This window comes from Lepisosteus platostomus, chromosome 3, assembly GCF_059453375.1.
Source record: "Lepisosteus platostomus isolate fLepPlt1 chromosome 3, fLepPlt1.hap1, whole genome shotgun sequence".
In the NCBI taxonomy this organism is placed as follows: Eukaryota; Metazoa; Chordata; class Actinopteri; order Semionotiformes; family Lepisosteidae; genus Lepisosteus; species Lepisosteus platostomus.
Window position 1 is genome coordinate 19165450 of NC_142613.1, and position 60766 is coordinate 19226215.

Below are 60766 nucleotides of genomic sequence, written 5' to 3' on the forward strand. Positions count from 1 at the left end.
AATTCAGCTTGAACTGAAGATTCATTATACAGTTTTTACTAATAGTGTTTCATAAATGTTGTAAAGATAATTACAAACAATTGTAAGCCATTAACACTGATCCAAATTCAGAATCTAAGCCTGCCAAGCAAATGAATCTGCCATTTGCATACGTTATTTAGAACACAGAGGTTATCAACCCAGTAATTTATTGCTTAAGTGTTTCAGCAAAAATGACAATGAGGCACTGATAAACCTCTGAGGTTTCATTAGGAGAAAAAAATGTTGTTTCTTCTCTCTCCTCTCAATTCTTCAGCACATGCATTGCTCAGAAGCTTCATTGGAGCTTCAGTGTGTGTAGCACTTGCATTACCTACAGCATTTTGCATACAGAAGGTTTTTTCAAAACTTAGGACCTTATACTAAACCCCCATAGGAAGCAATGGGGAAGTCAAGCACCTAAGTGTTTTGTCTAGCACCAATAATTTTTATGAAAAGCTTAAAATGCAGGCAGATCAATACAATCTTGGTGCAAAGCAGAAAAAAATGCATAACATGTTAGTTTTAGTATTAAACATGGGGTATTACCTTTCCCAGTACAAATACTTGATTCGATCGTCAAAACAAGAACCCTAGGAAGTAAATACTTCAAAAATGCCTGGAAGATGGCATCAGTCTCCAAAGAAAAGTATATTGATATCACTTTGAGCTATAGTCTATTATTTAAGAACGGCAAGTGAATTGGAATATGTTGATAAGGGATTACCCTAGAAATCCAGGTATAAAGTATGAAAAAGGAAAGAAGGTGAAAGTAAGCCCAAAAAGTTCTTTCAAATCAACAAAAATCTACATGCACTAGTACTGAGAAAGTCCATAACCACTTAACTGAATACTTCAAAATCGAGAATAATGGGTGCAGCCTTAATAATGACTAAAATAACATGTTAAATTGAATACCATACCAGGTATGAAACAGGTGCTGGCTCCAATGATAATGTACACAAAAAACTGTACATTACGAAGTAGAAAAAAATGGGACTGGGTTGATAACTGGATGGCACAACAAAGAATTAGAGTTTTAGTAATCATCAATGAACATCTATCAGAATACTGAGGCAGTCAAAAGAGATGTACTTGTCTGGTTATAGCCTGGGGCAGACTCAGATTTTAAAGTGTGTGCAACTTACACATGCAGAGGAGAACTACACCACTGGCAGATGTATAAACTACATTAATATAGCTTTGAAAAGTTCCTGGCAGCAAAAAAAACAAACTAAATTAAAGTACACAAGGTTAGTCATATTGCACAGTTTCTTTAGAAAAAGAAAATACTCTGCCTACAAATGTAGGGTCCCCATCTCTTAAGACTGCCACAGCACCTCCTTCTTAACCCCATAAAATAAAAATATTTAAAAATCGTCACTAAGAAATTCAGAGAGATAACACGCTGTTGCAAAGGCCCTGAAGTGGACATTAGGGCTCTTAAAAAAACATTTAGCACTTCACAAAATCTTTCAAGCTGATGTTGGATGCTTATAAAGAGGTTCTTCGGCTTATAAGAAAAAAAAGAAAACATTTAAAGAAAAGCTTTCCTGTAGAGAAAGAAAAGTTAAAGCTTTGATCACAGATAAACCTTTAAGAAGCGTACTTGAAATACTGTAATATGTACTTCTATTATTGCAAAGTATTAATAAAAAAAACCGGCAAAACATGATTAGTTTTGTCTGGCAGAGCATAAAATTAGTACAAAACAGCTCATTTATATTTTCACAGGCAACATTAAGCTTTACAAATTCACTGTCAAAAAAGGTAGTAAAAAGTCTACCAAAAAAATTCCCAGACAGTTGCAGTCCTGAGGATTCTGAAGTAAGGGAGAAGAGGGAGCTTTCACTCTGCAATACTTAGGCAATGTCAAAGAGATCTCAATGGAGAGAAGGATGGCCTTGTTGACTGACTGTGGGAGCATGCTCCTCCTCTTTTTCATCATCTTGAGACACAGTGTAATCTATTTCACAGGTCCCAGGAAAATGTACAGAATCTTGTTTTACTGTGCCACTTCATATTGTGTCTTTAGTCAGTCAGTACATCAGAAGGTCAAGTCTCCAGGACAAAGCCTCTAGTGTCTCCCAGCTCAGATTAACAAACCACACTCTCTTTAAATCTATGCACACCGACATCAGCCTTTTATTTATGGACGGTATCAATTGGGCTTCACCAATATGCAGCAGCTGACTGGTTAGCAGAAATATGAGAGGAGTCAGCGATGACGGCTGAATGAGAAAACAAGTCTGCTTCCGACACAGGTTCCAACACATCTGTAAACAGGCTGTCAAACTGGTAATACTGCCACACCTTGGGAAACTGACTGCCCCATTGAGACAAATTAGTGCCTGGGAACAGTTTGGAGGAAGACTGATTAATGACAGGCAGCTGGGTCCTCTTCGTTCGAGAATAGGCCGACTTGTTTTTGGAGAAAAAGAAGATGAGACAGAGATCAATGACACAGAGGAAGAGCAGAGCGTGTGGGGGAGGTGCAGCAACAACCTTGACTAGAATCCCATCTGGAGTTCCCAGGAAGCATACAGTTAAAAAGGTGCAGGTCCAGACTGGGAAGTCAAATGTGCACAAAACGGTTGTACTGAGCTGCACAAGTTTCTTAATGCCCCCTTGATCAGTCAGAGTCTCTGTCATCTTCCCTGGAGAGTTTTAGTCAAGAAACCGTTGACAGGCCTTCTTCCAGCGACAGGCTGTACACCACTGGTCCCGATGCTCAATCCCATAAACCTTGCGGCACTTCTTTGCCTCTCCTCTGGTCTTTCTGTAAAGGATTAATAACAGCAAGTTTACACTCCTGCTGACAACCTTCATCGAAATCTGGCTTTCCCTCCCTTCTTCGCTTATTTTCTCTTTCCATAATTCGGGAAAAAGAATTCTAAAACCTGTATTCCATTTGCAAGGACAATTTTTCTACTATTAACTAATTGGGAATGTAAAAATGGAGGTACAGAGATTTCAACCTCTCCCTAAGCATTGAAGTTATACTGTTACCGAGTGTTCCCATACAAAGCAGCTCTTTACGTTTTGGAATGCCACTGAAAGTGTAAAGATGTTGTATAAATTCACAAGTTTGATTGTAACTGTTACTATTTTACCAAAAAAAACAAACACTTGATTTAAGGATGTGTGTACATGACAACCTAAACGTCAGTAAATGGCAAAAGCAACATTATAGTCAAGTGTAAACTGTTCACCTAGCATGTTGCCATCAACTGTTCACTCTCTCCTCATACTACATCCAATGCCACCGAACAGAGGGCTTTTCACAAAAAAACAAAAACATCCAGCCTGTTGAGAGATGCTGACCTGGAACTACTGTGTCCCCGAGGTGGCGAGCTACTGGCAGCGTGCGTCCTGGGAGGAACACTGTGCTGCTGCAGCCACTGCTCCCCCACGCTGACCGAACGGCTACGAAAGGATGCCACCTGTGGAGATAAAGAGCACTTTGACATTAAGCACCAAAAGGTGTCGAAACTTGTCCAATCCATGCATACTTACACTAATGGAAAAGCACAGTAAAGCTGAAACACAAATCTCTTGGTGCATTACAATGGGCCTTGTTAACATATTCACCCCCTTCCAATGATACCCAATTTTGTGGAATTACAGATATGTATATTTTTTTAGTTCAGCATATTTTAGTTCAGGATTTTTTTTTACAGTTTTTACTGGCATTTATGTTCTGTCACCCATAAAAGCACTCACTGCTTTCACCCATAAAAGCATTCATGTCTTGATTAAATGTATTAATTTTAAAAAATAATATGCATGATTTGTAATTCAATAAAATGAGACATCACTGGAAAAAAGTGAATGGTTCTGCAAGGTACTGTATATAAAAATAGACAAAATTAGTTGCTGAGAAAAGACTAGTGTGGATTTTTTCTTCCCTCTAGGTTGAATGAAACAGGCAATTACATATAGTGACCATTAGATGGCAATATTGTGTAAAAAAAGAGGACAAACTGGTCAAGATATTTTGTTACAGATTATATTATATTCCAATTACATTAAAAAAAGTAATACAAATAAAATGTACTAAAGACCCATCACTGTTCAGAAATTCAGTTTTCAACAATCTTTCAAAGTGACAACACTGAGTACTGTGTAACAAGATTCAGACAGAAACAATACTTAATGCATATTTTGTGTACAAGTATTAGTTTTGGATACTACAATGCCTCTAGCTGGACTGAAAAGGGTTTTAACTGACTAAACCGACTTAACTGACTAGGGTTATAACTGCTGTGTCATCACTCTGCTTTCATGTAGGGCCAAGCTACAAGATTCAGGACAGGCTAAGTATGGTCATGTAAGAGAGTGAGTAAAACAATTATCACAGTACACTGGAACCTCTGATTTTGTAGCTTACACTCATTTACTCTCCATGGCAACACTATGCATTACGATCATGATTTTCTACATTGTATATCATACTTGACAAAGAAACTAAGCAGCATGGTCCAGGATCGCACTGGGATTGGAGACCTCAAATTAAAATCAGTTTGCTGCCTCAAGTAGTGTTGATGGAATAGTAGGAGGGAGGCTCTACCCTTTGAACCAGAGCTTTCAAACCTATGTCTCACTACAGTAACTGTGGCCACTGTGATCTGAAAGGTGGCGCTCTTAGGATGAGGTGTTGATTAAAGGTCCTGAACACTTGGTCATTTAGGACACCTTGGCACTGATCACAAGAGTAGGTGTATTATATCCTGGCTAAATTCTACTTTCTGCTTCAATAATCTGTCTTGCCTAAATTGCTCCAATAATTTGAAATCTCTTTTCACTTTTCCACCTGATCTGCTTCTTCACCGAGTTGGCTGCTCCACTTCAGCAGTGAATAAAGGTGCTCAATTCCTCCATTTATAGCACTTTGGGGTCTTATGGGATAAAAAGGCTAAATAAAATGCCAAAGACTTACCTCTGTTATTTACAATGCTTCATGACACTTTGCTATGCTTTAACCTGGTTTTATTACAGTAAACTAAGGGAGAAAAGGAAATCTCTGTTTGAGTCATTGTCGATTTCCCAATCTTAACCCAATAGTTAACTTGGTAATGAGTCGAGAAAACAATTATGCTTTTTTGCAGAGCTTGAAATCTGCCAGGGTGTGGGAGACTCTTGTAAACCCACTCTCTGCTTTCTTACCTGTTGGCTCTGAAGGACTGGAGGAGAAGGTGTCCAGGAGAATGTGCTGGGGGACACGGGAGACAGAGTTACTTGGACGGGAGGGTTGGCCTGTGAAAAAATAATACAGCTCATCAAAAAAGGCAAGATTTCCATTGGGGGCATACCAGGCCAAATAGAAATGGCCATATAGTAAAACCTGTTATGAAGCACTGATAACAATGACAACTATAAATAATATAAATATTTTTTTAAACCACTCAGATCTACTGAAAAACTACTGCAAGGAATTTCTGAATAAGTAACTGACAGTATAGACATACTGGCATTGCCAGTCTTACAAACAACAGTTGAAGCCAGTCTGTAGTGTATTTTCTTACCTGGTAGGAATGTTCGGAGCGCACCTGCCAGAAGGCACTGGGGGCTGACTGACTGAGGGGACTGGGCTGCTGGGCCCCTGAAGTGGGCTGCTCTGATACGCAAACCCCAGGCCCCATGGGGCCCTGCTGGGTGGGGCGGGGAGGAGAAGCGCAGGAAAGCTGAGGGGAGCAGGGAGGGGCTGCCTCCTGTTCTCTACGGATCTCAGTGTAGTAAAAATCCTCCTCTCTCCGGGAGCGCTCCAGATCACTGCTTTGTCTAAACAGAAAAAGAAAAAGAATCTATCCATTACGAAGGTACTGGCGCACAACAGCTCAGACTAACGTGAAGACAGTAGACATTACTACCTTCAAATCCGTTTTTTGCATCTAATCGGCAGAAAAAAAGCTGTTGTCATCAAAAAACATTCTTGAAAACTTTATCATGTGATATCCCTTTAAATTACTTTGGCTTATGTGGATTTCCAGCACAAACCACAAAACTCTCTGATTACAGAACAAGATGAACTGCATTTCTATATCTCAGCCACTAATTTTACCTTATCAGTCTCTCAAGGAGAGTTTAAAGATGATGCTGATTATTAATACCAGAGACTATTTAACATAATTTCATTCCTTCTGTTTAGCGTTTACTATTTACTAAATGAGAATCTGACATTTTTTCAACAAAAATCCCAACTACATTTAAGTAGTTACTGTTAATAAGGACATGGTATTAACATGGTCCAGAGGAGCAATTAATATATTTTTACTAAATTGGACCTAATGATCTAATGAGATATACAATTATAAAACAAGCACCAAAAATGCTGAACACTATTTGTACATAATTTTACTAACACAAACTTTAGCAAACTTGACAATTTAGGAATTATCTCATTAATAATTTTCCAGATTCCAGATTTCAAGTTCAGAATTCCTAAAAGAAGACAGAAGACTGTCATGTCCAAGGGGTTTAAAATGGGAATCAATAACAGGTGGATATTGAAAGACTCTAAAGGAATCCAAACTGTGTGAACCTCCTGGATCAACAGTAACCCTTTATAACTTGAAACCGTCCTTTTTGAATTTTTCTGTCTGAATTGAGAGCTGTGAAGTCAATTACAAACAATAGTTGAATCATGCTATTGGTCAATACATAGTTCACATTTCTTCCCACATTTAAAAGAGGATAAACAAATTTGTGCTTACCCTAGATGCTGCGTTCGAATGTGCCGTTTGATACCGACCACAGAAGTTAGAATTTTTCCGCAGGTTGGCCAGAGACATTTGTAAGCCACTTTCATGGAGTTCTAGGAATAAAAGAAAGACTCTATAGATCAACCAACACAAAAAACAGAATACTGGAAAATCATATCAAAGTGACCGGTTCCTAGTTCTAAAGGTTAAAACGCTTAAACTGCTCATACCTAGTTCATGCTATAAAGTTTGTCAACATGTCTTCAACACCACTTTAATGACAACTTCAAACTGTCTTCAAACATTCGGCTACATTGTAAGAAGCACTCTGGGATTATACAAACATTCTACCCTAAAATAACACATTTAAACCCAGAATTCCCACAACTGCCAGAATCAGAACAGCATCTCATCCAACTGGGGGAATGGAGAGGAATTTCAGTAGAGCTGACTGCCCAGTATGGGATCTCCTGTCACACACTGAGGAACTTACAGCAAGCCTGTCTCATAATATATGCAATTATACACGTATGTAAATGTTTACTCATTTGTTTTACTGTAAATGTTGAGTCACACCAATAAAAACTAAAGGTTAATTCAATTCTGAATAATGATGTTTAGATTTTGGAGCCTTATTGATTAGTAGGTCTTTATGCGAGTACGTTGGAAATAGTTGGCTACCTTTCGTTTCCTTGGAGTGGGCTCATCAAACAGGACATGGTCTAGCTCCATGTCCAGTCCCTCGTCGATGGGTGTGGTCTGAGGGCCGTCCTCAGCCATTGGAGGTGAAGGGGTGGGACTTGTGTTTCCAAGGTCCCAGCTCCAGTACCCACTACTGCCGCTGTCAGACAGCTCACCACACTCCGTCACCCCAGCAACAGCTATGCCACAGTCCCCTACACAAGACAAAGAGAGCAGACATGACTTAGCACCCATAAAGCACCCTGCTTTAGGAAATAAGTCCTAGAAGGCAGAAGAGTACAAGAAAACCTGATTCAAGTATTCTGAATCCTTAAAACCACTGAAAATGTCAATGTGGTAGGCTTGTTCAGAATCGATAGAGAAACACAATACAGAGGCCAAAAGTTGAAACTACATGGAAGATCATTAAAAACTGAAAATAGGAGGTATGTCTTAATACAAACTCCTACACCAAGAGATGCAGCAGTATGGAATAAGTTACCCAGCCATGTTATTGAAGCTGATATCCCAATATCTTTTACAAAACAACTGGATGAAATTCTCAGATGAATTAGTTACCAACTACCAAACTGTTTATATGTGCTGAATGGCCTCCTCTTGTTTGTAATTTTTCTTATGTTCTTAGGGCAGATTTTATTTGACTTTACCATGAAGTTGGTAATATACTGGTACACAAAAATATTTAATTTCTCAACTCAAAACGTTTAAAAAAAACAATCATTTAAACTAATTATAGATATTGCCACAATGAACAAATACTAATATTTGAGAATATAATATTAACCCATAGAGATGTAAAAAAAATACACTGTAATTTACAAATATGTACAATGTTTACAGGGGTCTTGTCACATGTGCAATGTTTAAAACAAAAATGTTAAAAACTTTACAGCTATCCTTGTTCATTTGTAATCAGAAATCATGGTTGACTTTATCATGAAATACTGTAGTTGATTCGGGAAGAGACCAAGACTGTGTGCCAGGTTGCCCTGAAATATTTTGAAGACAAGCAATAAAAGTATACTAAGGTAAGAAGGAAGACTCATACTGCATATACTATTTTCCATTAACTTCAGGTTTTATACATTCTAGGCTTTAATAAAAAACCCTCCAGAAAAAATATTTTAACTCATGTTTTTGCCATTGTAAGAGCTCACATTGACAGGGTTTCAAAAATGATCAAAGAACCAATCACCAACATGCAAGATGTGTCATGAATACATGAGCATCTATAACATACATTGAGTATTCCAAACAGTTTTCTAACGGAGCAATAGCTACTCACCAGACACAGCTTCTTTCTTAGGAGGACTCTGTACCGCTGGACTGCAGGACAGGCTTGTGAGAACCATGGCAGCCATGATTTCATCCATATCCACAGACTCAGGACTTTTGTAGCTGGATCATGACAAAAAAAATAAACCAAAAACTCAAAAATAGCAGCACACTTTCATCTCAATAAAAATGAAACAAAAGTGTCAGACGCCTTTTACCAAAAATGTCAGGAATCCACAAATATCTGAATTAAGAAACCATCTCCAAAATAAATGACCACCAGTCATTTACTGTTAATGCTTTCTTGTTAACACATAACGTATACACTTGAATAAGGACAGAAAAGTATGGAATTTATACCTAGTTAAGAACATGTGGCAATATACTTATGAAGGAAATAAGTTGACTACTTAAACTGAATGATATATTATGAGAAATTGTTCAGGCAAGGAGATTTACTTTTAAATTTTGGTGAAGCTATACAATCAAAACTCAAGAAACCTTGTCATACTTAGAAAACATCTTAATATTTTTAAAAAATATAATAGAAATCTTGCCCAATTCAGATTTTTATGCGTCACAGATAGGGAATATTTCAAACTCATTAACTTATCTTTACACTGCTTCCCTGAACAGAGAAAAAAAGCAATGCCTGGCTTGTTTTAGCACATACTGGTTAAATCACTCACCTTCTTGGCACATCGATGCTGGAGGAAACAGGGTGGGGCAGGGGCGTCTCTCCCATGGAGCGCCTTAGCCACACGTCCTCGATCTTGCGGAGGGTATGCTGGTTCAGCTCAGGCAGGAACACAGACACCTCATTGTCCACATGATTGTGCTGTTCCACAACCCCAGCATACTCTTGCCCACAGCAGTTCACAAACACCTACAAACAGTTACGCAGGAGGGAGAAGCTCAGCTGGGGAGTTTGCAAACCTCACTCCCTACATCATAACTTCCCTTCCACTTTGGGTAATATAGAACTATCAGAATGCATAATGTTTCATTTAATCTTACTGTTCTGCAATTAACCACTTATCTTTGTGATTTTATCCCATTGCCCCAACGGTAAGAAATTCCAGTGAACTACGTATCATACTGGTTAGTGACGTAATTACAAATCATAAAAAAAGCAATTGGGATGTTAACATTCATTATAAGAAAGCTGCTATTTCTTAATCAGACTTGCAGCAAGCTGGTATCCTATTCTTTGGTACCTGAAAATAGGAAACTGTTCATTCCCAGATGGGATGTCACTCCATCTCAGGGCTACAATAAAGGCACAATTTAGAATAGTCAATTAAACCTACACAGTATGTCTTTGGCAGGTAAGTGGAAAACTGGATTCACTTAAAATTCCACATACACAGTAGACATGTAAAAGGCACACAGACAACAAAGGCAGAATCAAACCCACGATTCTACTGCTCAGAGGCTATTCCAACCTTGTTACCTTGCTAGTTCAAATGATACCAGTTAAATGATCTGCTAAAAATAATGCTGGGTATGTCACATCACATACTTTTTAGGGTTCTTCCAGTGTACACTGCACTCCAGATTACAGTAGGTGAACTTTGGTTAACAAAAACCATCACTCTTTTTCCAGGAAGCTCATTTTAAGTCATTGTAACAAATTAACTAAGAAACACATATGTACAGAATGCTTGGGAAAAAAGCAGAGGAAGACAATGTGCAAGTCTTGTTGAAGCCCTGTTTCCTTACCTCCATTTTCATTCTTTTTAATAGTTGAGGGCTGGATTTGACCCAAGCTTACAAAGTGGGTTTAGAGACAAAACTGATGAACAAATATCAGCTTTCACTTATGAAAACAGATACTGTATGCAGACCAGTGTTCACAGAGCGCAGTGTCCAAACAGATTAAGTGCTGCACCTTTTTTAGATCATGTATGTAAAAAAAAAAAACTTAAATCACCTGTTTTATTTCATGCTTGTGCTACGGCCACAATAAACTGTATTCACAAAACACTTTCTTGACACAATGTGCTCAATCCAGTTTCTTAAACAGAACTGACATAACCCAGCGCTACAATATCAAAAACCTACGCTCACAAAATGTCTCCGAGATCCGATATCTCATTTAAACTACTCTTTCCCGAGATGAAGCTGCTTGAGTCTATGTGTAGATCACAAGTGTCAGACGCCTTTTACCAAAAATGTCAGGAATCCACATATACCTGAATTAAGAAACCATCTCCAAAATAAATGACCACCATTTACTGTTAATGCTTTCTTGTTAACACATAACGTATACACTTGAATGACATAATGACATAACCCAGTGCTACAATATCACAAACCTACGCTCACAAAATGTCTCCGAGATCCGATATCTCATTTAAACTACTCTTTCTGAGATTAAGCTGCTTGAGTCTATGTGTAGACCACAGATAAGGTCAACAAACTTGATGCTTGTAAGTTAAGGAGTTTGGAGGCGGTCTCTGAATGAGAAATGAAACAGAACAATAACTCAGGGTACTGTGACATTTTTTAGGAACTGTGTAAGCACATGTGCTTGCAACACTGATAAATGCCTAAAGCATTTCCTCTCAATGAAGATCTGCGCAGGGTTTTCAGAATACGAAATGCAACAAGAAATGTAATAAATATGGCTGATATATGAATTCCCATGAAGCAATTAAGTGAAGGTCAAACTATTATGGTGCTGGCTGCTATTTAAGAGTGATTTCTGGCAATTCTGCAAACTAAGAGACACCAGCCCAAATGATATGCTAATCAGAACTACGAAGTGGTTAATCTCAAAGATGATACACAGAGAACCAGCCAGAAAGAAGAAACAAAACGCACTGACAAGAAATACTCTGGAATTACTATAACATTCCTCCCTAAAATAAAAAAAAATAGAATTTCCACAAATGCCAGAATAAAAATAGCTTCCCTTATAACTGGGAAGATGGAATAGAAACTCAGTCGAGCTGGAAGCCCAGTATGAGATCTCCTGTCACACTCTGAGAAACAGACAGTAAACCTGTCTCACAATAGATCCAATTATATATGTATGAAAAATGCTTAATAATATGTTTTACTGTGAATATTGTGTTAATTGTATCTGCTTTGTCAACAATGTAAATCGTCGATCATGTCAATAAAACCCTTTGAATTTGATACTTTCATTGAAGGGAAGCTTGGTGAGGCAGTGGTTAGCATTGCTGCCTTGCAGTACTGAAGCCCTGGATTCAATTATTAGGGTCTATCTGTAGGTTCTCCTCGCATTCGTGTGGGTTTCTTTCAGGTGCTCGAATTTCTCCCAACAGTACAAAGACATACTGGTATGTTAGTTGGCTTCTGGGAAAACTCGTCCTGGAGTGAGCGTGTGCATTTGTGTCTGTGTCAGCGTATGCCCTGCAATGGACTGGTGTCCCTTCCAGGGTGTATCCTGTCTTGTCCTTCCAGGTATAGGCTCCAGGGCACCATGACCCTGAATTGGATAAGCAGCTGTTGAAAGTAATCTGCTGTGATTTGGATTCCCTTAAACTACCTCTGAAGAACGCCGGCCTTTACCTTCTGTCCTGGGTACAGCTTGAAGCGACTGAGGCTTTGGAAACCTGGCCCCACGATGCTATCTTGAGAGTATTCCTGCAGCTGCCCATCTTCCAGGGCTACAGTGCACGACCTCACTGCTCCGCCAGGCTCCGAATGCACAGCTTCAATCTGCCCTGGGACAAGCAGGCCATCTCCAGAGGGACATGGGGCGCACACCAAGGTCCCCAGCAAGGAGCGTTTCCCCAAGCGTTTGGGCACAACCGTCGCCATTGACGAACTACAGCAAAGGTATAACGTACTGTCAGCTCCTACCAGGAGAAAGATGACAACATACAAACATTTGATTTAACTTTTGGGATTCAAACTTTAATTTAACAAGTTCATGTGCACTTGTGCCTTTTTCACCTTTCTGCTTGAGGACTCAAGTCCTTTTATTTTTATTACCTGCTCATTTTCAATATAATTTAGAATTTAGATTCTTTTCAAGATACTGCACATCTGATATTTTAAAGCATGCACGTGATTGAAGCAACATCATGTCCATCCTAGGAAACCTTAAGGGATAAGTGTTAATTTTTAATTTCAAAGAAATGGAAAGCTTAGTTGGATCCAAAACTAAAGTGAATGTTCAAACTCAAGAACATCAAATTGCAAATGGCCGGTTTTCTGTACAGTAGAAGCAAGAAGCATCTGAATAACTAACAGCCACCATCAAATATCAGATTCTTACTGGAGACCAACAGTTGGGAAAGTTTTTTTTTATCCAGACCCCTTTTAAATTTGTACCACTGAACTTTTCGCATTACTTTTTGTGAGGTTCTGAGGTTTTTCTGAGATTTCTGAGGTGAAAATCTTTCTTTTACCTCAGAAATATCGCTAGACCACGCCCTATGCTATCACGAACTGCAGCCAAAAAGCTGATCAACACATTTGTGTTCTCTCGAATTGACTACTGTAATGCTCTACTCACTTGGGTATCTAAATCTACATTGAACAAACTGCAGTATGTCCAAAATTCAGCAGCCAGAATCCTGACCAGGTCTAGTGCAAGTGATCACATTACTCCTATCCTGGAGTCTTTGCACTGGCTTCCTGTCAAATTCCATGTGGACTTTAAAATCCTCATGCTCACCTATAAGGCTCTGCATGGCTTGGCACCTCAGTACCTGTCTGAACTATTATTGCCCTACTCCCCACCTCGCAACCTTCACTCTTCTAATTCTGGTCTCCTAACTGTCCCTCAAGCCCGTCTACATTGTAGGGGTGACAGGACCTTCTCCTGTTATGCCCCCAAGCTCTGGAACTTTCTGCTCAAAGATATTAGAGAGTCACCATCTATAAACTCCTTCAAATCCAGACTCAGAACCTTCTTCTTTAGAAGAGCCTTTACTTAACTGGTTCCATTCCTCACCCTTCTGCTTTTCTTAGTACCACCATCCACAGTCTCCTCTGTATATTGTAATTGTGTTTTATCTTGTGTATTCTTTTTATTTATTGTCGTTGTCATTCTGTAAAGCAATTTGAGAAGCCACCTTTAAAGACACTATGTAAAATAAAGTTTATTATTATTATTTTTTATCTGCCTGAACATATACAGTATGTAGTCTTATCTTAGCTGTGCAGGTCAAGATGGAACAGTGTATCTGTTTTTTCAAGATTCTGATGTTGCTTTAGCTGAGTTAATTAAAAAAAAATGATAAATGTATTAATAAAAGACAAGATGAAGTTTTGAAGGGATGAGCACACAAGTTGGCAGCTAATCGGGAAATACAGTAAAAAGATTTGCCAAGGGTTAGATGAGAGAAAACTTTAAAGAACACTAAAGACTATACACCCCCAACATGTGCCAACAAGAGTAAATCAAGTAATCGCTCCCCTTAGGAGACATTTAATGATGCTGTTTAACTGGTATCTATCACCATGAAGTACTAAGTTACAAATGTAAAGTATCATCATTAGTATATTTCAATTCCCCCTTTTAGCTAGTTTAAAACTATATGGTCAGTTGTGGAAAGCTAGGAAAGCGATACCTCATTTTTGGAATTCGAACCCATGATATTCTCAATTCTTTGGGATCAAATGAGCAAAAACCACTCATTTAACTAAGACTAAGTCATATTTGGCTTTGTTTTCTTTTTCCTTCTTTACGTCAGTATGACTCAAAGTCATGATGCTGGATTCATTGCAACAGAAGGTCTCTGGTTACGTAAATTCTAACTTTGCATGAAGCAAAGTGTGACCACATGGCACGTCTCTCATGGTCTGTTATAATAACGGTTTGTTACGCATTCTAATCTACTGCAACCGAGTGCTGGAAAGTCCAACCACTGAGACCAACTTAAAATGTTCAATGAAAGTAATGAAAACAGGTCTCAGCTCAATCAAGCCCATAATCCCACACCATACCTGGCAAATACAGTGCAATAAAATTGGGAACACAGCTCATTTGTCATTTCATGGACCCAATTTAATCAGTATAAGAGCATGCTGTCCACAAATGAATTAAATTGCTATACAACAATCTGAAATTTGTTTCCGAGTTTTGTTGGGGAATGCAACAAAAAAATACTTTGTCATGCTTAATTACTGTTGTCTTTTTTTTTAAATAGTTTCCATTAGAGTGTAAAACCATAGAATACTACACTCTGGTGTCGGGATACAGTGGAAGTCTCCATATGTGCTGAATCATTAGAAAATGCCATGCTGACCAATGGTAATACTGGTCCTGTTTGTAAAATCCCTATTACATAAAAACAAAACTATCATATTGTCTTTTTACATACTGAAACATTTCCAAGCCACCCCAGAATAACACATGGCAGTTTCAGGCTTCATGAAAAAAGACTCATGGTATGCATCAGTGAGTGAATACTTATTTCAGTTCCATGACAGATACAACTGCTGGAAAACGTCTAGTTTGACTTTATGCCTCATCTTTAAAGAAACAGAAAAAAATATATTACAAACGGCCTTCGCTGGCTGCATGGTTATTAGCCGAAGGGTCTGTGCTGAAGCGCAGCAGCAATGCAACAGAACCTGTGAAACACTTCTCAACGCCCCCTACAGACCCTCACCCGCGTAGCCAGGAACATGGTTTTGCACCCGGCATCTTTTCACAAGCTGCTTCCAAATATGAACACGTCCTATTGCCGAATGCACTGAAGCTCAAGCGCACATATTGCAATGCAATTGCAAAACCCATCCCATTTCTAGCGCTAAAACACTCAGTGTGGTGATCCTAACAACAGTTAATTATTTTCTTTAAAAAAAAAAACTTTCTCCCCCAGTGTCCACGTAACTGGATCAGAAGTTTGCAAGTTGAGAGGAGGGGGGGCTCCACTGTTTATGGAACAGCTTGTTGATTTTTTTCTTTTTAAAATCAATACAGGTTTTTTTTACTGTAACCTTTTTTAAGGATGCACAACCGTTCTAAACCAAATCGACCTGCTTCATAAAATCATAACCGTCTCTGAAAAATAATCATTGAATTGCAAACTTAAAATTAAAAACTATTAGTGAAAAGTAATATATAAATTATAATTCGGCTATAACAGGATCTCATGTTTTTTAAAAAGAGACTTCCAGTAAAATAGATTCGATTTTCTTCTTTTAAGAACAGCCCTTTATGGAAATTCTACAAAACAACACCAAAAAGGCGATCGACGCAGCACAAATTCGATAAATCTAGTGCAATCCAAACTCGGGATCAAAACATGAAATAACACTTTAAGTGAAAACTTACATTGCAAAATAAGTTTCAATGAAGATTTACATACCTTCTCTTACGCTTCTCTTATACCGCACACACCCCCTCGGTTAAACCTCGACTCTGACCGGCAGCAACTTAAAGTCGATGCTTTCAAAGCCAGCAGAAGGGCTCTTGTACGCTCTAAAGGCAAACATGGACTGGATTTCAGAATGGATTGGATTAGCACCTGAAAAGTCCGCGGTTTTTGAGGCGCAACTGATTATTCTGCTCTGTGATAAAAAGCAGTATTATTTTGTGTGTATTTGTATTTACATTGATTCAAATTATTTCTAGATATTTTATTATACTAACCTATATAGCTATCTCTAGTTAATACGAAGATTAGATGCAGTTGCCGCATTTTATAAAAACCCTACTCCCCAGACTCTTTCGCTCTTGTAGTAAACAAGCTAACCATGTGGTAGGGATGTTAGCCTCCATTGGCCTACTCGTGTTTTCCAAGACACACGCCCTACAATCTCAAGTTGTTTATAACACTTTGCTTGAGCTGTGGTCTATTGCTTTGAGCACAAAGGATCAGCAAAAAGCGGGTTACGCATCTGCAATAATTTGAGACACCCAGTAGTTTACTGAAGATAGCTAAGTGAAATGTAAATTATCATTCATAAGCAACTGAATAAATAATCTATATATATAAATAACTGATAAATAATCTATTGATATAAAGCGAGTATTTGGTTTCTATTGTATGCATTTTCACATTTTTAAATAGCGCAGGTTAGCTCATCGTTATTTAAAAAGGATCATTCCTTGCAGCAAATGTTATTTCTATTTCATATGTTAACGTTTTAAAATTCACAACGTGTAAGCATGTGTAGAGCTCAAAACATTTTCTGTAATATTGAAGATTCTGCGCTCAGCATTCACAGTGGGTCCATAGCTATCCAATCTCACAACTAACCAGCGCTCGAACAGTACCGAAGGGGCTGGATGGTGACTGCTGGCTACGCCATATAGCACTGCACTGGGTCAAACCGGTTGATAGGCTTGTATAGGACAGCATTATTTGTGCTACAAAGGCGTGGCAAAGCAATTAACAGTGACCTCTCCCTGGCCGATTTGCGCTTGTTCTAGTTGCGGATTGCCTCTGCGTACGTGCCCTGGAACACATGGTCGTGCACACTGTGCTCTGACAGAGGGGAAGAGACGCGTGCAGCACGTCTCTCACAAACACAGCCACGAAGGTAGCTCACGTCACTGAGCTGGCGAAATCAAAATAATTACCCGCGTCATGACCTGCATACTGGCTTTCTTTATTCATTTAATGCAAGAGGTTTGCTTAAAATAAGTTAAAATGAGTTCCAAAAATATGTCAGCCACAACCGCAACGGAAACTGGAAGGATCCTTAAACGTGTGTGTAGGAGTGGGCGGTGCTTCGGGGCAAAAAGTACTATATAAAAGCAACGTATAATATTAGTAAAACAATTCCACTCTGTAGGGACATACAATTCTAGTTCACAAAGACTGGAACTCTGCACGTTTCATAGGTACATTTCAGTATGAAGCTTATTAAGAACTCGAAAATACGTTATTCAGATTCTTATCCAAATAATTTAAATAAATAAGATAAGAGTGACAAGAAAACCAGTGCAGCCCTTCAGCACTGTATTTGACCATCTATGTTATAAATACAGCAGTGAGTTTCAGGTCAGTCGGACTTTGGAGGTGGGAACATTCAATAACTGTAAAACTAGTTTTTCTTCTTCCTGGTTTAAGTAATGGTTCTTTTATACTCTAGGGTGTTACATAGGTAACTCTGTAACATACTGTAACCAATATGCAGTTACCTGCAAAAATAAAATTAGATTTGAAAAATCACTTCCATTACTAATTTAAAAAAAATGGTCAACAACAAGTGAAAAAAATGCCACAGTTATGCATTTGGTATTTCCTAAACAAGATGCATGCAGTTCTTTAACCCAGTTAGGTGTGGAATAAATACCTTTTATAATTCTGCTTATGTTTTGGCACAGTCAGGAGATCTTGCATTCATTGTGGTTAGCTGAGCTGGATGAGGAATTAGGTATGTGTTAGATGGCAGGCAGCCATCAAGGTTTCCTCTTCTACATTGTGAAATGTCCATTCCTGGGTTCTGAGACAGCTGTGGAAGAAACTAAATACCTTTATGTCTCTTCGTGGCAGCCTTTTCACTTGTTCTGTATACCAGATTGTACTGCCTTCTCACAGGATTTCATTCTTGAAAACAGATCTTTAGCTTGACAAAACAGCATAATGAGATCGATATTGAGGACAGGATTGTTTCCTTGTGAATTGTGCCCATGACTGTATGTCAGCTCAGTGTCTGACACCAGACCAGAAAACAGCCATTTCTCCCTCTCTCCCACAGGGAAGGTGCCTTTAAGATTAAAAGTATGGATGAAAGGGGGCTGAGCCTTGAAGACAAGGGGCTTGCCAGAGGTGAAACTTTGCTGTACAACTGAGGAGGGGGAGGAGGCAGGACAAGGAAACACAAGACGGATGGGTGCTGTTTTGCTTTTGATGTGTGAAAAATAATTGATCAAGTATAAGAGTGGAACCATTGATCCATCTCCCAAATTATGCTAGCCTTCTTTTCTTAATTATATCAAGGTCATCTACATGATTTCACTTTAATGAGGGACTGTACTTTCCGTTGTCCGTTTCTCTTGTTGAAGTTGATAGATTTAAGTGTTGGAAAGCAGGAATAGAATATAAATCCGTGGTTCATCTTTAAAGAAAATCTAAAATAGAAGATTTTTTCACACAACGTTTAGTGGAGTTTGCACTTTGTTCAAAAGTGAATATCTGCCAACCACCAATATTTTCCGAAATGATTCTGTGCGTAGGAATAACCATGGGAAAGCACAGAATTTTGCACAAAAAAAACTCATATGAAGCAATCATAAGGGGAATTGCAACAGAGAAAGAAAAGACAGATATCCCACTAAAGGAGCTTTCATTCAAGCAGAAAGAGTTGCCTTGAATTTTAAAAATAGTAAAACAAGCAAGACAGAAACACTACTGAGCGATGAAATATTACGCAATATTAAATGTTATTAAGTAAATTATCTGTACGTGACATTAGAATTTTCTCAACATGATCTTGGTCATGTTTTAAATATCAAATATTCATTGACATTTTGACATTGAGAAGAATAAGAGCTGCAAACAGTATTAAAACATTAATATTATTGTTGTTGGATGGACAATGAAGGAGAGGGTTTTTGTGGAAAACACATTTATTGCAGAAAGAAGTAAAGTCGTGTCCACAAAACAGTGCACGAAAAGCAGTATATATGAAATATGGCCATAACAAACAGGTTTTAGTCATTTACAGGACAAGCTCATTCAAACTACATTAATTCAAATTTTCACTCAGAAGCTTCTGAGAAATACTTACTGTAACATGCCCATATACTGTACACCTTCAGTCTAGTTTATGCTGAGTAAACTGACTTCTTAATTGTGGGCAGGCTGTGGCTTGTTAACTGCTACTAGCTGCTTATTTAGATTAGCTCTATTAATGCTGAAAAATGCACACTTTTACAGACAACTATTTATATAACCAAATAAATATTAAATTAAACAATGCAAGACAAATACTTACGAATATAGCTATAAGTCATAACTGTCCTAAATTGATTATTTAAAGTAATTATTATTGTAGAATGGTTAAATGTGCTTTTAATGACAATATACTAGCTAGAATTTAAATTCGTACATACACAGTACAGTAGGATATATTACATTAAGTATATTTATTTACACATATATGGATACTTTTTAACAACATTTTTTCATTTACATGGAAACCAGGCCTGATGTCTTTAACGTAATTATTCAAGTTCCCAGGATAGGATAACTTTAAACTTAATCTTTTCTACAGAAAGACTAATTTGTCTTTATAATCAGTTAAGGGAAGCTTCATCTTCACAATTATACTTTGCAGCTGTGCATTTTTGTATACTGTACATATAATAATGCAAAGCTGAAGTCCTTTTCCTGCTTTCACACGTTAGTGCCAACACCTCCCAATTACATTTTTACATCTCAGTGAAACCTTACATTGCTACCAACTGTGACTCAGAACATGTCCTGTGTGTTAATTTTGGCAGCTAGCACCTTACTTCCAGAGTATAATAATTTTAGCCCAAGGGACTTTTCTTTCACAATTCAATAACCGTCATGGGTTCTCCATAGTCATATACTGGAAACCATATGTAACATGATGAAATTACGGAATAATTCAAGACTTTGTGTGAACTATACTGTGCATACCTCAAGAGCTGCACATTTAGATTTCATGAGGTACAGAGACATCTAGCTTCATAATTTGATGCAGCAAATAAGCACCTTTCCCTATAGAATTAATTATTTTTCACAGTAGGGGCAGTTTTCCAGAGCTCCAATTTCAGGATTAAATGGATTCTTTTTAAAATATGCAAATTCATATCAGGGGCTATTCACTACATTTTCCACCATTGGAAAGCTTGCCTGTCTATTTCACTAATGAGAAAATCCATTTAGCTAATCCTACAATACCATCATAGTTCTGAATAAACCAGAAATGTACAGAGTCCGTAACTGACATTTTTAAGTTGTTTAGAGTCGTTTAAAAACCTTGACCTTATATTTAGAACACTTAAGTATTTGTATTACCATAAAACGCAATGGAAATGTAGACAATTAAACAATTTGATTTAGAGCCAATCTAGTATTATTCTTTGAAAAACAGCAGTCTTTGTTTCTGGTGCAACTTTTAAAACACGATGACTGTCGTCTTATATAACAGCAGGACTACAATAACTTACAGTAATTAAATAATGTTTTGCTGAGCTAGGATGACCATAGGGATCTTCAAAACTTTTTTTTTTCACAGTGGCAAACTCATGGTAATCAAAACTGAGCCAGAATCTTGTCGAACTCAACTTTTTCACTCTGTTTTAAAGTGCAAGCCGTGTCGTGAGCATGGCCACCAGACACAGTCTGACAGTGGCATGATGTGAATTGTGGATTTGCATTGACTTAGAAAAGGAGCCATTAAGTACATTAAGAGCATGTTCTATGTTTCTAAAAGCGATTCTGTTTGTGTTATTCCTATGTTTGAAATGTCCTGAGGAAATTGTTTAGGAGAGAAACATTTCTAGAGAGATATCCTAAAGATGTAAGTTAAGGTTCTGGCATTTTCAAGTTTCCAAGCACCTCTTTATATAAAGGATAGTGGAAGTTTGGAATAAATTGTCTTATCATGCTTTTTAAAGTAGTTTTTCTGGTATCCATTAAGAAATAGCCAGAGGAGATTCTTTGGACACAAAGCTGCTAGCAACCAGATACAGTAGGTAAGACAGGCCAAATGGTCTCTTTATTGATAACCTTTGTCACATACTTGAAATTCTAGAGTCCTGAAGAAAATAATATTTTAATGCTACGGGGTTCATGTGGGCACCCTCACCGCTGCTGCCTCAAGTCGGCCCCCCACCATCGGGGACCCGAACCCGGGCCTCCAGCATCACTCAACAGGGACCCAGCCTCTTGAGCCAAAGGGAAATCTCCCATCAGCCCAGCGGCTGCAGTCCCTGCTAGTCACAGGGAAGGGCGGTGACGTCACCACTCTGGTAAGCTACCTCTCACAAGCAATGGAGGCCGTATGCGTTACAATATAATAAAACATACACAGGTGTGTGTTGATGATGCATAAAACACAAATTACCATAAATATATGTTCTGTGCTATTGTCAAATAAACTACATACTAATTTAAATCTACAACAAATTCACAAAGCAATTACCATTTTTTGTTTTGTAGCAGGTGGAAGAATATTTGATCAAACATCACATAGCACAGGCAAATTAACTATACTAATTAACATTTGTCATCTACAAGGGGTTTATAGTAAAAGTCACCAACTGGTAGCATGTGTGGCTACTGTCAGAAGCAATATGAGCTGCACATCTGTGATGCAGGCTTTGCACCAGATTGTAGAGTGACTGTCCAATGGGATTCTGTGGGAAGCATTCCTCTCTTAATGTCTGGACGAGCATATGGTCTCTCTGGTCACCAAGCCCTTGATGTCCCACATTGCCTCAGTTCATCCTATAAATGTTCAGAGGAGCTTAAGTCTGGAAAGGAGGCAATCCACATCATAACTGTCATATTCTCAGTTTGCAATAAAACAGCTCTTTACACTAGCATTATCATAATGTATGTTATCCTGCTGGAATGTTTTCATGTTAGAATAAGCCCACAGAACAGGAAGAGCAGCCACTGGGATTTTAGGACTTCTTCACTGCCACACAGTAAGTGTAAATAGTGTATTCCTAACACATCACATTTTCTCTCTCTGTTTTCAGTAAATTGATTTCCATCAAGGCAGGTGGAGTTCTGCTCCGACCATCACACTTATGGTTGTCATGACTTGACTTCTACTTATAATTGATGAGCTGTGTTTGGTTGTAAAATGGCTTGGTTATGAACACCCTAGATGGCTATGCGGTGACATGTTTCTAATATACCAATGGCATAAAGGTTTTATTCTCTTGGTTAGTGGAGCGTATTGGCTTCATTTTTGTTTTCTTATTCTTGATTTTCACCAAGCTTGACATTCAATACATCTAACTACTTCATCACCTACAGTATGACCTGTGAACCCTCTTTGATTTACTAATAATACAACAGTCAAAGTTACTCAAGTGTGTCACAGTCAGTCATGAATTTGACATTATTTTCCTAAAAAATTTCAAGTAGGTTTTGTGAGTTATGAGGAGTGTAAGATATTCTTAGTCTGAAAGAAGTATGAAACTATGATCTTTTTTTCACTTCATGAGGTTGACAGTTTCCTTGATATTTGCAGTAGTGTGTAGTATAACGCAATTTCTGAAATAGAACTTAACCAGAAGATACTAAATATTAGTGTCACGATTATAGTCCCCCCTCCTTAAGGGTGCTCCAGCCCTTTCACGTGAGACTGTATTCTATGCACCTGCTCCCCATTCCCAGCCCACCTTAAAAGCCAGGCGCTGACGCGCATCCGGGCTCTGCATCTGATTTCCATATCGTGCGAGTCCGGGACCAGGAAGCGCCTGGTCCCGTTAAGGTTTTAACCCCTGTTCCTTGTCCCCTGTCCGCCGGTTCCGACCCGGCCTTCTGGTTTTTATCTTGTTCTGATGGATCTTCTGGTTTTGGACTTTCTCGTGTGTTTTTGGATATTCCCTAAGGATTACTCTCGGATTGTTCGCCTCGGCCACACCTCCCCCGTGCACCAGCGCACCTTGGACACGCCCCCTTGTCTTCAGCCCCGTTTTCCTGCATGACGTTTCCCCAGTGTTTCCCCACTCCGTCGGACTGTGTCGTCCGCATAGGGTCCGGAAAGAACTGTTCGTTACAATTAGATTTTCTAGCAGACATAGTATAGATGCGGGGTAAAAGGTAGTGGGTTTGTTAATATAAAGCACATATTAGGAAGGGTTAGTAAAAATGTGTGAGCAAAGATGTTGGAGCAGTATTCAAAGTGTGGACCAAAAGGAAGATATGTGTATGGAAGAATCAATGTATGTATGGATCACAGAACATATGGTAAATACAGATATTTGTTTTTGTCCATAACTGTTTTAGCCACCTGACAACCAAAGTTTAAAAACTAGAACAGAAAAGGTTCAGTTCACAGCAAACATTATAGGGCAAATTAAGACCCACCACAAGCCTACATTTGGTCCTAAAGAAGCATTTTAAAATTAGAAGTAAAAGCCTTTGTTTCTTAAACTATTGTTCACTTATTTGTTCATTACTACAGAACTTAACTGAACTACATCTGGAAGTGGTCAAACTTTAAATAAGTTCATGTACAGCTATTGAACATGCACTACTGAGATAATAATTATGGACCTGGAGATTCCCTAAAAGGTTGTCAGTGTAAATAGTGTATTCCTAACACATCACATTTTCTCTCTCTGTTTTCAGTGAAGCCTGGAGCCTCCAAACCCATTGTTCTTTCATACAGTACTGAAACTGGGTTTGTCTGGAAATTTCTTGCTTTTCCAACCACTGCTTTGTACCTACTGTAAGCTATGACGCAGGTTCAAAGCATCTCCATTAAAATGATTCAAGCTTTCATGGACATGTTTTTTTTTTAACCCAGATGATTCTAGTTCATCCAGGTGCCCAAACCAAACAAAAGACTTAAGAATCACAGTATGTTCACTCAACCTGAAAGTCTGAAAGTGATTTGTGACTGTCTCTTAATAGGAAATGCATATACAGAAGATATACAGTATTGGTACATTTTGGTGTTGTACCATACTGAGAATGACACCTTCAACTCAAGCTCTGCTAGCTATGAAGAAAAGTAATATGAGAACATGTTTTTTTTCTGATTATTGGGAGCTAAGTTTGCCTCATTAACAAATTTAGTTTGAAAGCTTGAATTTTCAGTTTGGTAGTACAGAAATGAAGGGCTTGCACTGAACTACATGTTCACGGTTAGCCTCTTATGATAATTACCTGATGACACATTAATAGTGGAGTGTCATAAAAATATGCTTTCTACCCAGATAATTTCATTTGTTTGCTATTGGCTTTTGTTTTTATTCTATTTGGTTTTAATGTCCATATACAATTTCACAGAAATATGTCAATACAAAGTACGTTTATAAAATACTCCTCAATTAGAGGGAAATAGGCTTGAAGTACGTTAATGCTGCACACATTCAGTGTAAAAGGCAGATTCTGAAGAGACTTAAATAGGAAATGTCACATGCCCTCACATGGTCATGGTAAAACTGACCCCAGGGTCAGAGGTCTGATGTTTTTAGGTGGTTTGCCTCCCACAGACCAACAGATGACTGCTGTTTGTTGTGGCAGAAAGCTGAAACGGAGTAGAAATACTCTTCCAAGAGATTTGTCTTGACACAGCAAAGAATTTTCTGTTTCTTCTTTTTATGTTAGACTACGAAAACAAGGGTCTGACATGGATATAAAACGTAAAATTTTAAAAACAGCACCATTGTATCATAAAATATTTTAGATTTTCACATTGTTGTAAATAATTTATTTTGTCCAGGAAACTTGGAATGTGTGGCTTTCTGGTCATCAATCAATGAATCTTGTTACAAAACAATGAAATTACACACCCATGAGTTGCACTTTTATTACCATTGTTCTGAGGAAAGCCTTCCTTCTGAGTTTACAATACATTTTATGCTTAGGTCTTTTTTATTGTTTCATTCCAGATTTCATCAGTTTGTAAAGAGGTTCACCAGGACAGCAATTTCTGCGTTTGCAAAGGAACAAGTAATATGTTTATTCCATGCTTCACAGGTGTGATGTGAAGAAGGCTCCACGGCCTCACACCTGAAGAAGGCTCCACGGCCAATACGTTGTGTTTTCTTTCTTCTTTTTTTCAGCATGGAATAAACCTATTACTTGTTCCTTTACAGCCTACGCATGCTGATGCAGCTACCCACGATTTCTGTGTTTGCTTTTTAAGATGTAGCTTGTAAGTTGCTTTAACCATTTCTTAAATTTTATATCCCATCTCTCCTGCAACTTCAGTCTCTAATAATAATCCTAAAATTATATAGTGCCTTATAAATTAATAATATCAATGTACTTTAAAATATAAAAAAATGCACATAGAACAGTTAAATACAGTTGAAAAACACAACAAATCCTAAAAAAAACAAAGCAAATAGAAATCACAAAGCAATCATGAAAAAGTACGTTTTTAAGTTAGACAACATCCCATGTGGCTGAATCTATTATTTCTTTGGGATAATGGTAATGATAAGCGGACCAATAGAAACAACTAGCCACATATCAAATAAAACCACTGACTTATGTATCGGAGTTTGAAGAAGTGAATATGTGAGCCCAAGGACAAAATTCTTCAGAAGAGATAACATAAGGAGGAGTTCCTATGATATGGGTTTACCTTTGTTCAAAATGTACTCATGAGACAAAACAACAAATATTTATGACTACATTCTCTGTGTGATCTCTCCATATTATATCATGTAGTCTGATAAGCAAAGTGGAAAACTCATTTCTGCAGAAACCCTCTTATATAGATTATTGACAGAATCAGGTGCTCAGTCTCACAGGCACATTCATCACCTACAGTAACAACCTGCAGTACATCACATCATCACAATGGAAGAATCACTTCAAGGTGCTGTACAAGTGCCAAATCAAAGTTGTTCAAAATCTATTGAAGTATTGGTCAGAAATGGCTAACAGATTACAGAATGCATTCTGACAGAGGAAGTAGAACAAGAGATAAAAGAGCTGAGAAGGAATAAAACACCTGTAACAGATGGAATAACAACAGAGATGTTGAAAGGAGGAGCAGTAATGGTATTAAGGATAATACCGTGGAGGGACTGATTAAAAAGATAAATGACAATGAGATCTTGGATGGCTGTGGTAAAGGAATCATACTCATAAAAGCAAACATGGGATAATATAGAATGCAGGAACTACAGAACAATAACACTGCTGAGTATCCCTGATAAAATATATACCATATATAAAAAAAAAAATAAATGTAAAAGAAGCAATAGGCAAGGCATAAGCAGCACTTTGACTTGAAAGAGGTACAATAAAACAGTCACTTAACTGAGTGATACAGAGGGCGATAGATATGGAGGGCAGTATACCAATTTGATGGTCTTTCCACAAATTCTCTATGAATAAGAGACATGGTCCATTCTTCTAAGAATAATTTTGAAAATTGCTGTAGGATATATAATGACATTAAATCTGAAAACACATGAGCAAGTTCTGTGTTTTCTTAATCACAAATACACAAAGAATTGTAAGATTGAATCCTGTAAGATGGTGGTTTCTAGATGAGTTTTGTCTGGTCTTCTGCTACAGCACTTTGAAGGACAAGTCACAAGAATATTTCAAGAATGCCTGAAATATTCCCTTTATTCCTCACTACAGTGGTTCCAGGTGGGAAGTGCTTGGAATGTCAGGGGGCAGACACATTGGACTCCTCACAATGCTCTAAATTTGGTAATCAATATATCCTATGGCCATGGACTACTCTAACAAGTAGTTGGAGTCGCTGTTAGCAAGCAGATATTTGTGTGAGTATGGGGACTGTTACTAGTAGCTTATGTACCACTAGCTTATGTTCTACATAAATGGAGAAGTCATCCCCCTTGTGATTATTCTGAGTCAAAGTGCTTTTATTCTGAGGCAAAGTTCAATTTGTCCTACCAAAAACCCTGAAGTTCTATAGGAAAGTTGGACACAAAACAAATAGCATTTAGTACAAGATATAGTGTGCTGTTTTACATTGGATAGAGAGGGATTTCTCTTCTTACTCTCAATGCAGAGGGAAAAAAAGGCATTGAAAATGCCTGCTGAAGAGCTTTACCCTTTTTCTCAATACAACAGACGAGTGACTGTTTTGACTTCATCAGTGTGCTGCAGCCAGAATTGAATTGTGTATCATTCATTTTCTCACCCATTAAATATGACTGTGCTTTTACAACCCTTTCTATCACTGCAACATCAATTCGTAATTATAACTTCTGTTATATCTTTCCTGAACATGTGTTAGTTCATGAATAATAAGTCCTTGAATATACAGCTCTTTTGTAAAATGTACTTATAACATAAAGAAGTGTTTGGTTAATTTTTAAAGCAAGTGAAAACTCATATGTTTACAGCAGCATAGACTGCATATCTTCACAGATCATGAACATTTCCTGCTCTAATTTTCTAATTTACCAATAAGATCTCTAGAGTATGTCTGCTTTTATGGGTTCAGATATTCAGTCTCCACATTCATGATCCTTGTAAAGCCATCTGATTGGCCTAAAAAGAAGTTTGGCCAGTTGAAAACAAAATCTATTTACCACCGGGGTCAAATATCAAACCTCTTTTCTGGCACTGGAGGGGCAGGCTCTTCTTCCTCTGGAGGATGGCAGTCTGGTTCTTCAGTGGAGGTCTCCTGCTTGGGCAGTGCCTTACTCTTTTTGCTGACTGTGGCATATAATGCATGAAGATTCTCGCCACCCTCTTCAGGATATTTTTCAAGTTCTATATCAGACATCACATTCACAGTGATCTGGTTTAAATCCTGAAGAGGTGGGAGGCAATTAGCTTCTCTCAGATCCTCAACAGTATGGTAATCTGTGTCTTCTGACTCCTCCCAGAAGGAGGGATGTGAGGGGCTATGTAACTCCATTAATGTTCTGTTAAGTGATGGGCAATCAGACTCTTTGAGTCTGGAAGCAGCTTCTTTCACTTCCGCAATGCTTTCATAGGGTGGGTCCAGATAATCTCTAGGAAACCCTGAACTGTAGTTGAAGCTGGAGCTGTGGTTGTTGAAAAAATGACAAATTTGGTCATTGGATAAAAGAGCTTTTTGATTTTTTTCACTGTTTGCTAATGGGCTGTTATGAAGACTGGCAGGTTCTTGTAGGACAGCAGAAAGGTTCTTTTTTTCTAGATGTATCCCAGAAACATTCAAATTTGTATCTGTATAATTTTTAAGTGTCCCTTCTATTTTATCCCTTCTGCCATTGAAGAGTTGGCCTTTTCCAATAGAGATGCTGTCAGAAGTTTGTGTAAATTCCTTATGTAGAGTGATTACGGTAGCTGTTTCAAGACTTACATCCATTTCAATGGAATTCCTTTGAGATGCTGAGATTTGCTTTTCTGCAGTATCACTACAGTTAAATATTTCTTCAATTCCAAAATCAATAGGTTTCCTCTGGTTTGTGATTCTAGGAGTATTATCTCCAAAAGAAAACAAAAACAACAAAATGTTATCAGAAGCAGAACATTGACAATGGATTTTTGTGTGAAGCACAAAGAAAGATATTAATTTATTGATATATTTTATGCTGCAAGTTCTGTTAATTGCCCACACATCTGTGCTTTTTATATTTCCTACTTATTTGTGTATTTTGTTCAAACCCTTCTATGATGCATTTTACACAGATTTATACAAGTTGTATTATTATGTCATATTGTTAGTAGATTTATTTTCCTTTTACTGTGCCTTAAATTTCCTTTTATTTTGCCACTTACAGGTGATATAAATCCTGTATTTTCAATTGACAGTAAATGAACATAAGGAAAACTGTAAAAAAACAAATACAAGTAATAATACAGTTGAAAAGTCTGGTCTATATATTCTTTTAACTTACTAATATTATTTATCAGTAACCATTGTAACATTTGTAATGTAACAGGGGGAAATGTTTTATTTTTATACTTGAAAATGAAAGCTTAATGTCAGAAACGAAACCTTTGCAGTATGTTTCAACATGTTCAGCCTCTGATGTTCTACAGTAGGCTGTGTTTTGTTTATCCATCTGGCAAGTGGTTAAAATTTGATTTAATCCAGACTTTTATTTAGAGGTAAATATCTTGCAGTTGCCTTTGCTGTTTTATTCTTTCACTCATAACTCTAGACAAACCTCTAGACATTTCTTGAGAAATATGGAGAGTGAACATTTCATACTTTTCAAACGTTTGCATTATTGCTATTGATGTTAATTTGTTACCATTTCTATGAGATCTAAGATCTGGAACTCTTATTTAAACAAACTACATACATTAGAATAACTGCTGAGAATTTAGTGCTTAAATTATTGGCAACATGTTTTGCTGCCTACTGTATGAGTGCCAAGTGTTTAATTAGCTTCAGAGCTGAAATCTTGTACAGATACAGTAAGTGCAAAGATGTCACAGTGACATCTCTTATGTAATAAGAGATCATTGAAGGAATTCATAATAACAGTAGCAGTTTGAGCTAGCAAAAGGGATAAATCACAGCTGAACTGCTGCTAAACTAATTGTAAAAAGACACAATGGGGACTGGTTAATTATTAGTTAATTGGTTAAGGTTTTAGGAATGCACATTGTTACAAGGGTTTTGTGTGTGCAGACTTTTGGGCTTGAACTTGAATTGTGTTGCCATATGTAACCGGTAAAGTACTGGTGCAATGGAATTCTCTCAATTGTTAAAAAAAGTGTAAAATGTGCAGACAGTGCATCAAGACAATATACAAACAAACAGTAGACAATGTGCAAGTAAACAAGTAAACAGTTTGAATGTAAACAGTGCAGACATGTAAACAATGACTGGAGATGTGCAATAAATACAATTATAATGAGGTACAGTAGATGTTGTAGGTGTTGTCCGAGGGGCATGGCTAAATGTGTTTGCTAATCGCACTGCTTGTGAGTAGAAGCTTATGAACTTAACACACTTTGCTGTTATAACTTTTTGCTATTATGGTATTTGTTGGAATAAAGTTTTTGCACCTTGCCTCCTTTTGTTTAACAAATCTGTTAACAGAAAAATATTCTTATGGCCATCAACAAATTAAGGACCCTTTAAATCTGTATGTGACTTGTGTATTTAAAGGAGTGTGGTGGTCAACTTTTGTTTCATGGAAATCAGGCTGCTCATTTTGCAGGGCCAGTATGAAAAGCATCTGTCTTTCTGTACTTGTCCTCTTTAAATTACGTGCCAATAAAAACAACTTGGATGGGATTACATTTTATTTGAAAAACAAGAGTGATGTACTGTAAGCTACATACAAGTCATTGGATTTGAGGTACAGTATGTGATTATCCATGCTTATTCAGCAGAGAAATACTTACCCTACAATCTGTGACAGGAGTCTAGTTGCTTCTTAAAGGCTCTAAACCACCCTCCTATACTTGTATAATTAAAAATAATGCCAATTGGTAATATTATGAAAAAGCATGATGAATGGGATAACTGTTTTTTTTGTATTTGTGCCCATATCTACTAAGATAGTAGTTTTTGAATCAGAAGAGGACATTTGGCTTGTCTTTCCTGTTTAGCTCTTCACTAACATCATCCTTCAGTACAAGACCCTTATCACTGTGGAATAACTTTGAGCAAGTGGATGTTCAAACAAATTCTTCAATTGACTGCATTGCTCTTTGTTTTGTGTTAGAAGGATACATAGTGATTTGCCTTTTCTTGTGTCTCTAATAAAATGATCCTCTCATTTTAACTTTTTTCTAGATCAGACTTAATGTAGTAATTGAATTCATAGTCTGGGACCATAACTTATGAGCAATTATCAAAGTAACCCTTCAAGGGAAACATGGGAATGTAGTCATATAACAATCAAACCTTCTACCTTTCTCATCGTCCATAATTCTCTTGAGGTCTGGATTTATTCTGGATTCTGAATCTTCAAGCTTGATCTATGGAACACAATAGTACATTAAATCTTCACTTTCCCAAACCAAACATGCTATTTGGTATTTTTTAGAATGAGTTAAGGATCAGCTATACTGGAAGAATTTAGATGAGTGAATTAAATAATAAAGAGAAGGAGCTGAAATAAAGCACGTTACAATACTTTTGAATCAGACTAGTTTGATGATTGTTTATTTCTTACTCTAATATGGCTAGCGTAGCGCTACCCTCAACATGCCAAAGTCACTTACATGTATTTTGTCATATTCAATAGTGGTAAACAACAAACAAAAGAGCTATTGCAGCACAGTTTTTACAGATAAACTTTCATCTCACTTTCTAGGGTCACGTCTGTATGCACTGAATAATCATGTCAACCCTAACTGCTACCAAAATTGATTAAGTTTAAGTCCTAATAGAGGGAATTTGCAAATTGACATCTAGGCCCTTTAGGGTTCAATATAAACTGAACTTACCACTCTAACCAGCTGAGAAGATGGCTTTTCAGTTCTGGTGGTGTCCTTCAACTCAAAAGATTGCCTGAAAGCAGGAAGAAGACCGTCATATGTAAGTGATGTCTGTTGTTTGATTCATTAGAAAATATACATTGCCATTACCCATGTGTTTTTCAGTATACAGTAAAGTGCTGTCTTAAAAGAAGTGCAGTCAATAATTAAATACTTTATACTTTATGGAACAAGTAATAGGTTTATTCCATGCAGAAAAGAGCAGAGAGAAAACACAATGTTTCAGCTGTGAAGCTCCATAGCCCAAACATTGTGTTTTTTCTCTTCTCTTTTCAGCATGGAATAAACCTATTACTTGTTCCTTTGCAGACTATGCATGCTGACGCAGCTACCCTCCTGAACCACTTTATACTTTATGTTTTATGTAGTAAAAGGAATGCAAAACTGTTTACATACAGGGTGAGTCCCACTCCATCCAGTACTGAAGTGCAGCATTCACCTGGGAGATGTTGTGTCAGTCTTTATATTCCAGAAGTTACTCTACACAGACTGCGGAGAGGGGTCTAGTAACTGAGCAATTAAGGGGGGGGCATTTTAGGAAGTCCAAACTGCAGAAGACCAGAGTGAAGTTTAACCAGGCACCAACGTTTAACACCCTTATTCTTATTGTATGAACAGTGCCAGGGGATCTTCAATGACATAAAGTCATTGAAGATCCTGGACATACAGTTTTCCGTTGCATTTGGCACACTACATATTGCACTATTTGGACAAAATGTATTGCATAAACTCTGGATATGTAGCAGTTCTATTTATATTGAGTTTTTTTAAATACAATTTTTATTGTACTATTATTATGTGACTTAATTCTGTAACATTTAATTTTGTGATTTTTATTTTTATTTCCCCCTGGTGAGCTCGCAGAAAAACATTTCATTGCTAGCAATTATTGCTGCATGCTGTATTCTTGTGCATTTGATAAATAAACTTTGTTTGATTGATTGATCAAGTCGTCAGGATCTTAATTTATAGTCAAATGCAAAGGATAGCATATTGTACCTGGTCATTATGTTTGTGTATTGGTTTGGAAATTGTGGCCCAGAGGTAAGAGTGTCACCTAATGGTTCACCAGCACCACTTGTAGAAGAAACTTGATTTCTTTAGAGCACTGGTTCCCAACATGTGGTCCAAGACTATAAGAGGTGACTGAACGTGTCTACTGTAAGTCAGAATCCCCCTTAAAAGGAAAAATACTTTTGTTCTGCAGAACTCTGGTTGGTCTCGGGTGGCCGCCAACGAGCACCGTTCGCAACAGAGCTGTGGTGTGGACAGACGAGCAGCTGGCCCTGTCCTATTAATGCATTGCCTGTTCGTGGGGAACGTGGTGCTTAATTGTTCACAGATGACCTAATTTTAGATCAGGGGTTCGAACGCAGCAGAGCAGCCACCTCACTGTGATCTATTGAAAGTCAGCTCTCAATCCAAGCCGGGAACATGAGCTGGGTTTAGACCTTTGTCAGGGTTTGTACAGGTTAGTTTTACCCAATTGATAATGTATTGTTTAGTAGGGATCCTGTTCAGCGTGAAAGAACCACAGATTCAGTCATTTGGGGTACAGTTACTGTATGTGCATGGCTGAGGAGCTAATGGAGCAAAGAACCATCTGTGAGAAAAACTGAACAGTGCAGTCTTCTCAGAAAGGGGACCACCAGTACATCTTGGAGCCTGGAGGGATCCAATCCATCCGCAAGATAGTGTAAGACGCAAGGTCATGACAGACCACTCAAATGTGCAGCGGTAAGGTGGAACACTGACTCAGAGCTACATTTTGTGGGTTGTGGGTTGGCCATCACCACATATAAATATAGTACATTAATGCACATTCACTGATGTAGCTATATGAAATAGATTTGTTCAAGAAAGAATAAGAACTTCACATTATTTAAGGTGTGTACAGTACAATTTTTTTCTTTGAAGATACCTTTATAGTATTGTTTTTAGTATTCACTGATATTGTTGCATACAAATGTGTAAGTTATATTATATATTGTATAAAAAATAAGAATAATTTGGGGAAATTTGGCCAGGAAACCAGAGTTAACACCCTTACTTTTTTGAGAGACACCTGGGATTTTTAATTACCACTGAAAGTCAGCACCTTGATTTCACAGTATATCTCATCTAAAGGACAGCATCTTTATTACCATATAGTGTCCCCATTGGGACATTCCCTATTTGTTCCACTATCATCTGTTCCAGCAGCTCATCTCCCAACCAGGTACAGGCCAGCCTCACATCTACTCAGCTTCAGCAGTTTCTCACTTTTGAGCTGCAGGGTGATATACAGTGCCTTGCGAAAGTATTCGGCCCCCTTGAACTTTTCAACCTTTTGCCACATTTCAGGCTTCAAACATAAAGATATAAATTTTTTATTTTATGTGAAGAATCACCAACAAGTGGGACACAATTGTGAAGTGGAATGAAATCTATTGGATTTTTGAAACTTTTTTAACTAATAAAAAAATGAAAAGTGGGGCGTGCAAAATTATTCGGCCCCCTTGCGTTAATACTTTGTAGAGCCACCTTTTGCTGCGATTACAGCTGCAAGTCGCTTGGGGTATGTCTTTATCAGTTTTGCACATCGAGAGACTGAAATTCTTGCCCATTCTTCCTTGCAAAACAGCTCGAGCTCGGTGAGGTTGGATGGAGAGCGTTTGTGAACAGCAGTTTTCAGCTCTTTCCACAGATTCTCGATTGGATTCAGGTCTGGACTTTGACTTGGCCATTCAAACACCTGGATATGTTTATTTGTGAACCATTCCTTTGTAGATTTTGCTGTATGTTTGGGATCATTGTCTTGTTGGAAGATAAATCTCCGTCCCAGTTTCAGGTCTTTTGCAGACTCCAACAGGTTTTCATCCAGAATGGTCCTGTATTTGGCTGCATCCATCTTCCCCTCAATTTTAACCATCTTCCCTGTCCCTGCTGAAGAAAAGCAGGCCCAAACCATGATGCTGCCACCACTATGTTTGACAGTGGGGATGGTGTGTTGAGGGTGATGAGCTGTGTTGCTTTTACGCCAAACATATCGTTTTGCATTGTGGCCAAAAAGTTCGATTTTGGTTTCATCTGACCAGAGCACCTTCTTCCACATGTTTGGGGTGTCTCCCAGGTGGCTTGTGGCAAACTTTAGACGAGACTTTTTATGGATATCTTTGAGAAATGGCTTTCTTCTTGCCACTCTTCCATAAAGGCCAGATTTGTGCAGTGTAAGACTGATTGTTGTCCTATGGACAGACTCTCCCACCTCAGCTGTAGTTCTCTGCAGTTCATCCAGAGTGATCATGGGCCTCTTGGCTGCATCTCTGATCAGTCTTCTCCTTGTCTGAGCTGAAAGTTTAGAGGGACGGCCAGGTCTTGGTAGATTTGCAGTGGTCTGATACTCCTTCCATTTCAAGATGATTGCTTGCACAGTGCTCCTTGGGATGTTTGAAGCTTGGGAAATCTTTTTGTATCCAAATCCGGCTTTAAACTTCTCCACAACAGTATTACGGACCTGCCTGGTGTGTTCCTTGGTCTTCATGATGCTCTCTGCGCTTTCAACAGAACCTTGAGACTATCACAGAGCAGGTGCATTTATACAGAGACTTGATTACACACAGGTGGATTCTATTTATCACCATCAGTCATTTAGGACAACATTGGATCATTCAGAGATCCTCGCTGAACTTCTGGAGTGAGTTTGCTGCACTGAAAGTAAAGGGGCCGAATAATTTTGCACGCCCCACTTTTCATTTTTTTATTAGTTAAAAAAGTTTCAAAAATCCAATAGATTTCGTTCCACTTCACAATTGTGTCCCACTTGTTGGTGATTCTTCACATAAAATAAAAAATTTATATCTTTATGTTTGAAGCCTGAAATGTGGCAAAAGGTTGAAAAGTTCAAGGGGGCCGAATACTTTCACAAGGCACTGTAGCTATTGGCTAGAAATATATTGTCTTTCTTCTTTTCTGATTATGTTTAATTTAGATTAAACCTACTGCTTTGTAATTTAGATTTGGTTTAATAGGGTGGTTACTGTACAGTGGCAGATCTAAATTATAGTAATTCACAAATAGATTGTTATTAATTTCATACACTTATGTTAGTTTATTTTGTTAGTTTCTCAGTACAGTTTTGAAGTGTTATGTCCATGTTCCCTGAAATTGTTCCAGGGTAAAGAAATATCGATTGACATTTTTTTCTATTTGTTTAGCAGAGTAATATGTAACAATTTAGAATACTGGTATGATGAAATCAAACTTTTTTAAATGGAACAATTTAAAAAATGTTAATTAAAAAAAGTCTAATAAGAATATCATTAGTTAAATTTCACTTTTCACTTTTTAGTCAGTGAGATCCCCTCTGGAATGAAAAGCAGAATTCTCTGGTTACAGTACTGGTTCTGTCCAAAAATTGTGTTGCCTTGATGCATGTCCTCTTCTTCCCAGCAGAGGCCACTCTAACCACACTCTTAATCCTGTCTAACACCACTCTCACTGATTTATAGATCAATGATCTCACCAAGCAGATAGACATTGTAAAAAGCATGTACAGTAGCACATCGGTTAAACCACAGTATGACTTCTACAAGTAATACAACAGTGTGAACAGCTACTCATGATGAAAGGGTAGTTCTTTGTGTTGTATAGGTAACTTTCAGAAACAAACCATGCAGCTATTTTAATTCAGCTAAATATCTAATCCATATAAGATGAAAATCATAGACACTTGCAAACATTGCATTAGTTACCCTGAATTGCTACTACTGATGTAAAATTAGTTCTGTGGATATCACTATGCTTGTATTAAAAACAATTGAAGAACTTAAGGGTGATATTTGATCCTGTCTTGACCTTTGATTCTAATGTGAAGAATATTTTAATAACTGGATTCTTTCATCTCAGAAATATTGACAGACTACATCCTACAGTATGTTGCCTTCAGCTGCACCAGAAAGGCTGGTCTTTTCTTTACTAGAATTGGTTACTGTAACACCCACTTTCAGTGGTATCTCAATATACACTGAATAAAACTGCAATATGTCCAGAATTCGACAGCAAGAATATCGACCACGTTGCATACACGTCTTCACATTACGCCTGTCTTGGAGTCTTTGCACTGGCCTCCTATCATAATCTCCATGTATTGTCTGCTGCACCTCTAACTGCCTGTGTTACTTTTACAGACACTATATCAAATAATGTGTATAATTATTATCATTGTTGTTGTTATCCCTAATGGTATTTCAATGGAGAAAATGGTGAAGTCTTTATTACCACCTGCTGGTAAATATTTGCATAGCCATGAAAATAAAACTACACCCTTTTTATTAGAATCAAGAATCAAGTCCTTTTGCTATCATAATGTTGTTAGCTTTCTGATTGACTTAGTGATTATCATGTGATTACAGATAAAATCTTATAAAATTAAATATAAAATCTTTGCAAAAGTAATTAATTTTGAAGATTCATCCACTATAGTACTACTTCTTCTATAAAATGGAGTAGTTTTGGGTCTAGCTTTCCTCTCACAAGACCTGAAGTATCTTTGGCAGAGATACTTCATATGGTACTGTACAGTAGGTGAACTGATCAAGCCTTGTTACCTGATGTTAATCACATCATATCATTATGGTGCATTTATGTTCTAACTATACTCACAATACCTAAAACTGTGGAATTATTAGATATCTGTACCACTATTTACGGTACGTTTTGAAAAATATATTTTCCTTGAAATATATTTTCTAGCAATTAGTTTACCTACCACTGAGGCAAAGGCAAAAATAGTGAGAGCCAAGAATAAAAGAATGATTAACCAATCCATGAAAGCAATAAAAAATATCAGTATCTAAATTTGCAGAACAGTATACTGTATTACATACTGTATCTCCATAATGACTTATGTTGGTATTTCATTAACTAAGAATGCCTTATAAATAAACGATTTTATACAAAGAGTAATAAAAACAGGTACTAATTAAAAGTATTACATTTTTTAAAAGATCTAACAATTAAAAGATCTGCTATGACCTCGTTTCCTTTTGTGGGATAATATTGTGTCTAATGAAGCACTTTAACTAATTTATGTTTTTTCCTGTTAGGAAGTTGTTCCTTTTAAAATTCATGTGTGTTTAACAGGCCAGTGAGGCAAAGACCTGTGCAAAAGAGATAAAGCAGCTTATTTAAATTTATTTATATATTGGAATTATTATTTAACAGTGCTAATTGTTTTGATATTTAAATTTTAACAAACAATACAAGTTTTTATGTCATTTTAGGTCAGCAAATTTGTTTTTTGCTGTTTGAAGGCTTTGACTAAAATTAATTGCTCCTCTTTACTTATTAAAAAACATTTTTCTTGTTTTCACACAGTGGTGCTGAATTTTACACTTTAGGAAATCCTAGAGTATATGTGTTTAAAGTGCAACAAAGAGGAGGTAAATCTAAATTAAACTAATTTGTATTGCATTTTATGCTGAGTTATATTTTAATATTACAAAAAGTGGTTCTCTGTGACTGGTGCTGGAGTGGAGTGTCCCTTAATCTGCTGGTCTGTGTTCCAGCTGGGCCCCTCAATCATTACTGCTAACCCATGCCTGTAATTGATGTACTTGTCTTTTTAGGTGATTTTGTTCTGTACTTGATCCTTGATTTCAAAATGCTTTTTTACAGTGGTGCTTAGGACTTAGAACATGCATATACAGTTCGTATGGTATATACAGTATAGTGGTTTTTACATTCTTTTATATTATTAATTTGGGATAGGATATGGCTGTGAGGATGTGTGTTCATTGTTTTACCTTCTTAAAGGTAAGTACACAAGTTTATTTGTAGCTCTACGCTCTGTTGTGCTAAAATAAAAACTCTATTCAGGTTGTGACACGATTAACACTGCTGCCACTTAAGGATTTGACCACAATCAGTTCTGAAAATAACTACATACACATAGTATTTATATATCTATAAGAGAGAGAGTTATTACCAGGTCTAAAAAATCCAGTGTGTGATGGAACATATGTAATAAATAGAAATGGTGTCACTTCTGTAACCTGTCTTTTTTAGCTTTAAGTAGCCATTGGCACAATGAATGAGAACAGGTGCCAAGATTCTTGCTAACTGTTTATAAAATAGAATTAACCAAGAACTGCATATTTTAAAATCATACCAGATTCCAAAAAATACCTTAGTTTGGGAAAATGTTAGGATCTTTTAGATGTAGGAATGCTTGGGAATGCAAACCAATTCCTAAAAGTTTTCATTGAGTCTTCAGTGAGACTGAGTCACTGCTCTGTCCACTTTGCAGTTCAGCTTATAAAAAAGTTCTGTGGTGAACAAAATGGTTGAAAGTTTGAAAAATAAACAGAAAAGCTAACAGAAAAGGCAACAGTAAAATCTGGATTGACAGGGAAAGCTTGAACTTGAACTTGCAGACAAGGAAAACATTAAAAAACATCCAGACTGTGCAAAAAAACATAATTTGTAGAAATGTATTAACATCTAATCGATTCAATATTAAAGAGAAAGTAAATTATTCAATTAAAGGATTGGTGAGGAATACTTTAGCCACATATGTATCACCTACAGTAGTGATAAAGTAAATTTTGTAAGCTTGCTTTTATGCAACAAGGAAGTACATTAAAAAATGAAGTTTGACAGACTATCCTATTCCATCCTACAATATCAAGAAATGCCCCTGGGAGGAAGAACTGTGGTGGATTTGTTTTGCAGCATGATAACAATCCTAAAGACAAAGCCAGGCTCTTAAAAAAATCCTTAACTCAGAAATAAAAGTTTTGTTAAACTCCCTCATCCCCTGACAAGGTAGAAGTATTTGCTTGTAAGTATGAGAAATAAAATATTGCAGTCAACATAAATCTGACTTTTCAAGCAAACATTGTTGATAAAAATTCCTCAGGCTATGTGACACTTTCTTTGAAGTCATGAGGTGAAATGAGACTTACGTTTAGTAATTTGAGGTAGAGAAAGAGAGAAGCCTGGTTGAAATGGCAGATTTGAATGTTTAAACTAAAACGTGGAAGAATTACATGAAACAAACATGATGCTTTGATGCTGAATGTGCTTATATGAGATTAAAGTGGGGCAAAGGTCACTGTACCCCAAATACTAACACCACTATCCAGTTTGATTTTTTAAATGTTGTGTTTTGCTGCAATAGAATCGCTTTTCTTACCAAGAAGACTTTGTCATAATGGAGGAAAATTTCACTATAACATCTTACTGCGCTACGTACTTAACAGATGTAATTAAGCTTCTTCTCCATCCAAAAGCTATGCAAAGATGCACCATAGTTTAAATAAGGGCTATGAACTTACAGCCTCAATTGTTTTGGGAGGACAGCCATTGATACTCACCTGCCACAGGTTGTGCAGAGGATGAGAAGGATGAGGAAGATAAAAAGGGCTGAGAAGGATATGACTGTTAGTTCCTGGGGTAGATCCCTCACTGTGGCCCAGAGCTCCAGGCCTTCACCTACAGGAGCCATGAGGGATGCCCCACTGATCAGCTGGAATCACACAACAGAAAACAAAAAAATCTGTCTCTGTGGAGAAAAAAAATGTCGAGATTCTCAATATGACACATGTCTTTCTACAGTCCTCATCCCACATCTTCCCTCAACCCAGTTCAATTTTTGACCAGAAATTTTTTTCTCACTTAATAGCTTTGTTGTGACTGAGCGGCCAATCAGGATGGCTTGTGAGAACTGATATCCTTTAGTCATGTTGCCTGTTTTGTCTGACTGCTTATCCTAAAGTTGGCTGTATTTTGATTGTAACTCATACAGTATAATGCACTTTATGAACCAGGTGGTAAAGGAATTGTCTATTTAGTCATATGTCTAAACATGCAAATTAAATGTTCTTCAAGGCATAATAACACTTTTGATAGAAGACAAATGCAGGGTTGCTGGAAGCTTTAAAAACAAAGTTCTAGTATACTATTCTTTTAATCCATTCAAAACACTGTTTTTAACTTTCCTTCATTTGCTACATTGAAATCACAGTTTAGACTTATACATGGCAGACAGGATGTATGTGGAATCTGTGTGGTATTTTTGTGGTGCTACTCAAACTTGTATTTTTCTTACAGTATTTGTAGAATGTCATTGTTTTTGTTTAATCCATAAATCTGTCAGGGGGTGGCAGTCTGTTTTTCTTGCTGGATTTTTGGTTTGTTTGTCACTGGTTTTAACATCTGCTAAATTAAGCAAGTATTGAGGCTCTGAAAAACATCAGCTTGTCGTCTCAACGATAATAGGGAAATAAAACTGTTCCCTTTGAACAATTACTTCAATAGAAAGCCAAGATAAGCCTGGGAGATGGAAGACATCCTTGAATTTTTGACTGATGTGCTAAATGGGAAGAAACACAATATTTTTATGAGAGTAAAATGGAAAAGCAAGCAGATCAAGCGAAAAGAAAAGAAACAAAATACCTTCATGCCCAAGTTATATTAATCGATCTGGAATTTCTAGTGAATGTCATTTTTCTATTTGAAGAATCAGAAGAAAATTGGAGGTTCACAGGTCTGGCTGAGGCGAAGGAGCTCACTTCCTGTTACAGACATGAATGGTGACAATTCAGAACCACAGTGTGACACTGACAGAAAAGAAAATGGCTCTTTCACAATTTGTAACCCCCTTTGCTCCACCTATGACCACATCAAGCCCACAGTCTGTGCAGACATCTAATCGGAAAATCTTTGTTCTCATTTTGTGACAGGCCTGCAAGTAGCGTTCACCTAGCACCAGAAGAGAACTAAACAAGCAGTAAAGGTTCTCTTTTGCTGTCATATCTATGTAATGAAACCAAAAAAGATTCAAGTGAGGAAGCATATTAATTTTTATTATGGAAAAGAGAAGAGTATTATAATGAAGGAGGTGGTGATATTCAGTGATAGTTGATCCCTAGACTCATAACAGAAAGGTTAGGGTTTTAGGTCCCTACTGCTGATGTTGTATTGTTAAGTGAGGTTCTTTACCCCAGTTGCTCCTGCTGCTGGCTGGATAAGTAAGAATGAGCATTGCTGGGCGTAAAACCTGCAATGAATTGAAATCACTTCCAGGAGGGAATCACAATCTCTTAGTCTGATTAATTGTACAGTAACAAAGATGGGCTCTGGTTTGATTAACTTGTCTTTAGCTGATTAAATACTTGTTAATTAATAATTTTGGTTAGGTTTTAACAATCAGGAAAAAGTCTCTGGAAAAAGTTCAGTATAAAGTTTACTACAACGGACAATGTCACAGACACATTATGATATGAACCATTAAAGAAATTGTATTTATTTTTCAAACCTGCAGGCATTTTAGCAACAGTTATTGGCAAATAATTTCTAGGTAAAATATAAATAACACAGAAAGCAGGTAAGTGTAATTAATTATAGTACAAATTACTAGAAATTAATTCTACTTCTGCCATCTTCAGCATCCCCAGAATCATAATCTTAACTTATTTTAGATTAAGGCGGATTGTAAAAATCAGAGAATACTAAATACCAGAAGATTTTCCTCTTTGGATTTGAATGTTATAGGGCCATCACAGATTTTTAAGAAGTGAACTAATTTATTATGCTAGTACTTTTTAAAGTGCCAGTATACACTTTCAGCATTCTGTCATATAATTTGAAGCACTGCACTGCATAGCACACACATATTAATATATATTGACAGTGACGTTGTTTGAAACATAAATAAAAAAAATTAAATGCATTTTTTTAAAAGAGAAATGTTATACTTCTGTATGCATGTATTTTTGACTCGAAACTGACTGGCAAAAGCAGAAAATGGAACATTGAATTGTGTATAGTGGTCCACATTATACCCACAGGATGTGTACAATTTGACCATAGCTCAGCATTCCTCTCTGTAACCAGACTATAGTTTACAAGATTAGTTACAGCAGGAACAAGACATGAGTGTCAGATATTGGTTTTAGAAACTTGCACACAAACAACAGACAACCTATAGAGAAACTGTGAGACTTACATCAAAGATAACCTTAAAGCAACACTTACAATAGCACGTATAACCGTTTTCTTCTGCTCTTTTTCCCAGAAATCTAAAATACATTTGTCTTGGTTCATACGTATCTGTATTCAACTTGCCTTGATGAGTAATTATTGCATTGTAAGACCTTGTTCATCACGCTAAAAAAAACAAATTATTGTTGCACTGGAATCAGTCCAGAGAAAACAGACCAGATACAGTACTATACACGTGTAAAAAGTGCTGAACGTTTTTCATCTTGAATGGAAAAGACTATAGCATGACCGGATTCAACTTTTCAAAATCCTCAAAAGTATTGAGATCTCAAAAATCAACAATTCTATAACAAGCAACTTTCCTCATTCACAGATAAAAAAAAATAATGTAGAAGTTTACTATGGTACAGTAAGCTAGAAGTTCCTCTCACTTCTTCCCCTTCACAAACTTTTTTCAGAGCTTTTCACAGTTTTTTTCATGCTATTTTTTCCATTCTCTCTGTGCGATATACCTCACTGTTCTGAGCACCTCAATTCCCTTTTTTCATTTCTCCTATCTAAGGAGTAATCGTAAATGTGCGAGCGAGAGTCTAAAATAACTTAAGTCACCTTTTAATGTCATGCTATGTTTATCCTGAAGACAGCACATTTTAATTTAGCTTTACCACACATCATACTATTTTAGAAATGAACTAACTGGTTGGTTATAACATTACATTTAAATTGTAGAGTTTAATTTTTTTAAAATCATTTAATCATTCTTTTTTTTTTCATTTCATGTGTGTACCACTTTGGAATTGCACATTTTCAATCAATTTAGCAAACCTGTAGCAAACCAAACCCTTGGACAGAACAAATGTGCAGGACCTTCAAAATGTGTATTTGCCACACAATGTTTTTGTACACACTTAAAAACCACAAACAGACAACAATAGACATAGGATATCAGAAAAGGAAGAGATTTAGATCTGAATGATAACACTGTAGGTCCAAAGTTGGCTTATAAAAGGAACTGCTGTTGCAATACAAGTCAAAGAGAACTAAGTCTACTAAGTGTAGCCCCGGCGTCCTGGCCAAATTTCCCATTGGGCCTTACCAGTCATGGCCTCCTAATAATCCCCATCTATGAATTGGCTTCATTACTCTGCTCTCCTCCCCACTGATAGCTGATGTGTGGTGAGCGTTCTGGCGTACTATGGCTGCCGTCGCATCATCCAGGTGGGTGCTGCACATTGGTGGTGGTGGAGGGGAGTCCCCATTACCTGTAAAGCGCTTTGAGTGGAGTGTCCAGAAAAGCGCTTTATAAGTGTAAGCAATTATTATTATTATTATTATTATTATTATTATTATTATTATTAGTAGTAGTAGTAGTAGTAGTAGTAGTAGTAGTAGTAGTAGTAGTAGTAGTATTAGTATTATTATTATAATAACTCCACCCATTCCTATTGACACTTGGTCAATTGCACGCCACTGCTTGAGGAATCCCAGCCACAGTAAGCTAATGAAATAGCTCAGATATAAACCATCTTGTCATACTGACACCTTCTACTTTTCATGAGGAGGAACACTGGACAGACCTCATTAGAATCCTGTTTAAGTAAAAGACTAAAAGTCTACTTATGGATTTTTTTGTTGCTGTTTACTGTATGTTGACACATAATTTACATTCCTGGACAATACAGGGCAGCCATAAAAATAAAACAACATTAGGGTGTATATTCAAAAGAACAATATTTAAATAGAGGGAGGTTATGTTAAAATTACACTAGTAAGACCTCACTGAGAACACTGTGTTCAGTCTTGGTCACCAGCTTATAAAAAATAACGTTGCTCTTGAATCCGCCCAGAGAAGAGCAATTAGATACATTATGATTTAAGGATAATGTCCTACACTGACAAGCTGAAAGAATAGAACCTTTTTAGTCCTGAACTAAGAATACAAGTATACCTAATATAAGTATTTGGGTATTGATGAAGTCAACTCAGTGGACTCCAGAATTCACATTGAAACACAAGCCAGAGGACACAAATGGAAACTACATGGAAGTGCATTCAAATAAAAGAACATGATACTTCCTTACCCCAAAAGTGGTGGACATACAGAAGAAGCTACCCAATCATGTTGTTGAAGTCAATACCATTGCTTCTTTAAAGAACCTGTTGAATGAAATCCTTGGATCAATTACAGTAGCTGCTATATACCAAAGGATCTATATGGTCTTCCTCTAATTTGTAACTGTTCTTAAGCTGAGAGAGTAGTTTCACTTGCACACATATGTAGCATGGCATTGCATCTATGAAATCTGCAGATGTGTTAGGTAGAAAAATCTCCAAAAGCCAGTGAAAATGCCTTGATTTGGTATTATTACAGCTTTGCCTTTTCGCTTTTGCCTTTTCGTGTCTTTTTATTTGTTTATTGAAGAGTACATTCTCTTGATCGTGGATTACTTAGCCAGATATGTCCAACTACTAATAAAGACAGCACACACTGCTGATAATAAAATTGTCAATGACTTTGTTTTTATACAGTTTTATGAATCCCAGAGAGACTTCATTATGGTCAAGGGAGTACTGTAAGTCTGAAAACAAACTTTCCCATCTACTCTGGTATTACTGTAAGACTGACAGGTCAAGGACAACAACTAATTATCCAAAAGGAAATGTGTAGGATGAGAGAATGAGCAGGACCATTCTGCTAAGTTGTCTGAAAACACTACCAGAAGAGCAAAAGTTAAATTAGAAGGCATTCCTAAAAAGAAGCTTTCTGCCTTTAACTTCACTTGTCAAGAGGCAACAGTTTTTTCCTCTAGTCTACTACAGGCAATTGATTAACCTACTTTCTAGATTCTTCTCTAATTTAGAATCCAGTTAATAAAACCATACTGATGTGCAAAGGTGAAACAGCAAATGCAGGAGTGCTATGATTGTTCTTCAAGTCTTCTAAGATGTCCCCTGATCTGATCGGGCCTGGACTGCTGAAAACACTGTGGGAAGACAGTGTCTATGTTTTGGTAAACAGGAAATATGGAAGATCTGTGCAGATTTAAAGCAGAAGTCGGAAAAGGCTAAAACAAAGTGTTACATTTAACCCTCCTATTGCCTTGTGAATACCTGCCTGTTGAAAGCACCAAGTAGAAACAAAACAGTTAGAAGACACGAGGACTAGTGCGGAACTCAAACTCCTTTTCCCATTCACTATCGGAAGAATCTGCATGTGAGAAGCATGACTAATCATACAGGGGAAATGATTATGACCCTAAAGCAGGTCCATTTCATCATCCAAGAAAAATCAAATAATGACAACAGCTTTCCACAAGCAGTTGCTGAAGAATTTGTCAACTAGTATATTCAGGAAAAGGAGGTTATCTGTCAACCCAGTACCCTACAATACAACACCATTAAATACATACAAGTAAATAATACAAGATTCACCAGTACTGTCCAACAAAACAATAAACTATTCTGTAAGAGGCAGTTATCAACAGTAGAACCAAACCACAAAATGATGTAAGCTAAATTGTCCAGTAATACTTGGAATTGTAATAAATATACTGTATATAGTTATGATAAGTACAATATTAAATGTGAAATATTTATGTTGTATAAGGGTAACTTCAAAGTGTTTATGGTCTTCTTAGATCTCGTAATACTCTTAATTCTTGTAAGTGATGAGAGATTTGTTTATTTATATTATGGGAGAGCTAAGGAAAATTAAATGCTTTACAGAAATGGCCAGCTGTTTCTATATGATGCAGGGGAAAGTCTGAACCGCAATAGACTCAGTACAACTTTTCTTGTTTTAAGGGACTGTTTGTATTGGGTGAACACAACAGATATTAATGCAATACAATTTGTAATGTTTAAGATTTTATGTTGTGTTTCTTAAATGTCTGGGATTGATTCAGTATGTTGGGGAGAATGTAGGACCCTGTACATTTGTAGAGAACTAATAGTATTACAACAGAAGAGAAAAGATCTGTCATACTCAGCTTTTATTATTTTCTATACATGAAACACATGAATCTTTAAAGTAGTATTTAAATTTATTGTTTTTGAAAATATCATCTGGTAAATTAGAAAGATTAAAACAAAAATGACTGTAATGATACAATTTAATGTGTCTTAAAGAAGAAACAGACTTCAGTCAGAAAATATAGCTTTCTATTTTTTAAACTTTGATTTCCTGTTAATGTTGTATGTTTTGGCTTCAAAATAACTGTTGTAAAGGATGGGTTGTGTTTGGTTGATCACATCTTCGGGTACGTACGGAGTTAGCTGGCAGGTTGCTCTAAATACACAGGTTGAACTTCTTACTCTTATCTTTTTTACTTTTATTTTCTTTTTATATATCACAGTAATGCTCCATGTTGCGCAAAAATCTACAAACACCATTTGTTATAAACACAAGACATACAGTAAAAACGAGTTTAAAGCAAAACAAAAACAACCTCTTCCTTCCACTCATTTTCAAATGAAAAAGGAAGATGAAACTTTCATTTTACAGTGAAGAGATTTTGAAGCACCATACTTCAATATTTTAGCTTACATGACTGCACTGGACTGTGCATTAAAAAGAAACATGCTATTACTCTAAATCCGAGGTATACATTAATATTGTTAATAGAATGTGTGAACATCAACAGAATAAGCTAACAATCACGATAAAAAAGAGCAATTTACTTCTTGTTCATTCCATCAGCTTCTGACACTCACAGTGTGACCTTACAAATAAAGTAATACTTGATATTTAACTCAATTGATAAGGTTTCTGATTTAAAATATGTCTCTCCCTAAATAGTAAGGCATAACAACACAGCGATAGAACAGGAAACAGTGTGTAGCACTTACAGAGGAACTGTAGGTTCAAGCACCTTTGTGAAGTTGTGAAGTTCTAAAAGACTGCCTCAGGCTCCCATACAAATCCCACTGGTTTCATATAAAGATTTCCTTTGAGTTCAAGGCCGAAGACACTGTTGGGTCTCAGCATGTCACTGTAGTCACTCTCTCAAGAGCCACCTCACTCCACTGTAGCTTCCTGCTCCACTGCTTGCCTGATCAGTCCTAGTTGTCGATCAGCAACCTTTGAACATGCAGTTACAGTTGTGAAAACACTTTGTTCAGGGGCCTGGTACTGTACTTCCTCATTCTCATACTCTGTCACTTTTATTTATACCTACCTGACTGTGGAATGCAGGTAGACATAAATGAAGTGAAGAAACTTAATGTCTCTTTCTTATTCATGTACAGTGCCTTTACAAAAAATATTCACCTCCCTCCAGTGATTTCCCATTTTATTGCATTGCAAAAGATGTACAGTATGTACTGTATGCAAAATGTGGATGCTCAAAACGTTTCAACAACAGTTGAAAAGAAAGATTTTGTAAAGAACATATCAAGAACTGAACTACTGGTGTGTTGATTCCAAACATATCTGTCTCTTTGAGCCAATAGTTGGTAGAAACACCTTTGACAACAATTACAGTTCAGGCTTTGTTCAGGCTTTGTCAGGTTGGTTTGGAGTGGTTGATGGATGGCAATTCTCAAGTCTTGCCACAGATTTTTTATTGGATTCAAACGTGGACTGGGCCACTCAAGAATACACACTGTACAGTATATCTTGTTATATGACTTTGTCCTTGCATTTAGACCAACACGTTTTAACTTTTGGGTGATCACAAAACCTTTTCCCACAGAGCTTTTGTCTTGCCACTCTGTCATCTTTGGCTCACGGACATTTTCTTCCATTTCAGTTATTGAGCTCTGTAGCCCTTTAAGAGTTGCCATTGGCCTCAATGTGGAATCCCTAAGCAGTTTTCTCCTTGTCCAGCTATTCAGCTGTTCACTGCTCTCAAAGGGATATTCAGTCTTTGAGAGCCAAAGAAAAAATTATTTACCCTTTATCCTGTCTCTGTGTCTCTATAACTTTAAATATTTCTCTATAACTGAAATATTTTGGAAGCTCCTTGGTCTTCATGGTTGAATCTTTACTTGAAATTCACTGAACTTAAATAGAGATGCGTGTTTGTATCCTGTAATCAAGTGAACCACAACTATTGCACAGAGATATAGAGTCCATTCAGCTAATCGTGTCACTTGCCAAATTAATTTGTGTAACCCTCAAATTCAAAGAGGGTGAATACATATGCAATCAATATAGAAATATTCAATTTGGGCATTAAAAGTTTTGATTAAAAAGATTTGTTTTAAATTCACTTTAAATTGGCGTTGCCTGCAGAAAGGACTGCAGTAGCAATGAGAATATCAGCAGATTAAAGGCCCCCATACATTGTCTCAAAAGCTGCCCTGTGTAGTCATCTCTGTTTTGTAGAATATGTTTTGTTTGATTTTTTATTTACTTTTGCTTATATGTTCAAAATAAAGCCAGCATCACAATGTAGATGTTATATTTGTTGCAGTGCAGTTCATGTAGGAAAGTCACTGACTTATTCTACAATGGGATCTTCCACAGAATAGAGATCCAATAGATTTTAAAGGAGGATATAATTGAAAACATTTTTCATGGGGTGTTTAAAATTTTATTTGTAAGAAGTAGATTCTGAATTCAGATCTTTTCAGTCACCATATGTTCAAATTCCTCCGTACTGTATCCCATACTGTAGGTCCAGCGACAAACTCTATTTTGGTGTGGAATTAATAGTGGGACTAGGGGAATAGAAGAAAATTAATCACTGTAATCAAATTCAATTTTTTAGTGTACCCTAACTGAACATTCTTTTTCTGACATGTAATGATAAGTGGTAATGGAAGGGTTTGGCATGCATAAAATAATTATTTACCATAGGCTGCGGCTGACACAGGGCAAGATCACATGAGATGCAGTTGAAATATTATTTGCATCATTGTTTTTTTACAATTGTTTTATCTGTAGCCATGAAACACCAAGAGTTGGCAATGTTTTCTGTGATGTTTGCATATTCTAATTCAGTACCACATGTTGGGGATTAAGCAAGAAGGACAGGTTGTGCCACTGAAACTAAAACATACCTGATATCCCACATCTCATTTAATCAGACGACTGTGCAGAAATGTCACAACCCAGGAATTCTCTTCCCCTCCAAACAATGCAGTGTTGCTGCCTTAGATTAGGTAAAATACAACATGTTAAACCACTTCACATTTTGTATTTGTGCTGTATCTCCCTCTAGAATATGCAGGGGTTTTTCAAAACATCTACGGTATTTACATGTGTCAAGACTGTCTAGTAATTTTTAACAAATGGGTTCCTGGACATCTGGAACAAACTCCTTAGCAATGCTCATACAACTGACAACATGGGATTCTTAAAGGCTTTAAAGGCTTGACAGGCCTTGAAAGGCTTACTAATTTTCTAGCAGCCAAACAAGCAAAATGGCCTAAATTTCCAGTTCTCATTTACAATGTTGTTCATTCTTATAGATATTGGACCTTTCGCTGGAGATGTGAAGACCTTTTCATTGTTATTCTAGGAAGACATGAATATTCTGTCCTGTATGTGTCAGAAGCTACAGCTAAGGCTCCAGTCAACCTCACTCCCTTATTCTCTCAGTTCTTGGCAGGTCTGTAGGCAGACAGTCAATTTAGCCGTGAACTGAGTCAGATATGAACCTTGTACTCAATTTAGGGCAGTGAATTAGCCTATTTTGCTACGTAGTTAACAGATGGATGAAGGATTTGCTTTCGCAAAAAACATATGTCATGCTTTGGGCAGCACTGAAAACACTTATCGATTTTCCAGTGAACTGTGGCAGAAGAGTTGGGAGTACTTAACCCAGAGGAGGCAATGTTGTGAAAGTCATTGTAAAGGAACCGTAGTAAAAGGCAGGAGTTTATCTGATATGTAATAAAATGATAGGTAAGATAAAAGGATACGTACACAAATTTACAAATCATTTGGTTAAATCAACTTATAATTCAGGTTATCTGCTTTTCTTACTGGAATTAGATGGTCTAATTGTTTAATTACCATTACAGTGTAAAATTTGATACCCATATTGTGGAGGTATTTTCAAAGCTGTATTAATTTGAATTCTAATTAGTTTGAATTATATTTAACTTATTTGCAGGTGTGTTGTTTTTGATTTGCTTTTTTCTATCATTTAAAATGGTTAATTTTTAATTTGAACATGTAGCCATATGCCACATAGGCTCTTGGCACACTTTCTCTCCATCACCCACCCATCTTTTAACTGTTTCTCTCCATTTAGGGTCATGGGGGAGCTAGAACTTATACTGGCAACCGGTGGGTGCAAGGCAGGATAAATCCCAGATGGAACACTGGCCATCACAGGTCAGACACACAGAGCATTGGACTGTGAGAGAAAACCAGAACACTTGGCAAAAACCCAGGCAAACACAGGGAGAGCATACTGTACAAATTCCACAAAGATATTATCACAGATCTCCAAATGGACTCAGGGCCCCAGCACTTTAAGGTAGCAATACTAACCACTATGCCACTGTAGTGATTCATAGCCGTTCAGGGACGCCAAATATGTAACGTTGCCATAGCCAAAATGTAATGTAGTGGCTCTCTGAAGGCACCCGTTCTGTAGGGTTTGGGCATTTACTGAGACAATTATTAATTGTAGCAGTAAATCACAAAGTTGATTCTTTTGATGGCTTTAGAGTCCAACCATGCGACATAACTCAAACAACGCACACACACAGGTACTAATACACGAGGATACATTTATTAATACATAGAATATGCATGTAAACCTAACAGATCTTATCGAGAGGGTTATCAGAATACAAAAGATATATATTCAATCAGTTACGAAGTGTTACACATATCAAGAGGACATACGTTCAGTATATCATTCATTAAGACCGTTTCGTAAATGAACTTAGTTATAACTTCTACATTAGATACTCAAACAAGTACATAACTCTTAGGAATTAAATTGATATCAACTGGTTGGGATAACAATTGAATTCTTGAGCTGTAATGCATTGAAGTTGAATACTCATCCAATCTTTGGGGATTCAGATCTCCTGCGGGCACAAAGAAACAGTTGCAGGCTGTTGCTGTCCAATCCGCGCTCTCTGGCTCGGTGCCAGGCTGTGCTGTGCGGCTTGCGACGGTGCGCTGCTGATGCTCACTGTTGGCTTTAACTAGCAAAGTTTGTGCACAGGAGAAAAGATGACTGTGGGTCCCAGCAAGTCAGGAAGAGGAACGGTTCGTTCCTAATGAAGAGCTAGTTCTGAATAGTGATTCAGCTGTCCACAGTTCCAACCTGTTCACGAGGCTTGCTGCTGATGTTAACCTTGGGTGGATCCTCTGGTTACTCTCTGGCAACCTCCGCTCTAGACTTAGAACAGAGGAAAGTTCTGGCACTCGGACACACTGGCCGTTCCGTGGTTGTCCAAGCTGAGTCTCAGGATGGTCAGGAGGCGCGCTGCGAGAATGTCCTGCCCTTGGGAGCCTTCTGCTCCTGGGCCGTCCTGCCCTGGAATTCTCCTTTAGAATTGTTGAATCTGAATCTGAATCTGAATCTCTCAGGCTCTCTGTGTTGCCTGCTTTTACCTGGAGGAACTTCAGCTCATTGATTGGCTGAAAGTTCCATGGGCATCAGAGTCCCACGTGGGTTACTCGGCCCTACCGGTCCCTGATTGGTTGATCAAGGTGAGATATGAGTCACTTACTCCTGACACTTAGTAATGCAGTCCAGATGTCCAACTGGCACTCCCTAAACAGATAGGCGCCAATGGATGACCATTGATCATGATAGCCAGGCTTAGCTAAGTGCATCCCCCTTTGGGAGCTGTCCTTGGACCTTAAATCACCTTGCATGAATGGTTTCTCTGTGGCTGCACCACAGAGATGAACAGAGAAATGGGGCCTCATTTGGGAAGCTCAGAAACACTTAATTCTGCCTTATTATTAAGCCTCGCCGCTACATATCCCCCCTTTTTGAAGGCCACGAGGTCCCGAGGCATTGTTGCCTTCAAAACAAAACAGAGTTAAGTGATGTCCCTTGCCATTAGAACATTAACCTTAAATGTCCACATTACTCCTCGAAAATTCATACCGGAACCAGCATTGGATACAAACAGGATGAATAACATCTGGAGTATGTATAAACACGGTAGGAGACATTATCTAAGTCTAGGAATTACACATCAGGAAGCTCACTGTCAATATCTGATACCTCTGTAGTAGATATTTGGGGAGAAGTCACTTCCTTTCTTTTGACATGCTACCTTTGACTCATTCATGCTACCCAGAGTACATCTTGATGTGAGACTACATCATTCAGAGTACACTGTCAGTCATGATCCAGCTACCTGGCAGTAGTGTTACAATAACACCAGTTCCTGTTCCCAGCCCCCCGATAAACCACAACACCTGTGTTGGGTATCTGCTAGGGTGGTTTGGAGGTTTGTTCCATTAAAGCAAACTCAACTACCTGTACCTCTTCAGGGCTTACTGTTTCTTGGATTTCTATCCAATTCCTTAGTGTGGCACCTGAAGGCATCCATGACCTCAAGTTTGGTCTTATATTGTCTGGTTCCAGACCGTACAGTATTAAATCACCATGCTGTACTATGGCCTCCTCGGGAACTTACAGGAAAACTGTTTTGATTAAGTAGCTGCATTGTGGTAGCTGTATCATGCCTGTCACAAGTCATAGTGTCAGTTAAATGTGGTGTGCTGACCAGCCATTTACTTCCCACCTGCTCTTCATGGGGTTCATTAACCTCCCTCTGCCCATTAGTAGCTTTACACCCTTCATTGGTGAATCGTTTAGACACAGCCAATGGATAGCTTTGGTAGCCATACCCATCTCAAGATTTGGAACCGAATTCAATCTTGGTTTGCCTTCTGGGTGAGCTATGAGCGATGGGGTTAATGTCACATACTCCTCTACTGAGAAGAGTGGAATCAAGTGGGTTGGGAATTGTGCCATGGCTAGACTGGCTACAGTGGCACTAAACTCCCTTAACAGGTCTTGTGTCAACATTCTGGCCTGTTGCACACAAGCATAAACCCACTGTATAACACCAACAATCATGTCCACTGGTTGGGGAATAAGGTTTAACCCTGTTGCATAGGAAGTTGCCTGTAGGGTTTCCCCTAAGCTTTCCAACTTTTGCTGCTGTTGATACAGTCTGTCACTACCCTCTGGCATCTCTGACACCTGCCTTCTTGGGGCAGTCAGGGTGAGAGTGCCAGTAGCACACAAACCTACCAGAAAAAGCAAACGTGCAACAGTGGTGGCAGCAATCAGTCCTCCCAAAAGTCTTTTCAGGTGGCTGATCCCAGTCATCTCCTTCTGAGTGACTGTTGCCTTTCTAAGCTGGCGCAGCGTGTACATGGTGTCTTTCTCAGTATGCCCTGTGGCATCTTGGGCACCAACATCCTGGAAATCTGGGGAGATCTGACGCAGCGGCTGATGCTGCTCCTCCGTTTCCAGGGCATCTGCTTTTTCGATTTGTTCATGCCTGTGCTCTAGGAACCCTGCAGGGGGCGGTGCAGCGGTGGAGCATGCCTGACCCTCGGCTGAGTGGTCATCTGGAGCACCTGAGTGATCTGGGATTGTTACCCTATTCTCACTGTTCAGGTCCACCCTGCACACCTCCTGATTGAGGAATCCCTCTATCGGCATGTTTACAATCGTTCGCTGGGCGTGGGTGTAGGACACCTGCTCGCTCCCCCCTTCCCTCGCTAGGGGTTCAGGGAGCTGCCCCAGCACTGGGATAGCTAGTTCACTGTCTTTGAACTTACTATCAGTCACCAGGCCCATGTCAGTGCAGGCTGGGGTTCTGACACCCCTCTTTGCGATGTCCTGCACTGGCAGGCGGGTGGCTTGACCATCCAGCTCCAGTCTGGGTGAACCACTGTTGGTCAGACTCAGACTGACAGACTGAGCTGGTGGCTGTAAGAAAACCGGCTCGGCTTTCATTCCCTGTCCCTTCTGGGGGACTGGGTGTGTAGGCAACCCTGCCGTTGAGGCAGGAACAATCAGGTCAGTCTCACTCACTACCTGGTAGTTGTGAGAAATAATGTTACCTGACTGCAGGTTCCCTGGGTCAAAGCAGAGGGAATCAGCACCTGGGATCAGGTGTGTCCACAGCGCAGTAGTCTCAGCGTCCAGCTGGACCTCCTGTCTAACCTGTGAATGTTGCACCAGGGGCACTTGGCGGTGGCCCTGTGACAGCTGCTCAAGCAGATCCTCACTAATAGAGGACCTCTCAGGGCTAAGGGTGAGGGCTACATCGCCAACCTGCTCTCCTGCCATCTGGATCCCTTCCACCACTGCGGGGTGGTGGCCCTGACCCCTCTTGGGTGCCAGGGTGCACAGGGAAAGCTCCTTTTCATCGCCAGGTGGGGAGATCTGCTCCTCTTTAGGGATGTAAAAGGTGTGTGCTTTACCTGGTGGATCAGGCGGCTGCTCGGAGCACCGCTCCTGTGGCAGGGAGGTTGTTGTGACCTCAGCCGGGACACGACTTCCCTGTATATCCGGGGAACAAGGAAATATTTTTATTTCTTGTCCAGAGGGAACAGAAGGAATCTCCGCATGGGCTTCTGTGTTCGGTGGGCACTGTGTGAGCACAGTCTGCCTCTTGGCCCCCCTTTCCTTCTGTACAGAAGGCTTAGGAGCCTTGACCTGTTTCCACACCTTGCCTTTCTGGTGATCCACCAAAGGTTCCTCTCTGAGTCGCATGCCCTTTTCTTTTTCTACCCGTTTGAGCTTGCCGTGTGACATCAAACACCTTTCAACCTCAGTGTCAATCAGTGTCTCACTGGGTAAGACATCTCCCATGGCAGCCTTGAGGTAAAAGCTTCCTGCTTTTCCTCTCTGTTTTACTGCCTGCTCTGTGACTTCAGGGGTGGAGTCAGCACTCACTTGGGAGTGGCTGACCTCATCCAGGCAGGAACTCTTCCGCTCAATCAGATAGACTGAGGGAGGGAGAGGGGGCGGGTCTCCGCCTCCTCCAGTGGAGAGTATCAGCTCATTCACGCTTCCGGCAGCCTTGGGGAGCGGTTGACCCTGTCCTAATAAAGCTTGTTCAAGCCTGGCCAGGCGGGCGGCTACTGAATACTTTTGTTCAGCCTTTTCTAGCCCTTTCCCTCCCCCGGTGTTCTCATGGCACTTAGGACGCTGGGTGCGGTCCTGTGTGCCTTTGGAACGGGCCTTAGCCAGCTCAGGAGCCTGTGCTCCTTCGAGCAGGGGGGAATTAACCCTGCTGGCTCTGACTGCGAACACAGTCGCTTTAGCAGCTTTTTGCTCAGAGCGACTTTGGACATCATACTCCCAGGCTTTCTGCACGAATCTCTTAATATCAGTCATTTTCATGGTCTGTGCATCTGTATGCATTAAGATCATCTTTCTGACTGACGGGTGGAGATTCGCAATGAATAAACCCTTGAAATGTGTGTTCTCTTCGCAACCCTCATCATTTCGCCCTGCAAAATAAGTTCGTCTAAGTCTCTCGTAATATTCGCGAGGGGACTCTGCTCTCTCGTGCTTAATGTTAAGTGCGGCGGCTATCGCGGCAGTCGGGTCAATAAACGCACTGTATTATTCGATAAGTGCTTGACATAGCTGCTCAAAGTCATTACAGACTTCTTTCATCTGCCTAGCCATCCACTCATGTACAGCTCTGCTGGTAGTTTTCCTGACCAGAAACACTTTCTCCTGTTCTGTGGCGTTTGGCAGGTACTGCAGGGTATACCTGAGGTCTTGAATATAACTCTCGATATTATTCTCTGACACTGCCGGGTCAAATCTCTCTATGTCCTTCGCTAGCTCTCTCAGAGAATTGAGATTTATTCTAGCTTCTCCGCTGACGGAGATATGGAAGAGATCGTGGTCAGACCTGTCGCTGCTAGAGAGAGTGCTTAATAGCGACTCGAATTCAGACCTTTTAGCAACCATCGTTAAACTTAAAGAGTATTACTTTTAAGTACGAAATTACAGTTTTACCACAGAAAACCAAAACAATCAAGAACTGCTTAAAGAGCAAGGGGAACTTTTTTTCCTTTCGGCTTTCAGCACACTGTATTGTCGTGTATGAAACCCGCGGCGTTTTATATGAATTATTCGCTTGGTTGACTCATTTCAGTCTTGCCACGCCCACCCAGGGACGCCAAATATGTAGTGATTCATAGCCGTTCAGGGACGCCAAATATGTAACGTTGCCATAGCCAAAATGTAATGTAGTGGCTCTCTGAAGGCACCAGTTCTGTAGGGTTTGGGCATTTACTGAGACAATTATTAATTGTAGCAGTAAATCACAAAGTTGATTCTTTTGATGGCTTTAGAGTCCAACCATGCGACATAACTCAAACAACGCACACACACAGGTACTAACACGAGGATACATTTATTAATACATAGAATATGTATGTAAACCTAACAGATCTTATCGAGAGGGTTATCAGAATACAAAAGATATATATTCAATCAGTTACGAAGTGTTACACATATCAAGAGGACATACGTTCAGTATATCATTCATTAAGACCGTTTCGTAAATGAATTTAGTTATAACTTCTACATTAGATACTCAAACAAGTACATAACTCTTAGGAATTAAATTGATATCAACTGGTTGGGATAACAATTGAATTCTCGAGCTGTAATGCATTGAAGTTGAATACTCATCCAATCTCTGGGGATTCAGATCTCCTGCGGGCACAAAGAAACAGTTGCAGGCTGTTGCTGTCCAATCCGCGCTCTCTGGCTCCGTGCCAGGCTGTGCTGTGCGGCTTGCGACGGTGCGCTGCTGATGCTCACTGTTGGCTTTAACTAGCAAAGTTTGTGCACAGGAGAAAAGATGACTGTGGGTCCCAGCAAGTCAGGAAGAGGAACGGTTCGTTCCTGATGAAGAGCTAGTTCTGAATAGTAATTCAGCTGTCCACAGTTCCGACCTGTTCACGAGGCCTGCTGCTGGTTACTCTCTGGCAACCTCCACTCTAGACTCTTAGAACAAAGGAAAGTTCTGGCAGTCGGACACACTGGCCGTTCCGTGGTTGTCCGGGCTGAGTCTCAGGATGGTCAGGAGGCGCGCTGCGAGAATGTCCTGCCCTTGGGAGCCTTCTGCTCCTGGGCCGTCCTGCCCTGGAATTCTCCTTTAGAATTGTTGAATCTGAATCTGAATCTGAATCTCTCAGGCTCTCTGTGTTGCCTGCTTTTACCTGGAGGAACTTCAGCTCATTGATTGGCTGAAAGTTCCATGGGCATCAGAGTCCCACGTGGGTTACTCGGCCCTACCGGTCCCTGATTGGTTGATCAAGGTGAGATATGAGTCACTTACTCCTGACACTTAGTAATGCAGTCCAGATGTCCAACTGGCACTCCCTAAACAGATAGGCGCCAATGGATGACCATTGATCATGATAGCCAGGCTTAGCTAAGTGCATCCCCCTTTGGGAGCTGTCCTTGGACCTTAAATCACCTTGCATGAATGGTTTCTCTGTGGCTGCACCACAGAGATGAACAGAGAAATGGAGCCTCATTTGGGAAGCTCAGAAACACTTAATTCTGCCTTATTATTAAGCCTCGCCGCTACACCACTGTGTCACTATATAAGAAATATAACATTCATTCTAAGAAGAGCTGAACCTGTATAAACCTTTAAAACCAAGAACAACAGTAACAAAATGAACGGGTAGAAACATGAAGGGTTATTTCCAGGCTAACGTTATGACTTTTCTCCTTGATTTCTAAATATATTAATAAATGTATATTGTGAAATTAAAACAAGTACGAATTAATACTGGTATGATTTGTATTTTTTGTAATCAATTTATTCATTGATTGACTAGCAGCCATTGTTAATTGTCTTTACTAATTAGTACTTAATTTCAAGTGCAACAAACTACACAACAGTGTCATCTAGTGGTCAAAGTGGTAAGTGTGATTAAAAACAATGACAGCAATATGATGCCATTTTAGAAAACTTTTTATTTATATCTCATTGATATTAAAACATGTAAATACAGACACTTGCAAAATGTTTTTTTTTGTGTTTGTCTACTGTATGTGTGCTTGGCTCTCAGGAAGTCCATGGCTTGGATAAAAATACTGATTCCTTTTCTAAAAGGATTTTCTTTATAACACTGAACATTTTAGAAGTTCGATTTAGAAAGTGATTTTTGAAATACATTTACTATAATATCCTCTGGAACAGACGTTTTTGAGCAGGCTCTCCCACTTATCTGATAGCTGCCATCACATTCTTGTCATAGTTTGACATGACCTCTCAGTCTGAGTCTGACATTAAAATAATTACTGTACATCTCAGCATTAACAGGTGTCTGCATTTTTACAGTTTTAATTTTGTGTCTAGACAGTTTATATTTCAGTTGAGAAACTTCAAAAGTGGGTTAAAGCCATGTGTGGGTCTCTACTTTGCTTTTTCATGTTTGACACCTTTAAATCCCCAAATAATTACATTAATCTGCCAAGCCTTTTGGAGTGCTCTGGATTCACAAGAAAGGTATTAAAGTTAAAACAAAGTTCTATGTGTTCCATTCTGTGAGACTTTGCACAAGAAGGCTTTAACTTGCATCACAAGAGAATAAAATTGTTAAGACTGTTTTAGTATTAACTGTTAGTATTATTTAGTATTAATTATTGTTAATACGGTTACTGTTAAGATTGTTTGCATTAGGCAGGACGTACTGATTGCCAGTTATAGCTGAATATCTGCATTGTAATCAAACTGCATTGTAATTTATTTACAAATAAAATGTTCCATATTCTATGGTTATTCTCTTTGCATGTAAAGTCATTCACTTTTCTTATTGGCTATAGGGACATACATTATGTAGTGAAAAAAGGTTAAGCAATTAACATTTCTTAAACTAGTTCAGGAGGGTAGCAGCATCAGCATGCGTAGGCTGCAAAGGCACAAGTGATAAGTTTATTCCATGCTTTATTTCTTTCTTTTTCAGCATGGAATAAACCTATTACTTATATCTTAAACTAGGTTACTATCAACTGTTTATGATATTATTGATAATATGATGGCTGTATTTTTTAAAGAATGCTTAAAAACTAAATAAAATTGAAACTTAATATTTAGCAGCTGGACAACGATCTTTTTTTAAACAAATACAGTGAATCTGTTATCACTTCAATCAGCTTTTCTGTGTATTACTCCTTTTACTAAAGGCATGATTGAAGATGCAGAGTGAAAAACAATTAACTTTAACAAATTGGTCTTGAAACACCATGAAATCACAAGAAATCAAAGATATTAAAAAAGGCTAACCACCAGAGCAAAACTGTTCAGTACCACATTATAACAGGGAAAGTCAAAGCATTATCCAACAATCTGGGGAAAATGATTGTTGATCTCATTGATGGTCATATACAGTAAAATTCCATAATACAGTCCAGCGTAAACTACAGTATATGGTCTATCATCAAGACATTCAAGGTCAGTGGGACAGTTTCTATGCCAAATAGAAAACTTACTAAAATGTGTGGTCAGTAAAGTGGTTAACTTACACCCAAGGCCAGCAAGTGGGAAATAATAAAAGAAATTATGACATTATACAGGGATACAATGTTTCCAAGACTGCTGTTTGAGGTTGACTTCATAAATCTGGCGTCTATGGCAGAATGCCATGGCGTCATTAAAAGAAAAGACACATTTTTTAGCTAATTGACTCAGAAGTCAAATGGTACCACATGATCTAGCTGGCTGAAACACAAATGGAGCTTTGGGACACCAGGAGTATGTCGTGCATCAAGTTGCAGCTCATGTTAAAAAACAATCTTAGCCCTTCTGTGTGTCATATAAATGATTGTGCCCTGATTTGAGGATGGTTTAGATTCTCTGCACCTGATGTCCTGGTTTGAACTGAGCAACAGATTGTAATATTTACCAGGATATTTTAGCAAAAACTTTGTTCCTTCTGTGATAAGGCTCAACCTTGTTTACAAATGGACAGCATCAAACTCAATTATCATTTAAAAAAGCTTAATACTTCTGTAACACACTACATGTTTGTCATGTCGGATGTCGGAAAGGACGAACCGTGGAATGACAGGAGAGTGAAAAGAGCCTATGCGTAGCAGGGAGACGGGGGTTAGCCAGTTGTCAGTTGTTCAGGGAATGCTGTATAGA

The 60766-nt window shown here is 38.2% G+C and overlaps 2 protein-coding genes across 8 annotated transcripts; both read right to left on the bottom strand.

Annotated features, from left to right (window-relative positions):
* Positions 1-1272: 1272 nt before the first annotated feature.
* Positions 1273-16245, bottom strand: znf395b (zinc finger protein 395b). Its single transcript, XM_088624814.1, has 10 exons — positions 15995-16245; positions 12237-12526; positions 9386-9582; positions 8707-8819; positions 7401-7615; positions 6732-6832; positions 5544-5799; positions 5185-5274; positions 3343-3461; positions 1273-2797 (listed from the first exon to the last, which is right to left on the bottom strand). Exons 2-10 carry the CDS (start codon positions 12486-12488, stop codon positions 2686-2688), a joined length of 1455 nt encoding a protein of 484 aa, XP_088480940.1. The 5' UTR covers positions 12489-12526; positions 15995-16245; the 3' UTR covers positions 1273-2685.
* An 11490-nt stretch (positions 16246-27735) lies between these two features.
* LOC148674577 (uncharacterized) lies at positions 27736-47803 on the bottom strand. Of its 7 annotated transcripts, none has more exons than XM_088624819.1 (8): positions 47528-47803; positions 44761-44836; positions 43776-43941; positions 41132-41250; positions 40051-40202; positions 31643-31706; positions 31105-31171; positions 27736-28714 (listed from the first exon to the last, which is right to left on the bottom strand). In XM_088624819.1, the coding sequence occupies exons 4-8, from the start codon at positions 41135-41137 to the stop codon at positions 27837-27839; spliced, it is 1167 nt and encodes a 388-aa protein (XP_088480945.1). In that variant the 5' UTR covers positions 41138-41250; positions 43776-43941; positions 44761-44836; positions 47528-47803; the 3' UTR covers positions 27736-27836. The 7 variants fall into 7 exon arrangements, with proteins under 7 accessions (XP_088480945.1, XP_088480943.1, XP_088480942.1 ...); XM_088624817.1 differs by having other exon boundaries at positions 43776-43951; XM_088624816.1 differs by having other exon boundaries at positions 43776-43977.
* Positions 47804-60766: the final 12963 nt, after the last annotated feature.

Coding starts and splice junctions, on each gene's coding strand:
- znf395b (XM_088624814.1), bottom strand. CDS start 12,488: ATGGCGACGGTTGTGCCCAAACGCTTGGGGAAACGCTCCTTGCTGGGG. Junction 7,616..8,706: donor TAAGAAAGAAGCTGTGTCTG/GTGAGTAGCTAT, acceptor TGTCTTGTGTAG/GGGACTGTGGCATAGCTGTT. Junction 5,800..6,731: donor ATTCGAACGCAGCATCTAGG/GTAAGCACAAAT, acceptor TTTTCTGTTTAG/ACAAAGCAGTGATCTGGAGC.
- LOC148674577 (XM_088624820.1), bottom strand. Junction 31,707..40,050: donor CTCTGCACAACCTGTGGCAG/GTGAGTATCAAT, acceptor TCCTGCTTTCAG/GCAATCTTTTGAGTTGAAGG. Junction 31,172..31,642: donor CTTCTCAGCTGGTTAGAGTG/GTAAGTTCAGTT, acceptor TGTGTTCCATAG/ATCAAGCTTGAAGATTCAGA.